The sequence below is a fragment of the Loxodonta africana genome, unplaced genomic scaffold (assembly GCF_030014295.1).
Source record: "Loxodonta africana isolate mLoxAfr1 unplaced genomic scaffold, mLoxAfr1.hap2 scaffold_81, whole genome shotgun sequence".
In the NCBI taxonomy this organism is placed as follows: Eukaryota; Metazoa; Chordata; class Mammalia; order Proboscidea; family Elephantidae; genus Loxodonta; species Loxodonta africana.
In genome coordinates this window covers 807274-879199 of record NW_026975550.1, presented here as the reverse complement: position 1 = coordinate 879199, position 71926 = coordinate 807274, and positions in this window count along the sequence as shown.

The following is a 71926-nucleotide window of genomic DNA, read 5'->3' as shown; positions in this document are numbered from 1 at the left end:
CTGACCGAACAATATCCTTTAGTATTTCTTGTAGCTTTGGTTTGGTTTTTGCAAATTCTCTAAACTTGTGTTTGTCTGTAAATATCTTAATTTCGCCTTCATATTTCAGAGAGAGTTTTGCTGGATATATGATCCTTGGCTGGCAGTTTTTCTCCTTCAGTGTTCTGTATATGTCGTCCCATTCCCTTCTTGCCTGCATGGTTTCTGCTGAGTAGTCAGAACATATTTTTATTGATTCTCCCTTGAAGGAAACCTTTCTTTTCTCCCTGGCTGCTTTTAAAATTTTCTGTTTATGTTTGGTTTTGGCGAGTTTGATGATAATATGTCTTGGTGTTTTTCTTTTTGTGTCAATCTTAAATGGGGTTCGATGAGCATCTTGGATAGATATCCTTTCGTCTTTCATGATGTCAGGGAAGTTTTCTGTCAGGAGTTCTTCAACTGTGTTTTCTGTCCCCCCTCCCTGTTCTGGGACTCCAATCACCCGCAGGTTATCCTTCTTGATAGAGTCCAACGTAATTCTTAGGGTTTCTTCATTTTTTTTAATTCTTTTATCTGATTTTTTTTCACCTATGTTGGTGTTGATTCCCTGGTCCTCCAGATGTCCCAGTCTGCATTCTAATTGCTCAAGTCTGCTCCTCTGACTTCCTAGTGCGTTGTCTAATTCTGTAATTTTATTGTTAATCTTTTGGATTTCTACATGCTGTCTCTCTAAGGATTCTTGCAACTTGTGAATTTTTCCACTATGTTCTTGAATAAATGTCTTTCTTTACTCTCTGGTTCTTTTTAAGATTTTTTATTGTATTCATGTACTGAAGTTTCACTACATTATATCTTGATTCAGATTTATTTTTACTTTACCCTCTTGGGATATCTTTGCCTTCCCTAATCTAAGGATTTATATGTTTCATTGTTTTTAGTCACTAGTTCCCCAAATGTTTTTTCCTATATTTTTGAAGGGATAGAATTCCTCCACGTTTTGTGAATATATGTACATCATATTTACAATCACGTTTTTAAAATGGTTTTGCCCACGAGGTAGCTAATATTTTCCTAAATTAAAGAAGTGGGGAAAACAGCACAATACAGAAGTAATGAATGCCACATCAGATCAGTTATTTGATGCCATGTCTTATGACTGCCAATGGAACATATTGTTTTTTATCCATGTCTCCCTGTTTATGTGCTAGTATCCTGTCCTGTGAACTCATTTCAAGGGCTGTGTGCCTGACCCGGAAGCAGCTTTAAGCATTTTCCCCAGGTCTAAATAGAAGAGGATGTTTTTTCTTCTGTAAAAATAAATCCAAATAGGTTTTTTTTTGTCCCTTTTATTTTTATTTTATCCATTGAAAGAAAAATAAATATTTATTTGTAGTCTATTTACAAAACTTTTAACCTGTCTTTATTTTTAATTTTCCCCCATAATTTTGTGATATGGGCACTAGCATTTATTACATTATACACAAAAAGAAAGGACAAGGAGAAAAAAATCTGATGATAGTTTCAGAGAAGAAACAAAAGTGGGAGAAACAAGCCTTAAATCTGGACCATGACCATACATGGGAGGTAAAACTTTTATTCACCACCTTCACTGGGTGACACCTAAAATATTTCAGGATTCATGTCAGGATTAAATTGTAGTTTATACTTCACACAACCTCTTAAGGTTGATATCACCACTGACATTTTATAGATGATAAAATTGATATGAGGAGATTTTAAGTAGTTTTCCCTAAATGTCCAGCTAAATTATGTATATATATAAAACCTTTTAAAATACATACCCTGTAAACCAAACCCATTACCATAGAGTTGATTCCAACTCACAGCTACCCTATATTATCTCTCAACTATTTGGAACTGGTGAATCTAAAGGGTGGTACACTTTTTAATGCCATAGAACAGAAAGAGAGAGAGAAAGGAAAGAAGTAAAGGAAGGGAGGGAGGGAGGAAGAGAAAGAGAGAGGGAGGAAGGAAGGAAGGAAGAAAGAAATGAAAGTTATTAAAATAGAAATTCTCTGTATATAGTAGAGGATCAACAATATATATAAAAGAATTTTTATTCCCAGATGAAATTGTTTTAGTGTTAAAAATTTATTCATTTTAACAAATTCTTGTGTTTATATTTCGTCATATGTCCTGGCTCTAACATATTCTCATTCAACAGTGAGTTATTCTAAAACAACCCAAATCTAATGAATGATAGAAGGAGAATGCGTATATTTAGTTAAGTGTCTTAACTAAATATACGCATTCTTCTCTTTAAGTGTAACTTCTCCGTAAAACAGCCTTTCAGGAAAAGAGATTGAAAAGAGGTCAGCATTGCTCTCCTTTGAGTGCTTACACCCGAAATTTACTAAGAAAATCACCCTCATAGAAAACTTCTTTCAATGACGTCACACATTTATTATGACGTTTCAGGGGAATGAGGTCATTTCTAAGTTCCAAAGGAACAAATTCATTGGAATTCAATAAATGTGGAATTAAAGAAAAATAACTTCTTAAAAAATGAACTACCATAAACAGTGCCACTTTACAATGGAGACTTTGTCTTCCACAGCAGTGCCCCCAAAGGGTGGTGGGTCTCTGGGGAAGAAGAAAGAAAGCATGGGGTCTGCAGAGGTGGAGGATATGGTGATGGAGAGGCCTCCAGGGGTCCCTGTGGCCAAAGCTTTGGGCTCACAGGTGAGGATAAGGACCCTGAAAGCTCTACTAAATCTACTCTCTATTCTCAGAGGTCTCTATCCAAGAGGAAAATGCCCAGGAGTCAACAATATCCCAAGCAAAAGCCCAAGTTCCAGGCCCAGGAAGATTCCAAAAACCATCAGAGAGCTCTTTTCCTTCATTTTCCACCAAGCAAACCTCTCACTCCTCCAGCTACGGGGCTGCCCCAGGACAGCGATGGGTCAGGTGCACATATTTCACCAAGGTGCGCACAGTCAAGGGGGTGGCGGTCGCCTGGCAGACCAAAACCTCCTTTGCCCCCGTGGGCAAGATGCCCCAGGTCTTTGAGGCCAAGCTCTCTGAGGAGAGCACGATCAGCTCTGCCCCCACACTGGCCAACACTCAGTCCCTGGTCAGCAACCTGGAGCCCTGGCAGGAGGGGACCCAGACCTGTACTCCGGACACCACCGACCAAGGGGAGGAGCATGGGGAGAGCCCCCGCGCAGCCACCCCGGAGTGGCTGGTGACCCGTGAGCACGGCTTCCGCTGCGTGGCCTGCTACCGCGTGTTCGAGTCCCGGGAGGCCCTGGTTGCGCACGCGGCGCGTGGTGTGACTCAGGGCTTCAGCTACCGGGTCTTCTTTGAAGAGCTGCTGGAGAGGCGGCTGCCACGCTCAGTCCAGCGCAGGCCCCAACGCTGCCAGCAGCTGGCCAGGCGTTACCTGATGGCCTCCAAGAAGAGGGAGGTGAGGGAGAAGAGAGCGGTCTGCAGGCACCTGGAGGAGCAGCTGGAGAAGCAGAGAGAAGAACTGAAGAGGCTGAGGCACCAGCTGGACAGGCTGCAGAGGCAGGCCAGGCTGCAGAAGGCACAGCACCAAGGCCAGAGGGGGAAGCACCTAAAGACCTGCTAGCACCCTGGGACTAGGAGGAGCAGGGCCTTTGGGCTGGAAACGTGGGCCCTTCAAGAGAGACCTCCATTCAGGTTCGTTTAACCCAGCTTCCCTGGAAGATCCTAGCCTCCTTCCCGTGTGCCCACCAGCCTTCAACCCCAAGGGCACAAAGAGCTCCAGCCCTAAGGGGGATCTGGATGGAAGAAGCCCCAGATAGCTGAACACAGACACCAGGTCCCCTAAGAGGCTCCCCTGGCCCAGGAGAGGACAGGACAGGCCTCATCTTGATGGTGAGGTCTTGGGACCCTAAGGATGAGCACAGCGTAAGTAGGGAAAGGGGAATGGGATTTCAGTGGGACTTGGGAGGCTAAGGGGGACCCTGTTGAGGTGTGATGGTGAAGGGGGTATCACTGAGTTCTTTGGAGGAGAAGGAATCAGAGAGATGGCAGGGTGTCAGGAAACCTGCCTGCAGGTGAGCAGTGGGCATAAAGCCCTAAACCAAGGACTCTGGGTCCCTTCCCAGCAGCATACAGGCAGAGAAAGAGGTAGGGCTTGGCAGGAGGAGAGGAGGGCCCGGTTAAGGAAAATGAATTCACCCCAGCCATGTCTTCTGGTTTCCTAGGGTGAATTTGGGGTTCTGATTAGGATGCATTGTTGTTGCCTCATTAGGGGAATGTAAGTGGGAGGTGGTGTAGAAAATCCCCCTGGGTGTTAACCATTTCTGGATAAGAGTTGATCCAGCACTTGCAGGGTATTTCTTGTAGAGTATGTCCTCGGGTAAGGGGTAGAGCTTTGGAACTTTTTCTTCTCCTTTAAATAAAGCTGTACATTCCAGTTCTTGACACGTCAATAAATCTTGTTAATTTTTTTTCCCCCCTGTCAAATCTGACCTGTCCCGAGGTCAAAGAACTGGAAGAAAAAGGCCATCTGAGATGAGAGAAGCAAAAGAGAGGAGAGGCTTCTGAACCTGGGGAGAACAGCGAGAACACAGGTGACCAGAGGTATGGATGGGAAGAGGCAAATTCAGGCCCAGACTCAACAGTGGACAACAAAGACCAAGTCTCAGTCACAACATCAAATCCCAGGTGTGGGGAAGTCCTGGACATGACAGGGATGTATCCATCTCTCTGGGTGATGAGACCACAGAGGGCAGAGGAAAGGAGGGCAGAACCTCTAGGATGGGCACCTCCATCCACAGTCTGTCCTGTGTGTATGCCTCAGAGTGACAGAGACAGCTCCTGTGAGGGAGAGGGTCACAGGCAGAGAAGAGCCAAGGTGTTCAGGCCAGGTAAATTCTGCAGTCTCCTAAGGATCCAAAACAAAAAATCAGAGATTCTCAGAGGTATCAGGGTGGGAGGGGTTGGCATTCCCAGGCTGGGGAGAGGCTGGCTGGGGAGGTACTGCTTTCTGAAATCTTTTCATCAACGTCTTAATTCTTAAAAGCTACCTTCCCAGTTGATGTCCTCTATGCTCTAGGCTCAGAACTGAAAAGGGCCTCGAATGCACAAAGGCGGGTTATACAGTGGGTCAAGGCAGGGAGGAGGTGGTACCAGCACATCCAGGAAAGAGAATTTTCTGGAGCATCATGAGTTACCTAGTGAATCGCACATAGTGTCCAGCCTTCTACATTTAGCTGTAGACATGTGCTTGCAAACATGTTTGAGGGGTAACTCTACTGACTTCCCAAAATTATTTTTGGTCATTTCCAGTTATAGAGACCAGAAGAGCTCACTGGTTCCAAGAACAAGAAATCCACTGGATCTGATTATTACTGTCTGTGGTGTGCTCTCCTTCCAGTGATTAAAATCTTTTGTCTGTCATTATAGAAAATTTTCACCTATTTAAAATATCTAACGAAACACATTAAAATATACATGTATCTATGATGTTTATCAATTTCCAAAGTTCTGAAATTGTTTTTTATTACATTTGCAAGATTACAGATTTGTATGACAAAAAAGTTACATCAGGGTCCCACCCTCATATGTAATTTGCTCCCGCTCCCACAAGGTATCCAATGTTAATAGACACATGTGTGTCCTTCCCTACATTTCTCTGCAGGGACACATACACACAGTCACAGGTACACAAGTACATCTGCTGGAGTGTTTGCTTTTACGGAAACTTGGTCTCACTGTACCCACATTGCTCTCGCCCCTTCTTTCACTTGACATTCTACCTTGATTCTCTGTAAGTCATTAGATATGGCACTGACACTATATTTTTGGGTCTTTAACTTACATGAAAAATTTAAATAGATGATATCAACTCAGTACACTTTATCTGGACTTATACATGTTGTTGTTAGAAGCTATCAAGTCAGTTCTGACCCACAGTGACCCTAGGCACCACAGAACAAAACTCGGCCCGGTCATTGCAATCCCAATAATAGTTGCTATATTTGAGCACACTGTTGCAGCCACTGTATCAATCTCATTGAGGGTCTTCCTCTTTTTCCCTGGACCTCTGCTTTACCAAGCATGATGTCCTTTTCCAGGGACTGGTCCTTCTTGATAACATGTCCAAAGCCATCCTTACTTCTAAGGAATATTCTGGCCTTCTCTGTACAAGACAGATTTATTCACCCATATATAACACCACTAAAATGGAAACATTATCATCCATGCTTTTTAAGTCCACTCTTCCTGCATGTTCTAGCTCTCCTCCCCCTGTTCCTACCCACAAGTGAATCCAAGGTAATTCGGGTTAACAATGTGGTAAGTAGTCTCTCTTATCCTTGCTTAAACAAGCACACACAGACTTACATGTATCCTCATCTTCTCATTTATACACACACATAAACATCAACAGGTATTCAAGCATATTCAAAAAATTGATATTGTTTAACCCAGATGTGCTCATTTTATATACACTTCTCTGCACCTTGATTGTTTCAGTAATACTTCCATAATACTTCATAGAGATTTCTCCCACTCAACTACTACAACTCTTTTTCATTCTAATGACTCCCTGTTTTATTGAGGATGTAGCTTTACCATAAGTTATCTATCATTCCACCATCAATGGACAAAGTTTCCTCATATTAATAATAACTATCCTTTCTATACTATAGGATTTGTTTCTGTGGAATAGACTCCACAGAGTGAGATTTCCAATTCAAAGAATATTAAAAGTACAGAGCCATGGCCATGTCTTTCCCCTAAAAAAAAATTCCCCTAGAGGCTGCCATAATGCACCTCTCCAGCCACGTCTCAGGGCATCCTTCTCCCCACAGCCCAGCCAGCCATAGGTGGTGCTGATTTTCAAATTGTGCCAGTTTCACTGGCAGTGTGATATTTTCTTAACTTGGACTATGTTTACTGGGCATGTGGATTTACTCTGAATGAACTGTTTGAATTCACTGCTCATTGTTCAAGTGATTAACTTTTATCCTTCTGTGTAAAATGGAAATTGTTATTAAGCCTTGTCATCTCCATTTCACATGATTTTCCAAATCTATCATTTGTGTATCACATTTTTGCAAGCTTTGTCCCCCAGAACGATCACTTGAGTCAGCACCATTTATTAAATAAATATAATTTTCTTGAAATATGACCTTTGTAAGTTATTGTGACTTCTTAACAGATTTTCTGTTTCATTGGTCGACTTGTCAGTTTCTATGCTATATAATATCAATTTGTTCTGTTACCCGAAGAGGTAGACACCTGTTACTATCCTGCTTTTTCATGTTTTACTTTGGTAAAACCGCCCTCGTTTTGCAGCGATTAAGTGCCCAACTGCTAATCCAAAGAAAGTTTGGCAGGTGGAACCCACCAGGTGGCTCCAAGGGAGAAAGACCTGGTGTTCTGCTCCCGTAATGATTACAACCTAGAAAACCCTATGGGGCAGTCAGATGGGATCGCTTTGAGTCAAAAATCGCCTCCAAGTCTCGTAACAACAGGTATATTCTTTGTTATCTATTCTTTTATCTACTGTACTATTTGTAGCATATGATTCCTGTATACAGTTCAAAAACAACTATCTTAATATTCCGGCTAGAAATGCATTCCACTTATATATTAGTTTTAGGGACTTCCATTTAATTGACAAGACGTTCCATTTGAAAATATGGCATATTTTTGCATATATTCAGGTTTCATTTTATGTACTTTAATACATTGTTTTCCCTCATAGAGGTCCTTTGCTGCTCTGGTTAAAACAATGTTTTGCTAAATATTTTACAGTTTTGGACACAGTGTGATACAGTCAAGTAGTAGGGGAAAGAGAAGGGTCTGCCCTTCCCACCCTTGCCAATTTTAGACCCTCATTCTATACTGGAGAGAAACCATTGATTTTGATGCATTTGTCTTTTATGCAGGTATGTAATTATATCATCATTATTTTAAATATCTCTTTTAATACTTGTACTAGTTATTTAAATTTTCTAGTTTATTCCTTCACCTAAAAACTATGTTGAGTGATAGCAAAATTTTTGTCTAGTTCCAAATTTATCGGAATGGGTTTAATATTTTTCCATTTATCTCACACCTGATAAGTTTGGGGATAATTTGTTATGCACCAATAGATAACTAATACTCCGAGCTACTGACCTTTATGGTAATCTACACACAACTTGTTTCTGACAGGTAAGTACTTCCACCTGGCCTCTGTTCAGCTGGGATCCCATGATTTACACTGCTACTAGGCAGCCCAGCTCCCACTAACAACATGAGCCTATAGAGAATTGTTCTTGTTAGCTGTCATCAAGTCCTTTCTGACTCATGACCACCCCATGTGGGAATAGTAGAAGTGTTCAATAGGGTTTTCAAGGCTGTGATCCTTTAAAAGCAGATCGTCAGGACTGTCTTCTGAGGTGCCTTTGGGTAGGTTCAAACCAACGAACTTTCAGCTAGTATAGAACACTTAACTGTTTGTGGCACCCAGGGACCCCCTGCAAAGGATACATATTGGTAAGCTCCATGTTGCTGGTGCTCCCCTCATCTCCGCATTCCTTATTCTTTTGATGAAATGGGTGTCCTTCAGGACCTCCAAGAAATGGTCTTATAGAGGACTAACTCAGACATGCCCACATATTGGAGGCTTTTATTTCTTCTTCCAACACCCGACACAGTAGGTCCGGCATTTCAATTTCATAGAATTTGGGCCATTGCCTTTTCTAAGCTTCCAAAAGCAATCCCACAGCATATTAAACCCATTTCCAGAACCCTTGCTACGGCAATAAATCCTTGTCAACAAACTCTCCTTGACCCAACTTTATATTAAACTCCCCTTGACTCAGTACCTTCAGCACTCGTCCCTCAGCACACCCCCGTCCTGCTCACACAAGGCAGCCAGGTCTTGCAGCTCCTGCAGTGTACACTCCCTCCCCCCCTTACCACAACTATCACTTCCCCCGGTGGCTATGCTGGTATCTGACAGCTAAGTATCTGGACAAATGCATGGGATTCTATCTGAGGATTCTGCAAGGGAAACTGTTGAAGGTGGATTGGGGGGGTGGGAAACCAGAACACAGAGTATGAACATTCCAGAGGTTGAAATTAAATGAGCCCAAATCCCAGAGCTGCACATCTGTTGTGGATAGAAACAGCTACGAGAGAAGCCCTCTCTCATATAAATGGGATAGAGGGTCCATAAAGGAGAGAGATGGGCAGGTGGGCAGGTGGACAGGTGGGCAGACACCTGAAACTCTGGCAGAGGAGAATCCTTCTCTCTGACCAGAGTATGGAAGGGCCAACGAGTGTAGAAGAATCTCCAATATATTTTTTTTTCTCTCTCTGTTGTTACCTGGCACCTAGTCAATTCTACCTCAAAGGCTGAGACTTTTCAAAAGCAGATTGCCAGGCTTGTCTTTTGAGGTGCTTCTTGACAAGTTCAAACTGCCAGCCTTTTGGCTGGTTGTCCAGTTCTTTGGCCCCATAGGAAGAACCAGTCACTTATGTGAACGACAGAATGAAGAGATTAAAGCCCCAGCATTCCTGCCAGTGGGCCAGGAAAGCACTCCTTCAGAACTCAGACAGCAGAGAGAAATAAAGAGAGGAGACTGTGCAAGAAAGAGATTCTGCAGACTTGCTATGAACTCCTGGTTCACCCCCCAGATGCATATGCATTGCCCTGACTCTAAGAAGCATTATCAAATCCTTTAAGAGGCGCCCTATGGGTTAGAACGCCATCAAGGTTCCAGACTGAGTGGGGCTCACATAGATTAGATCTGAATACAGCTGCAAAGCCTTCAAAAATTGAACTAACATTTGAACCATAGAATAGAGAAGATGGGACAGAACTTGGAGCCTGAACATAACTGGGTCAATAGACTGCTAAAAACAAAAAAGAAAAAAATTCTCATAAAATTAAGCCAGACTTGTAGTCTTGAAATCATAAGACACAGATTTTAAAATGCTATTCTAATCATTCTCCAAGAAATAACAGGGACACTTTTTTAAATAAATGGAAAGATAACAGGTGCTATTTGCAAAGGAAAATTTTACATGGTAAAAATACATGGTAGAAATAAAATTCATTTGATAGTTTCAACAGCAGAATGGTGATGACGGAGAAAAAAATAGATGAGTTTAAAATATTTACTCTGAAAAGAGAGAAAAAATACGGAAAAAAATGAAAAGAGCCTCAAGAATTAGAGAAAAAGTCTGTTTATTTATTAGAACTCCAGAAGAAGTGGAGAAAATGTGTGCTGTAGGAAAACATATTTGATGAAATACTGGGTGAACACTTTCCAAGTTTGATGAAAGACGTGAACTTACAGATTCAGAAGGTCAGCAAACCCCAACAGGTTAATCCTAAAGAACTCTGTGTGAAAATATCATATTTTTATGCAAATATTGTGTTATGTGTTTTTTGCAAATCACACGCTCCCCTCCCCCCAAACCGGCATATTTGCAAGCATGCTGTGCTAGTTTTTTACACCAACATATAAAAAAAAAAAATAAAATTAGGCACCATTTCTCATAAGAGTACCCGGAAAGAGGAAGGCTCAGTTGGCAAAAAATATCTATAATGTGTGCATTATTTGCACAAAAATACAGTACATCATAATCAACTGCAGAATAACAAAGATCAAGAAAATACCCAGGAAGAAGCTAGAGAGAAAACAATAGATTTCACATGGGAAAAATAATTTCACTGACTCTTTCTTCATTATCAGAAAACCACAGAGGCTGAAATGTTGTGAAAAAACATTTTTTCAACACTGAAAGATCAGAAACATTACCCCAGATTTCTATATCCAATCATTACCTTCAGGAGTAAAGAAAAAATAGTGCCATTCTTAGCGAAGGAAAACTGAGAGAATTCATCGCCACCAGACTTCTCCCAAACGAGACGCTAATGGAAGTGCTTCAGGAGGTAGACTTGGAATTTCAGCCGTATTTCAGGAAAGCAGAAAACATGGGAACTATGTGGGTAAATATACTGTGTTAATACTGTAGTCACTGCACAACATGGCGCTGGACATGACTCTTTGGAAAGTTTTTCCAGTCTCTTGGAAACGCTTGGGAACATACTCTTGACAGAAAATCATTATTAGAGAATAGAACTAATTTTGACAATATCTGAAAGATGTCTGTAGTCAAGTCTGGTGAATAAAATGGAAACTAAATTTTGGGACCCAAAATAAGGTGTGGTAACAAAAAATGAGTCTCAATTCTGATGTGGTCATGAGCTGCCTCTGAAGGCCGGCCTCCCCCAGAGAGGCGTTTCAGGCACATTGGGAGCAATGGCTTGTTCTTGTTGCTAGGTGCCATCGAGTGGATTTGTGAGTCATTGCTGCCCAGAGTGAAGGCAATACTGTCCCAACAGGGTTTCCTGAGTTGTAATCTTAATGGGAGAGGATTGCCAGATCTTTACTCCTTTGAGCCTTTGGGTGGGTTCAAACCATTGACCTTTCGGTTAGCAGTCAAGCACTTAAACTTTGCACCACCAGGGCTCCTTGGAATAATGGCAGCACCACAGAATTTGGTACAAACTTCCCCGTGGGCCTTCCCTGAGAAGTAACCTCTTTGCTGAAGGACCAAGTTTAGTTTTCATACATAGTCATTCTGTACAAAGTCTCCATAAGAATTAGAGTGCCTCCTTGAATGGACAACATTTTACATGTCCTCCATGAAGAAAATGCCTCAAGGGCAAAGTTTAAGAGTAAACCAAGGCATTTCCCATAACTCCTTACCTGAGAGCGTCTTCGTGAGGATTTTCTAAACACGCGGAAAAGAACATAGTAGACACTGCCTTCTTTTTACCTCTTCCCTCCTAAACAAACAGAAACCTTTGCTGAGATGTCAGGTGTCAAGCCCCAAACTACTCTTCTTATCCTGTATGTAAGTTCTGTAATGAGACCAGGACCCAGGCAGTATTTCCCATCTTTCAAAGTTTGAAAGTGAAATCCTGTTACAAGTCACTAGATCAGCCCAGGAGCTGGAAGACTGAAATTCCTGGTCCTCTGACAAGTGGGAAGGGCAGGGTGGGATTGGGCAGAGCCTCCTTGACCATCACTTGCCCCAAGAGGCTCTGGAGGCTGCTTCATGTTAGAAGTCAAAAGCCCTTCCAGCCCAGTCGCATAAGAGCAGGGAAAGGCTTTTTCCATTGAAAGAAGAAATGGGCTCAGGAGCAGCAGGTTTGAGGCCATTCAGCTTCTGTCAGCTTTGTGGCTTCGGACATCTTGGCCGCTGGTCGCCTTCACAACTGGGTCTTTATACCTCTCCAGCTCTCTCTCCCTCCCAGTTTTCTCCCAGTACCATGGGCTGTGGCTTCTGCTAGTTTTAATGATTTCAATGTTTCAGTAGCTCCTCGCCCCACTCAGAGGAGGCAGGTTTGCGGGGTGTGAGGGACAAACCCATAGTGCTGCTTAGGTTTCCTTCAACAGAAACACTCCTGAGGTGACAAGCTGTCCTGACTGATCTTGAGACCAAGACAGACAGAAACTCAGTGAGAGGGTCATTGGTTTCTGGAAGTGTCAGCACTCTCAGAGACATGTCCTGGGGTCATGCCCAATTGCAGGAAAAATGAAGTGGCTCTGAACCTCGGTGTGTTGACCGTCCAGTACACAGGACCCGGAAGCCTCAGGAGGATTCTCAGTCTTAGTCTAACCGAGCACTGGGGAAATCCTCACAGGGTGGGAGCAGTGATATTCCTGGGTATCTTTATTCTAAAAATCTCAGAGCAGTTGCTACAGTCTTGTGAGGTGGGAAAAGAGAAAGCTTGGGACCACAGGAGGGTGGCAAAAGAAGGAGGCTCCTATCACTCACTCCCTCTTGGATCTTGTTCAGGTTTTTTTGTTTTTTAATGCAACCTGGGCTCCAGGCAGGCACTTATTGCTAAAGTTGTATTTCTCTGTTTTAATTTATGATATCTAAGTCAAATCTGGAGTCTTGAGCTCATTTTGATAATTCGTCTTTAGTCTGTGCAGACAAGAGTCCACTCACACCCATGATGAAAGCAAAGGAAATAAATTCCCTAGCCTAGACCAGGGCGGGCTCTCTTGCTCCTCAAACTAAGAGTACCACACTTGGGGAGCTCTCCTAGGGCAGTGCAGGTGGCGAGTCCAGTCTGGGGCCCTGGGAAGGGGACGGGGTGGGTGCCAGGCAGTGTGGCCTCTGTGGCTTCACCTTCTCCTCCAGGAAGTGCATCTCGAAGGCCTCCACATTTGGATCCTGACGCTAACCACAAGTTCTCACCCTTCTGTGTCCACTGTCTGGACCCAAGTCCCCATATGCCTCCTCTGCCCTCCTATCTCATCATATGCGCTGTGATCATGCTCCGGTATGTACCCTGGGTCTTGCCCTCTATGGCCTTCGGGTCCCCGAGTTCTGTTGGGACCTGCCAGTCTGGGCAGTCTGAGGTGTGGGCGGGGCTGGGTGGGCTGGGACTGTCACAAAAGGCTCCTGAAGCCAGCTCTTTCCTGCTCCCCACCAGCTTGTGGTAGAGCTGCCCAGGACCCCGCACCTCTCCCGGGTGCCCCTCTCTGAGCATCCCTGCCGCCCCCTCCCCTAGTTCTTGAGGCACCTTCTCTTGATGCACAGATGCAACTGGGCACCTCACCACACAGAACCCGGAGTCGGTTCTCAGCTAGATTAAAGACCTGAACCTGAAATGCACAACCTTAAAACCACTAGAACCAATAACTCGTTGTCGTCTAATCCATTCCGACTCATAGGGACCATAAAGGACAGAGTAGAACTGCCCTATAGGGTTCCCAAGGAGCGCCCGGTGGACTTGAACTGCCAACCTTTTAGTTACCAGCTGTAGCTTTTAACCACTACTCCACAAGGTTTCCTAAAACTGCTAGATAGGTGGGAAATGAAAAAAGGAAAAAAAAGTAAATAAAAAAATTTTAAGAAAAAGAACAATTACAGAATATGTAAAAGAAAAAAATAACAAAACAAAAAAAAATCACATAATATGAGACTGTGACCTCACATTTTGGAGTCAAGGAGGCTGGGTTGTATCTTTCTTTGCAAATAAGTCTTAGATTAGGGAATTGGTACCAGGAGTAGATACACACTCTCACTTCAGGAAAATGGAAAATCTGGGATTAATTGACCTGGATGAGGCGGAAAACAGTGATAACCACATAATATTTAAAGATGAAATCCTAACAGCCTAAAACATGCAGTGGAAATTTTTCTAAGTAAAGTAGCATCAGAAGAGGCCTTTAATCACTACACAAAATGGGTCAGTAGTTCAAGATCTCCCTACAAAGATGGAATCAACTCAATGGCCAACTGGTTTTGGGTTTGGTAGATCACTTTTAGGCAGGTTCCAGCAAATATGCAAAAAACAGATCATTTCAATCTTGTACACAGTCAATAAAGAAGAGAAAACTATGAGATGCTTCCCAACTTGTTCCCTAAGGCCACTTTAATATTGATACCAAATTAGAAAAAGAAGGTACAAGGGGAGTTACAGGACAAGCACACTAAGCAATTGAGATGCAAAAACCTACCTAAAATGCTGGCAAAGAAATCCAGCAAAGTATAAAGCACGTAATACGCCATGATCAAGGGGGTTTATTTAAAGGATGCAAGCTTGAGTGAACATTAAAGGTTTAATAATTTAATTCACCACATGTGTAGGTTAAGGAAGAAAAGACATAGGTTCACCTCAAGAGACGGTGAAAAGGCAGTGATAAAATCCAACCACACTGAGACATAAGAACTCTGAGCAAACACGGAACAGAAAAGGAGTTCCCGAATGTGGAAAACTACAACTAGCATGATAGTTCCTGGTGAAATATGGAACATTCTCTTTAATATTAATTAGCAACAAAATCAGGATGCTTTCTCTCATTATTTCTATTAAATATTTAACACTGGAGTACAAAAAGAAAAAGAAAACGTATAACTCTTATTATTCATAGATTATAGGAATGTCTCCACAGAAAAATTTAAAAACCATAGAAAATATTAGAATTAATATTAGTTAATCATAAATACAAAGTAAAAAATAAAGTGAATTTCTCTGCAGCAGCATCAAGGCAACTCTGTCATAGCTCTCAGTGAAAGCAGAGGACACTGACAGGGAAACAGCAGGATTCAGGTGGGCTAGATTTTTTTTTAGACCAAGGAGGGGAGAGCACTATTTTACACTGGGCTGGATTTATAAGCACAGCTATGTGTGTTAGTTACCTAGTGCTGCCGTAAGAAAAAAAAAAAATAACAGAGTTGGGTGGTTTTAGAGAATAAAAATTTATTCTCTCGCAGTTCAGGAGGCTACCTGCCTGAATTCAGGGCATGGCTCATGTCTACTCCAGCTTCTAGCAGCTTCCAGCCACCCATTATGTTCCTGGTCTTGTAGATGCATATGCTCCGTTGTCTGTTTTCCTCTCCTACTGAGTGTGTCTGTGTCTATTCTGCTGTTTTTATAACTCAGAAGGGACTAGGTTTAGGACCCACCCTACACTGGTATGGCCTCATTAATATAATTTTAAAATCCCCTATATCCAAATCAGGTCACATTTACGGGTACGGTGGTTAGGATTTCAACATACCTTTTGGGGTTTTACAATTCAGTCCATAATAGTGCCCTCACCAGATATTCTGGACTGAGAATACTAGCATGAGCAGCTAGGAGTGGTTCTATTTTTTTCCCGCATTAGTTGGTTGTAACTTGTCTCAATGGCCACTCATATGAACTTTGGAGCAGCTTATTATGAAGGCCCTGGCCAACCTTTCGTACCCATGTCCGTTGTGTGGAAAAACACACAGCCTCCCATCACTGAAGCCTTGGGAAATTCATTTATAAGTGTGGAATGGAGTTGGGACCGGAATTGTCTCGTGGCCTTGATAACATGGAATAGCTGTTAAGATATCCACATGGAGATGTCAGGTAATAATACTAACAGCTAACACTTACTGAGTACATGCACTGGTGCCAGGATTCTTGTAAGGGCTTCTCCTTTCCTAAGATATTTGTTCTGCACGATAGCCCTATGAGGAATGTATCATTATAATGCACATTTTATACATGAAGAGGCCGATACAGAGATTTAAGCTGATATTTGAGTATAAGTCTGGACCCAGGAGGAGTTGAAATGGCTGGAGGTGTAAATCTCACGTCCTCAGCTATAGGCCAATGGCTGTGGACACACTGAGGCATTCCAGACAGAGGGTGTCAATAGAGAGAGAGGACTAAACACTGAGCCCTAGGGCACCCTGACGCCTACAAGCTGACCAGGTGAACCACAGCCAACAAAGCTCTCTGAAGGCCAGTGTGGTTCCTGGAAGGTGGTCTGTCCTTTCTCTAGGCCGAATTTCCCCACTGCCCCTCCCACCCGCACTGGCTTGTCCCCTTCCTAATGGCAGGGACAATGTGTGACTTTCACCACTGCCCAAGATCCCAAGGTTATAATAACATTAGTATGGAAAGCAGAATGATGGAGTCAGGAAGCCTGGTGGTCACATGCAACCAGAAAAGAGCATATAAAGACGGGGAGAAGACTGTGAGCCAGAGAGGTAGGAGAAATGAATATTTCCTGAGTGCTAAATAAGGCTGGACGTCTGCTAGTGGCATGTAGTTCCTCATTTAAACTTCAGAGGGACACAATGGGTGGAATAGACATTGCTATCCACTTTCATCATGCAAACATTTTATTTCCTTTGATTTTAACAGTAACTTCTTATAAAAACAAATGAGAAAATAGAGAAGAGTATAATAAAAGAATATATCTCATCAATTCAGTACTATCATTTTGCCTCAGCAGCTACACATTTTTGTTGTTGATGTAAATATAACACACAACCTTTGCCAAGTGAACGAGTTCTACAGGTGTACACACTATTGACAGAAATTACATTAATCGGCTGTGCAACCCTACCCTTAATCTGTGTGATTTTTCCATCATTGTAAACAGAAACTCAGTTTCCATATGCAATAAAAAAAAATATGCAATAAAAAACAGAAATTACATTAATCGGCTGTGCAACCCTACCCTTAATCTGTGTGATTTTTCCATCATTGTAAACAGAAACTCAGTTTCCATATGCAATAAAAAAAAATATGCAATAGCACCTCTTTATTCCCTCCCTCCTGCCCCTGAGAACCCCTATAAACTTTCGTCTCTATACATTTGCCTATTTTTGTAAAAGGCATGGTGACACTACCCAGAGGTACCTCGGAAGGAAGCCCTGGTGACTGTACCCAGAGGTACCTCGAAAGGAAGGCCTGGTGACTGTACCCAGAGGTAACTCAGAAGAAAGGCCTGGAGACTGTACCCAGACGTACCTCGGAAGAAAGGCTCGGTGACTGTACCCAGAGGTACTTCGGAAGGAAGGCCTGGTGACTGTACCCACAGGTACGTGGGAAGGAAGGCCTGGAGACTGTACCCAGAGCTACCACGGAAGGAAGGCATGGTGACTGTACATAGAGGTACTCGGAAGGAACGCCTGCTGACTCTACACACAGATACCTAGAAAGGAAGGCCCGGTGACTGTAACCAGAGGTACCTCGGAAGAAAGTCCCGGTGACAATACCCAGAGGTACCTCGGAAGAAAGGCCTGGTGACTGCACCCAGAGGTACCTCGGAAGGAAGGCCTGGTGATTGTACCCAAAGGTACCTCGGAAGGAAGGCCTAGTGACTGTACCCAGAAGTACCTCAGAAGAAAGGCCTGGTGACTGTACCCAGAGGTACCTCGCAAGGAAGACATGATGACTGTACCCAGAGATAACTCGGAACGAAGGCCTGGTGACTGTACCCATAGGTACCTCAGAAGGAAAGCCTGGTAACTGAACCCAGAGGTACCTCGGAAGGAAGGCCTGGTGACTGTACCCAGAGGTACCTAGAAAGGAAGACCCGGTGACTGTAACCAGAGGTACCTCGGAAGAAAGTCCCGGTGACTATACCCAGAAGTACTTCGGAAAGAAGGCCTGGTGACTGTACCCAGAGGTACCTCGGAAGGAAGGCCTGCTGACAGTACCAAGAAGTACCTCGGAAGAAAGGCCTGGTGACTTTACCCAGACGTTCCTCTGAAGGAACGCATGGTGACTGTACCCAGCAGTACCTCGTAAGAAATGCCTGCTGACTGTACCCAGAGATGCCTCGCAAGGAAGGTCTGGTGACTGTACTCAGAGGTACCTCAGAAGGAAGGCCTGATGACTCTACCCAGAGGTACATCAGAAGGAAGGTCAGGTGACTGAACTCAGAGGAACCTCGAAAAGAAGGCCTGGTGACTGTACCCACAGGTACCTCGGCAGAAATGCCTGCTGACTCTACCCAGAGGTACCTCGGAAGGAAGGCCTGGTGGCTGTACTCATTAGTACCTCGGAAGAAAGGCCTGGTGACTGTACCCAGAGGTACCTCGGAAGGAAGGTTGGTGGACTGAACCCAGAGCTAACTCAGAAGGAAGGCCTGGTGACTGTACCCACAGGGACCTTGGAAGGAGGCCTGGTGACTGTACCCAGGGGTACCTCAGAAGGAAGGCCGGTTACTGTACCCAGAGGGACCTCGGCAGAAAGGCCTGGTGACTGTACCCAGAGGGAACTGAGAAAGAAGGCCGTGTGACTGTACCCAGAGGTACCTCAGAAGGAAGGCCTATGACTGTACCCAGAGGTACCTCGGAAGGAAGGCCTGGTGACTATACCTAGAGGTAACTCGGAAGAAAGGCGTGGTGATGGTACCCAGGGTAACTCCCAAGGAAAGCCTGGTGACTGTACACAGAGGTACCTGGGAAGGAAGGCCTGGTGACTGTACCGAGAGATAGCTCGGAAGAAATGCCTGGTGACTCTAAACAGAGGTACCTCGGAAAGAAGCCCTGGTGAATGTAACCAGAGGTACCTCGAAAGGAATGCCTGGTGACTGTACCCAGAGGTACCTCAGAAGAAAGACCTAGTGACTGTTCGCACAGGTACCTCAGAAGGAAGGCCTGGTGATTGTACCCAGATGTACCTCAGAAGGAAGGCCTTTCACGGCACCCAGGGGTACCTCTGAAGGAAGGCCTGGTGACTGTACCCATAGGTACCTCAGAAGGAACGACTGGAGACTGTAACCAGAGGTACCTCGTAAGAACAGCATGGTGAGTATACCCAGAGGTACCTCGGAAACAAGTCCTGATGACTGTACCCAGAGGTACCTCGGAAGGAAGGCCTGGTGACTGTACCCAGACGTACCTCGGAAGAAAGGCGTGGTGACTGTACTCAGAGGCACCTCGGAATGAAGGCCTGGGGAATTTACCCAGAGATACCTCAGAAGGAAGGCCTGGTGGCTATACCCAGAGGTGCCTCGGAAGGAAGGCCTGGTGACTGTACCCAGAGGTACCTCGGAAGAAAGGCCTGGTGACTGTACCCAGAGATAAATCTGAAGGAAGGCCTGGTGACTGTACTCAGAGGTACCTCGTAAGAAAGGCCTGGTTACTGTACCCAGGGGGACCCAGGAAGAAAGGCCTGGTGACTACCCAGAGGGAACTGAGAAAGAAGGCCGGATGACTGTACGCAGAGGTACCTCAGAAGGAAGGCCTTTGACTGTACCCAGAGATACCTCTGAAGGAATGCCTGGTGAGTGTACCCAGAGGTACCTCGGAGAGAAGGCCTGGTGACTGTACCCCGAGGTACCTCAGAAGGAAGGCCTTTGACTGTACCCAGAGGTACCCCTGAAGGAAGGCCTGGTGACTATACCCATAGGTACCTCAGAAGGAACAACTGGAGACTGTAACCAGAGGTACCTCCTAAGAACGGCCTGGTGAGTGTACCCAGAGGTACCTCGGAAGGAAGACCTGCAGATTGTACCCAGACGTACCTCGGAAGAAAGGCGTGGTGACTGTACTCAGAGGTACTTCCGAAGGAAGGTCTGGGGACTTCACCCAGAGGTACCTCAGAAGGAAAGCCTTTGAGTGTACCCAGAGGTACCTCTTAAGGAAGTCCTGGTGACTGTACCCAAAGGTACCTGAGAAGGAAAGACTGGAGACTGTACCCAGAGGTACCTCGTAAGAACGACCTGGTGAGTGTACCCAGACGTACCTCGGAAAGAAGTCCTGGTGACTGTACTCAGATGTACCTCAGAAGGAAGGCCTGAAGACTTTACTCAGAGATACCGCAGAAGGAAGGTCTGGTGACGGTACCCAGAGGTACCTCAGAAAGAAGGCCGGGTAACTCTACTCAGAAGTACCTCAGAAGGAAGGCCGGTGACTGTACCCAGAGGGACCTCCTAAGAAAGGCCTGGTGACTGCACCCAGAGGGAACTGAGAAAGAAGGCCGTGTGACTGTACCCAGAGGTACCTCAGAAGGAAGGCCTTTGAATGTACCCATAGGTACCTCAGAAGGAACGACTGGAGACTGTAAGCAGAGGTACCTCGTAAGAACGGCCTGGTGAGTGTACCCAGAGATACCCCGGAAACAAGTCCTGATGACTGTACCGAGAGGTACCTAGGAAGGAAGGCCTGGAGGCTGTACCCAGAGGTACCTCAGAGAAAACCCTGGTGACTGTGCCCAGAGGGTCCACAGAAAGAAGGCCAGGTGACTGTACCCAGAGTTAGCTCGGAAGAAATGCCTGGTGACTCTAAACAGAGGTACCTCGGAAAGAAGCCCTGGTGAATGTACCCAGAGGTACCTCGAAAGGAATGCCTGGTGACTGTACTCAGAGGTACCTCAGAAGAAAGACCTAGTGACTGTTCGCACAGGTACCTCAGAAGGAAGGCCTGGTGATTGTACCCAGATGTACCTCAGAAGAAAGGCCTTTGACTGTACCCAGAGGTACCTCTGAAGGAAGGCCTGTTGACTGTATCCAGAGTTAACTCAGAAGAAAGGCCTGGTGACTGTACCCGGAGGGACCTCAGAAAGAAGGCCAGGTGACTGTACCCGGAGGGACCTCAGAAGGAAGGCCGGGGGCGGTACACAGAGGTACCTCTAAAGGAAGGCCCGGTGACAGTACCCATAGGTACCTGAGAAGGAAAGAATGGTGACTGTACCCAGAGGTACCTCGTTAGAAAGGACGGTGAGTGTACCCAGAGGTTACTCGGAAAGAAGGCATGGTAACTCTATCCAGGGGTACCTCGGAAGAAAGGCCTGGTGACTGTACCCAAAGGTACCTGGGAAGAAAGCCAGGTGACTGTACTCAGAGGTACCACAGAAGGAAGGCCTGGTGACTGTACCCAGAGGTACCTCCGAAGGCAGGCCTGGTGACTGTACCCAGAGATGCCTCGGAAGGAAGGCTTGGTGACTGTACCCAGAGGTACCACGGAAGGAAGGTTGGTGACTGCACCCAGAGTTACCTTGTAAGAAATGCCTGGTGATTGTACCCAGAGATGCCTCGGAAGGAAGGCCTGTTGACTGTACCCCGAAGTACGTCAGAAGGAAGGCCTGGTGGCTGTACCGAATCGTACCTCGGAATTAAGGATTAGTGACCCTACCCAGAGGCACCTGGGAAGGAAAGCCTGGTACGGTACACAGAGCTACCTCGGAAGAAGGCCTGGAGACTGTACCCAGAGGTACCTCACAAGGAAGGCCTTTGACTGTACCCAGAGCTACCCATGAAGAAAGGCCTGGTGACTGTACCCATAGGTACCTCAGAAGGAACGACTGGAGACTGTAACCAGAGGTACCTCGTAAGAACGGCCTGGTGAGTTTACCCAGAGGTACCTCGGAAAAAAGTCCTAATGACTGTACCCAGAGGTACTTCGGAAGGAAGGCCTGGAGACTGTACCCAGAGGTACCTCGGAAGAAAGGCCTGGTGACTGTACCAAGAGGTACATCAGAAGGAAGGCCTGGTGACTGTACCTACAGGAACGTCACAAGGAAGGCCTGTTGACTGTACCCAGAGTTAACTGAGAAGGAAGGCCTGGTGACTGTACCCAGAGGTACCTTGTAAGAAATGCCTGGTGAGTGTACCCAGAGGTACCTCTGAAGGAAGGCCTGGTGACTGTACCCAGAGGGACCTTGTAAGAAATGCCTGGTGAGTGTACCCACAGATACCTCGGAAGGAAGGCCTGTTGACTGTACCCAGAGGTACCTCAGAACGAAGACCCGTACATGTACCCAGAGGTACCTCGGAGAAAGCCCTGGTGACTGTACCCAGAGGGACCTCAGAAAGAAGGCCTGGTGACTGTACCCGGAGGTACCTCAGAAGGACGGCCTGTTGACTGTGCCCAGAGGTACATCAGAGGGAAGACCTGGTGACTGTACCCAGAGGTTCCTCGGAATGAAGGCCTGGTGAGTGTACCCAGAGATACGTCAGAAGGACGGCCTGTTGACTGTGCCCAGAGGTACCTCGGAAGGAAGACCTGGTGACTGTACCCAGAGGTTCCTCGGAATGAAGGTCTGGTGAGTGTACCCAGAGATACCTCGGAAGGAATGCCTGGTGACTACCCAGACGTACCTCGGAAGGAAGGCCTGTTGACTGTTCCAGAGTTAGCTCGGAGGAAAGGCCTGGTAAGTGTACCCAGAGGCAGCTCGTAAGAACGGCCTGGGGACTGCACCCAGAGGGACCTCAGAAATAAGCCCGGGTGAGATGTACCCAGAGGTACCTCAGAAGGAAAGCCGGTGACTGTACCCAGAGTTACCTCGTAAGAAAGACCTGGTGACTCTTCCCAGAGGGACCTCGGCAGAAATGCCTGGTGACTGGACCCAGAAGTACCTCGGAAGAAAGGCCTGGTGACTGTACCCAGAGATAAATCAGAAGGAAGGCCTGGTGACTGTACCCAGAGGTACCTCAGAAAGAAGGCCGGGTAACTCTACTCAGAGGTACCTCAGAAGGAAGGCCGGTGACTATACCCAGAGGTACCTCGGAAGGAAGACCTGGTGACTACACCTAGAGGTAACTCGGAAGAAAGGCGTGGTGATGGTACCCAGGGTAACTCCCAAGGAAAGCCTGCTGACTGTACACAGAGGTACCTGGGAAGGAAGGCCTGGAAACTGTACCCAGACGTACCTCGGAAGAAAGGCGTGGTGACTGTACTCAGAGGCACCTCGGAATGAAGGCCTGGGGATTTTACCCAGAGATACCTCAGAAGGAAGGCCTGGTGGCTATACCCAGAGGTGCCTCGGAAGGAAGGCCTGGTGACTATACCCAGAGGTACCTCAGAAAGAAGGCCGGGTAACTCTACTCAGAGGTACCTCAGAAGGAAGGCCGGTGACTGTACCCAGAGGGACCTCGGCAGAAAGGCCTGGTGACTGTACCCAGAGGGAACTGAGAAAGAAGGCCGTGTGACTGTACCCAGAGGTACCTCAGAAGGAAGGCCTTTGACTGTACCCATAGGTACCTCAGAAGAAACGACTGGAGACTGTAAGCAGAGGAAGCTCGTAAGAACGGCTTAGTGAGTGTACCCAGAGATACCTCGGAAACAAGTCCTGATGACTGTACCCAGAGGTACCTCGGAAGGAAGGCCTGGAGGCTGTACCCAGAGGTACCTTGGAAGGAACCACTGGAGACTGTAACCAGAGGTACCTCGTAAGAACGGCCTGGTGAGTTTACCCAGAGGTACCTCGGAAAAAAGTCCTAATGACTGTACCCAGAGGTACTTCGGAAGGAAGGCCTGGAGACTGTACCCAGAGGTACCTCGGAAGAAAGGCCTAGTGACTGTACCCAGAGATAAATCTGAAGGAAGGCCTGGTGACTGTACTCGGAGGTACCTCGTAAGAAAGGCCTGGTGACTATACCCAGGGGGACCTCGGAAGAAAGGCCTGGTGACTACCCAGAGGGAACTGAGAAAGAAGGCCGGATGACTGTACCCAGAGGTACCTCAGAAGGAAGGCCTTTGACTGTACCCAGAGGTACCTCTGAAGGAAGGCCTGGTGAGTGTACCCAGAGGTAACTCGGAGAGAAGGCCTGGTGACTGTACCCAGAGGTACCTCAGAAGGAAGGCCTTTGACTGTACCCAGAGGTACCCCTGAAGGAAGGCCTGGTGACTGCACCCATAGGTACCTCAGAAGGAACAACTGGAGACTGTAACGCGAGGTCCCTCCTAAGAACGGCCTGGTGAGTGTACCCAGAGGTTCCTCGAAAGGAAGACCTGCAGATTGTACCCAGACGTACCTCGGAAGAAAGGCGGGGTGACTGTACTCAGAGGTACCTCCGAAGGAAGGTCTGGGGACTTCACCCAGAGGTACCTCAGAAGAAGGCCTTTGAGTGTACCCAGAGGTACCTCTTAAGGAAGTCCTGGTGACTGTACCCAAAGGTACCTCAGAAGGAAAGACTGGAGACTGTACCCAGAGGTACCTCGTAAGAACGACCTGGTGAGTGTACCCAGACGTACCTCGGAAAGAAGTCCTGGTGACTGTACTCAGATGTACCTGAGAAGGAAGGCCTGGGGACTTTACTCAGAGATACCGCAGAAGGAAGGCCTGGTGACTGTACCCAGAGGTACCTCAGAAAGAAGGCCGGGTAACTCTACTCAGAGGTACCTCAGAAGGAAGGCCGGTGACTGTACCCAGAGGGACCTCGGCAAAAAGGCCTGGTGAGTGTACCCAGAGGGAACTGAGAAAGAAGGCCTTGTGACTGTACCCAGAGGTACCTCAGAAGGAAGGCCTTTGACTGTACCCATAGGTACCTCAGAAGGAACGACTGGAGACTGTAAGCAGAGGTACCTCGTAAGAACGGCCTGGTGAGTGTACCCAGAGATACCTCGGAAACAAGTCCTGATGACTGTACCCAGAGATACCTCGGAAGGAAGGCCTGGAGACTTTACCCAGAGGTACTTCAGAGAAAACCCTGGTGACTGTGCCCAGAGGGTCCACAGAAAGAAGGCCAGGTGACTGTACCCATAGGTACCTCAGAAGGAAGGCCGGTGACTGTACCCAGAGGTACCTCGGAAGGAAGGCCTGGAGACTATACCTAGAGGTAATTCCGAAGAAAGGCGAGGTGACTGTACCCAGGGTAACTCCCAAGGAAAGTCTGGTGACTGTACACAGAGGTACCTGGGAAGGAAGGCCTGGTGACTGTACCCAGAGATAGCTCGGAAGAAATGCCTGGTGACTCTAAACAGAGGTACCTCGGAAAGAAGCCCTGGTGAATGTACCCAGAGGTACCTCGAAAGGAATGCCTGGTGACTGTACTCAGAGGTACCTCAGAAGAAAGACCTAGTGACTGTTCGCACAGGTACCTCAGAAGGAAGGCCTGGTGATTGTACCCAGATGTACCTCAGAAGGAAGGCCTTTGACTGTACCCAGAGGTACCTGTGAAGGAAGGCCTGGTGACTGTACCCATAGTTACCTCAGAAGGAACGACTGGAGACTGTAACCAGAGGTACCTCGTAAGAACGGCATGGTGAGTATACCCAGAGGTACCTCGGAAAAAAGTCCTGATGACTGTACCCAGAGGTACCTCGGAAGGAAGGCCTGGAGATTGTACCCAGACGTACCTCGGAAGAAAGACGTGGTGACTGTACTCAGAGGTACCTCCGAAGAAGGCCTGGGGACTTTACCCAGAGGTACCTCAGAAGGAAGGCCTTTGAGTGTACCCAGAGGTACCCCTGAAGGAAGGCCTGGTGACTTGACCCATAGGTACCTCAGAAGGAACAACTGGAGACTGTAACCAGAGGTACCTCCTAAGAACGGCCTGGTGAGTGTACCCAGAGGTACCTCGGAAACAAGGCCTGATGACTGTACCCAGAGGTACCTCGAAACGAAGACCTGCAGATTGTACCCAGACGTACCTCGGAAGAAAGGCGTGGTGACTGTACTCAGAGGTACCTCCGAAGGAAGGTCTGGGGACTTCACCCAGAGGTACCTCAGAAGGAAGGCCTTTGAGTGTACCCAGAGGTACCTCTTAAGGAAGTCCTGGTGACTGTACCCAAAGGTACCTCAGAAGGAAAGACTGGAGACTGTACCCAGAGGTACCACGTAAGAACGACCTGGTGAGTGTACCCAGAAGTACCTCGGAAAGAATTCCTGGTGACTGTACTCAGATGTGCCTCAGAAGGAAGGCCTGGGGACTTTACTCAGAGATAACGCAGAAGGAAGGCCTGGTGACTGTACCCAGAGGTACCTCAGAAAGAAGGCCGGGTAACTCTACTCAGAGGTACCTCAAAAGGAAGGCCGGTGACTGTACCCAGAGGGACCTCGGCAGAAAGGCCTGGTGACTGTACCCAGAGGGAACTGAGAAAGAAGGCCTTGTGACTGTACCCAGAGGTACCTCAGAAGGAAGGCCTTTGACTGTACCCATAGGTACCTCAGAAGGAACGACTGGAGACTCTAAGCAGAGGTACCTCGTAAGAACGGCCTGGTGAGTGTACCCAGAGATACGTCGGAAACAAGTCCTGATGACTGTACACAGAGGTACCTCGGAAGGAAGGCCTGGAGAGTGTACCCAGAGGTACATCAGAGAAAACCCTGGTGAATGTGCCCAGAGGGTCCACAGAATAAAGGCCAGGTGACTGTACCCATAGGTACCTCCGAAGGAAGGCCGGTGACTGTACCCAGAAGTACCTTGTAAGAAATGCCTGGTGAGTGTACCCAGAGATACCTCGGAAGGAAGGCCTGTTGACTGTACCCAGAGGTACCTCAGAACGAAGACCCGTACATGTACCCAGAGGTACCTCGGAGAAAGCCCTGGTGACTGTACCCAGAGGGACCTCAGAAAGAAGGCCTGGTGACTGTACACGGAGGTACCTCAGAAGGATGGCCTGTTGACTGTGCCCAGAGGTACATCAGAGGGAAGACATGGTGACTGTACCCAGAGGTTCCTCGGAATGAAGGCCTGGTGAGTGTACCCAGAGATACGTCAGAAGGACGGTCTGTTGACTGTGCCCAGAGGTACCTCGGAAGGAAGACCTGGTGACTGTACCCAGAGGTTCCTCGGAATGAAGGCCTGGTGAGTGTACCCAGAGATACCTCGGAAGGAATGCCTGGTGACTACCCAGACGTACCTCGGAAGGAAGGCCTGTTGACTGTTCCAGAGTTAGCTCGGAGGAAAGGCCTGGTAACTGTACCCAGAGGCAGCTCGTAAGAACGGCCTGGGGACTGCACCCAGAGGGACCTCAGAAATAAGCCCGGGTGAGTGTACCCAGAGGTACCTCAGAAGGAAAGCCGGTGACTGTACCCAGAGTTACCTCGTAAGAAAGACCTGGTGACTCTTCCCAGAGGGACCTCGGCAGAAATGCCTGGTGACTGTACCCAGAAGTACCTCGGAAGAAAGGCCTGGTGACTGTACCCAGAGATAAATCTGAAGGAAGGCCTGGTGACTGTACTCGGAGGTACCTCGTAAGAAAGGCCTGGTGACTATACCCAGGGGGACCTCGGAAGAAAGGCCTGGTGACTACCCAGAGGGAACTGAGAAAGAAGGCCGGATGACTGTACCGAGACGTACCTCAGAAGGAAGGCCTTTGACTGTACCCAGAGGTACCTCTGAAGGAAGGCCTGGTGACTGTACCCAGAGGGACCTCGGAGAGAAGGCCTGGTGACTGTACCCAGAGGTACCTCAGAAGGAAGGCCTTTGACTGTACCCAGAGGTACCCCTGAAGGAAGGCCTGGTGACTGCACCCATAGGTACCTCAGAAGGAACAACTGGAGACTGTAACCAGAGGTACCTCCTAAGAACGGCCTGGTGAGTGTACCCAGAGGTACCTCGGAAACAAGGCCTGATGACTGTACCCAGAGGTACCTCGAAACGAAGACCTGCAGATTGTACCCAGACGTACCTCGGAAGAAAGGCGTGGTGACTGTACTCAGAGGTACCTCCGAAGGAAGGTCTGGGGACTTCACCCAGAGGTACCTCAGAAGGAAGGCCTTTGAGTGTACCCAGAGGTACCTCTTAAGGAAGTCCTGGTGACTGTACCCAAAGGTACCTGAGAAGGAAAGACTGGAGACTGTACCCAGAGGTACCTCGTAAGAACGACCTGGTGAGTGTACCCAGACGTACCTCGGAAAGAAGTCCTGGTGACTGTACTCAGATGTACCTGAGAAGGAAGGCCTGGGGACTTTACTCAGAGATACCGCAGAAGGAAGGCCTGGTGACTGTACCCAGAGGTACCTCAGAAAGAAGGCCGGGTAACTCTACTCAGAGGTACCTCAGAAGGAAGGCCGGTGACTGTACCCAGAGGGACCTCGGCAGAAAGGCCTGATGACTGTACCCAGAGGGAACTGAGAAAGAAGGCCGTGTGACTGTACCCAGAGGTACCTCAGAAGGAAGGCCGGTGAGTGTACCCAGAGGTACCTCGGAAGGAAGGCCTGGTGACTATACCTAGAGGTAACTCGGAAGAAAGGCGTGGTGATGGTACCCAGGGTAACTCCCAAGGAAAGACTGGTGACTGTACACAGAGGTACCTGGGAAGGAAGGCCTGGTGACTGTACCCAGAGTTGGCTCGGAAGAAATGCCTGGTGACTCTAAACAGAGGTACCTCGGAAAGAAGCCCTGGTGAATGTAGCCAGAGGTACCTCGAAAGGAATGCCTGGTGACTGTACTCAGAGGTACCTCAGAAGAAAGACCTAGTGACTGTTCGCACAGGTACCTCAGAAGGAAGGCCTGGTGATTGTACCCAGATGTACCTCAGAAGGAAGGCCTTTCATGGTACCCAGAGGTACCTCTGAAGGAAGGCCTGGTGACTGTACCCATAGGTACCTCAGAAGGAAAGAGTGGAGACTGTACCCAGAGGTACCTCATAAGAACGACTTTGTGAGTGTACCCAGACGTACCTCGGAAAGAAGTCCTGGTGACTGTACTCAGATGTACCTCAGAGGGAAGGCCTGAAGACTTTACTCAGAGATACCGCAGAAGGAAGGTCTGGTGACGGTACCCAGAGGTACCTCAGAAAGAAGGCCGGGTAACTCTACTCAGAGGTACCTCAGAAGGAAGGCCGGTGACTGTACCCAGAGGGACCTCGGCAGAAAGGCCTGGTGACTGTACCCAGAGGGAACTGAGAAAGAAGGCCGTGTGACTGTACCCAGAGGTACCTCAGAAGGTAGGCCTTTGACTGTACCCATAGGTACCTCAGAAGGAACGACTGGAGACTGTAAGCAGAGGTACCTCGTAAGAACGGCCTGGTGAGTGTACCCAGAGATACCTCGGAAACAAGTCCTGATGACTGTACCCAGAGGTACCTCCGAAGGAAGGCCTGGAGGCTCTACCCAGAGGTACCTCAGAGAAAACCCTGGTGACTGTGCCCAGAGGGTCCACAGAAAAAAGGCCAGGTGACTGTACCCAGAGTTACCTCGGAAGAAATGCCTGGTGACTCTAAACAGGGGTACCTCGGAAAGAAGCCCTGGTGAATGTACCCAGAGGTACCTCGAAAGGAATGCCTGGTGACTGTACTCAGAGGTACCTCAGAAGAAAGACCTAGTGACTGTTCGCACAGGTACCTCAGAAGGAAGGCCTGGTGATTGTACCCAGATGTACCTCAGAAGGAAGGCCTTTGACTGTACCCAGAGGTACCTGTGAAGGAAGGCCTGGTGACTGTACCCATAGTTACCTCAGAAGGAACGACTGGAGACTGTAACCAGAAGTACCTCGTAAGAACGGCATGGTGAGTATACCCAGAGGTACCTCGGAAAAAAGTCCTGATGACTGTACCCAGAGGTACCTCGGAAGGAAGGCCTGGAGATTGTACCCAGACGTACCTCGGAAGAAAGACGTGGTGACTGTACTCAGAGGTACCTCCGAAGAAGGCCTGGGGACTTTACCCAGAGGTACCTCAGAAGGAAGGCCTTTGAGTGTACCCAGAGGTACCCCTGAAGGAAGGCCTGGTGACTTGACCCATAGGTACCTCAGAAGGAACAACTGGAGACTGTAACCAGAGGTACCTCCTAAGAACGGCCTGGTGAGTGTACCCAGAGGTACCTCGGAAACAAGGCCTGATGACTGTACCCAGAGGTACCTCGAAACGAAGACCTGCAGATTGTACCCAGACGTACCTCGGAAGAAAGGCGTGGTGACTGTACTCAGAGGTACCTCCGAAGGAAGGTCTGGGGACTTCACCCAGAGGTACCTCAGAAGGAAGGCCTTTGAGTGTACCCAGAGGTACCTCTTAAGGAAGTCCTGGTGACTGTACCCAAAGGTACCTCAGAAGGAAAGACTGGAGACTGTACCCAGAGGTACCACGTAAGAACGACCTGGTGAGTGTACCCAGACGTACCTCGGAAAGAATTCCTGGTGACTGTACTCAGATGTGCCTCAGAAGGAAGGCCTGGGGACTTTACTCAGAGATAACGCAGAAGGAAGGCCTGGTGACTGTACCCAGAGGTACCTCAGAAAGAAGGCCGGGTAACTCTACTCAGAGGTACCTCAAAAGGAAGGCCGGTGACTGTACCCAGAGGGACCTCGGCAGAAAGGCCTGGTGACTGTACCCAGAGGGAACTGAGAAAGAAGGCCTTGTGACTGTACCCAGAGGTACCTCAGAAGGAAGGCCTTTGACTGTACCCATAGGTACCTCAGAAGGAACGACTGGAGACTCTAAGCAGAGGTACCTCGTAAGAACGGCCTGGTGAGTGTACCCAGAGATACGTCGGAAACAAGTCCTGATGACTGTACACAGAGGTACCTCGGAAGGAAGGCCTGGAGACTGTACCCAGAGGTACATCAGAGAAAACCCTGGTGAATGTGCCCAGAGGGTCCACAGAAAAAAGGCCAGGTGACTGTACCCATAGGTACCTCCGAAGGAAGGCCGGTGACTGTACCCAGAAGTACCTTGTAAGAAATGCCTGGTGAGTGTACCCAGAGATACCTCGGAAGGAAGGCCTGTTGACTGTACCCAGAGGTACCTCAGAACGAAGACCCGTACATGTACCCAGAGGTACCTCGGAGAAAGCCCTGGTGACTGTACCCAGAGGGACCTCAGAAAGAAGGCCTGGTGACTGTACACGGAGGTACCTCAGAAGGACGGCCTGTTGACTGTGCCCAGAGGTACATCAGAGGGAAGACATGGTGACTGTACCCAGAGGTTCCTCGGAATGAAGGCCTGGTGAGTGTACCCAGAGATACGTCAGAAGGACGGTCTGTTGACTGTGCCCAGAGGTACCTCGGAAGGAAGACCTGGTGACTGTACCCAGAGGTTCCTCGGAATGAAGGCCTGGTGAGTGTACCCAGAGATACCTCGGAAGGAATGCCTGGTGACTACCCAGACGTACCTCGGAAGGAAGGCCTGTTGACTGTTCCAGAGTTAGCTCGGAGGAAAGGCCTGGTAACTGTACCCAGAGGCAGCTCGTAAGAACGGCCTGGGGACTGCACCCAGAGGGACCTCAGAAATAAGCCCGGGTGAGTGTACCCAGAGGTACCTCAGAAGGAAAGCCGGTGACTGTACCCAGAGTTACCTCGTAAGAAAGACCTGGTGACTCTTCCCAGAGGGACCTCGGCAGAAATGCCTGGTGACTGTACCCAGAAGTACCTCGGAAGAAAGACCTGGTGACTGTACCCAGAGATAAATCTGAAGGAAGGCCTGGTGACTGTACTCAGAGGTACCTCGTAAGAAAGGCCTGGTGACTATACCCAGGGGGACCTCGGAAGAAAGGCCTGGTGACTACCCAGAGGGAACTGAGAAAGAAGGCCGGATGACTGTACCGAGACGTACCTCAGAAGGAAGTCCTTTGACTGTACCCAGAGGTACCTCTGAAGGAAGGCCTGGTGACTGTACCCAGAGGGACCTCGGAGAGAAGGCCTGGTGACTGTACCCAGAGGTACCTCAGAAGGAAGGCCTTTGACTGTACCCAGAGGTACCCCTGAAGGAAGGCCTGGTGACTGCACCCATAGGTACCTCAGAAGGAACAACTGGAGACTGTAACCAGAGGTACCTCCTAAGAACGGCCTGGTGAGTGTACCCAGAGGTACCTCGGAAACAAGGCCTGATGACTGTACCCAGAGGTACCTCGAAACGAAGACCTGCAGATTGTACCCAGACGTACCTCGGAAGAAAGGCGTGGTGACTGTACTCAGAGGTACCTCCGAAGGAAGGTCTGGGGACTTCACCCAGAGGTACCTCAGAAGGAAGGCCTTTGAGTGTACCCAGAGGTACCTCTTAAGGAAGTCCTGGTGACTGTACCCAAAGGTACCTGAGAAGGAAAGACTGGAGACTGTACCCAGAGGTACCTCGTAAGAACGACCTGGTGAGTGTACCCAGACGTACCTCGGAAAGAAGTCCTGGTGACTGTACTCAGATGTACCTGAGAAGGAAGGCCTGGGGACTTTACTCAGAGATACCGCAGAAGGAAGGCCTGGTGACTGTACCCAGAGGTACCTCAGAAAGAAGGCCGGGTAACTCTACTCAGAGGTACCTCAGAAGGAAGGCCGGTGACTGTACCCAGAGGGACCTCGGCAGAAAGGCCTGATGACTGTACCCAGAGGGAACTGAGAAAGAAGGCCGTGTGACTGTACCCAGAGGTACCTCAGAAGGAAGGCCGGTGAGTGTACCCAGAGGTACCTCGGAAGGAAGGCCTGGTGACTATACCTAGAGGTAACTCGGAAGAAAGGCGTGGTGATGGTACCCAGGGTAACTCCCAAGGAAAGACTGGTGACTGTACACAGAGGTACCTGGGAAGGAAGGCCTGGTGACTGTACCCAGAGTTGGCTCGGAAGAAATGCCTGGTGACTCTAAACAGAGGTACCTCGGAAAGAAGCCCTGGTGAATGTAGCCAGAGGTACCTCGAAAGGAATGCCTGGTGACTGTACTCAGAGGTACCTCAGAAGAAAGACCTAGTGACTGTTCGCACAGGTACCTCAGAAGGAAGGCCTGGTGATTGTACCCAGATGTACCTCAGAAGGAAGGCCTTTCATGGTACCCAGAGGTACCTCTGAAGGAAGGCCTGGTGACTGTACCCATAGGTACCTCAGAAGGAAAGACTGGAGACTGTACCCAGAGGTACCTCATAAGAACGACCTTGTGAGTGTACCCAGACGTACCTCGGAAAGAAGTCCTGGTGACTGTACTCAGATGTACCTCAGAGGGAAGGCCTGAAGACTTTACTCAGAGATACCGCAGAAGGAAGGTCTGGTGACGGTACCCAGAGGTACCTCAGAAAGAAGGCCGGGTAACTCTACTCAGAGGTACCTCAGAAGGAAGGCCGGTGACTGTACCCAGAGGGACCTCGGCAGAAAGGCCTGGTGACTGTACCCAGAGGGAACTGAGAAAGAAGGCCGTGTGACTGTACCCAGAGGTACCTCAGAAGGTAGGCCTTTGACTGTACCCATAGGTACCTCAGAAGGAACGACTGGAGACTGTAAGCAGAGGTACCTCGTAAGAACGGCCTGGTGAGTGTACCCAGAGATACCTCGGAAACAAGTCCTGATGACTGTACCCAGAGGTACCTCCGAAGGAAGGCCTGGAGGCTCTACCCAGAGGTACCTCAGAGAAAACCCTGGTGACTGTGCCCAGAGGGTCCACAGAAAAAAGGCCAGGTGACTGTACCCAGAGTTACCTCGGAAGAAATGCCTGGTGACTCTAAACAGGGGTACCTCGGAAAGAAGCCCTGGTGAATGTACCCAGAGGTACCTCGAAAGGAATGCCTGGTGACTGTACTCAGAGGTACCTCAGAAGAAAGACCTAGTGACTGTTCGCACAGGTACCTCAGAAGGAAGGCCTGGTGATTGTACCCAGATGTACCTCAGAAGGAAGGCCTTTGACTGTACCCAGAGGTACCTCTGAAGGAAGGCCTGGTGACTGTACCCAGAGTTAACTCAGAAGGAAGGCCTGGTGACTGTACCCGGAGGGACCTCAGAAAGAAGGCCAGGTGACTGTACCCGGAGGGACCTCAGAAGGAAGGCCGGGGGCGGTACACAGAGGTACCTCTGAAGGAAGGCCTGGTGACAGTACCCATAGGTACCTGAGAAGGAAAGAATGGTGACTGTACCCAGAGGTACCTCGTTAGAAAGGACGGTGAGTGTACCCAGAGGTTACTCGGAAAGAAGGCATGGTAACTGTATCCAGGGGTACCTCGGAAGAAAGGCCTGGTGACTGTACCCAAAGGTACCTGGGAAGAAAGCCTGGTGACTGTACCCAGAAGGACCTCGGCAGGAAGGCCTGGTGGCTGTACAGAGAAGGACCTCAAAAGGAAGGCCTGGTGACTGTACCCAGGCGTGCCTCGGACAAAAGGCCAGGTGACTGTACTCAGAGGTACCACAGAAGGAAGGCCTGGTGACTGTACCCAGAGGTACCTCGGAAGGCAGGCCTGGTTACTGTACCCAGAGATGCCTCGGAAGGAAGGCTTGGTGACTGTACCCAGAGGTACCACGGAAGGAAGGCCTGGTGACTGCACCCAGAGTTACCTTGTAAGAAATGCCTGGTGATTGTACCCAGAGATGCCTCGGAAGGAAGGCCTGTTGACTGTACCCCGAAGTACGTCAGAAGGAAGGCCTGGTGGCTGTACCGAATCGTACCTCGGAATTAAGGATTAGTGACCCTACCCAGAGGCACCTGGGAAGGAAAGCCTGGTACGGTACACAGAGCTACCTCGGAAGAAGGCCTGGAGACTGTACCCAGAGGTACCTCACAAGGAAGGCCTTTGACTGTACCCAGAGCTACCCATGAAGGAAGGCCTGGTGACTGTACCCATAGGTACCTCAGAAGGAACGACTGGAGACTGTAACCAGAGGTACCTCGTAAGAACGGCCTGGTGAGTTTACCCAGAGGTACCTCGGAAAAAAGTCCTAATGACTGTACCCAGAGGTACTTCGGAAGGAAGGCCTGGAGACTGTACCCAGAGGTACCTCGGAAGAAAGGCCTGGTGACTGTACCAAGAGGTACATCAGAAGGAAGGCCTGGTGACTGTACCTACAGGAACGTCAGAAGGAAGGCCTGTTGACTGTACCCAGAGTTAACTGAGAAGGAAGGCCTGGTGACTGTACCCAGAGGTACCTTGTAAGAAATGGCTGGTGAGTGTACCCAGAGGTACCTCTGAATGAAGGCCTGGTGACTGTACCCAGAGGGACCTCGGAGAGAAAGTCTGGTGACTGTACCCAGAGGTACCTCAGAAGGAAGGCCTTTGACTGTACCCAGAGGTACCCCTGAAGGAAGGCCTGGTGACTTGACCCATAGGTACCTCAGAAGGAACAACTGGAGACTGTAACCAGAGGTACCTCCTAAGAACGGCCTGGTGAGTGTACCCAGAGCTACCTCGGAAACAAGGCCTGATGACTGTACCCAGAGGTACCTCGGAAGGAAGACCTGCAGATTGTACCCAGACGTACCTCGGAAGAAAGGCGTGGTGATTGTACTCAGAGGTACCTCCGAAGGAAGGTCTGGGGATTTCACCCAGAAGTACCTCAGATGGAAGGCCTTTGAGTGTACCCAGAGGTACCTCTTAAGGAAGTCCTGGTGACTGTACCCAAAGGTACCTCAGAAGGAAAGACTGGAGACTGTACCCAGAGGTACCTCGTACGAACGACCTGGTGAGTGTACCCAGACGTACCTCGGAAAGAAGTCCTGGTGACTGTACTCAGACGTACCTGAGAAAGAAAGCCTGGGGACTTTACTCAGAGATACCGCAGAAGGAAGTCCTGGTGACTGTACCCAGAGGTACCTCAGAAAGAAGGCCGGGTAACTCTACTCAGAGGTACCTCAAAAGGAAGGCCGGTGACTGTACCCAGAGGGACCTCGGCAGAAAGGCCTGGTGACTGTACCCAGAGGGAACTGAGAAAGAAGGCCGTGTGACTGTACCCAGAGGTACCTCAGAAGGAAGGCCTTTGACTATACCCATAGGTACCTCAGAAGGAACGACTGGAGACTGTAAGCAGAGGTACCTCGTAAGAACGGCCTGGTGAGTGTACCCAGAGATACGTCGGAAACAAGTCCTGATGACTGTACCCAGAGGTACCTCGGAAGGAAGGCCTGGAGACTGTACCCAGAGGTACCTCAGAGAAAACCCTGGTGAATGTGCTCAGAGGGTCCACAGAAAAAAGGTCAGGTGACTGTACCCAGAGGTACCTCAGAAGGAAGGCCGGTGACTGTACCCAGAGGTACCTTGTAAGAAATGCCTGGTGAGTGTACCCAGAGATACCTCGGAAGGAAGGCCTGTTGACTGTACCCAGAGGTACCTCAGAACGAAGACCCGTACATGTACCCAGAGGTACCTCGGAGAAAGCCCTGGTGACTGTACCCAGAGGGACCTCAGAAAGAAGGCCTGGTGACTGTACCCAGAGGTACCTCAGAAGGACGGCCTGTTGACTGTGCCCAGAGGTACATCAGAGGGAAGACCTGGTGACTGTACCCAGAGGTTCCTCGGAATGAAGGCCTGGTGAGTGTACCCAGAGATACGTCAGAAGGACGGCCTGTTGACTGTGCCCATAGGTACCTCGGAAGGAAGGCCTGTTGACTGTTCCAGAGTTAGCTCGGAGGAAAGGCCTGGTAACTGTACCCAGAGGCAGCTCGTAAGAACGGCCTGGGGACTGCACCCAGAGGGACCTCAGAAATAAGCCCGGGTGAGTGTACCCAGAGGCACCTCAGAAGGAAAGCCGGTGACTGTACCCAGAGTTACCTCGTAAGAAAGACCTGGTGACTCTTCCCAGAGGGATCTCGGGAGAAATGCCTGGTGTCTGTACCCAGAGGTACCTCGGAAGAAAGGCCTGGTGACTGTACCCAGAGATAAATCAGAAGGAAGGCCTGGTGACTGTACCCAGAGGTACCTCGTAAGAAAGGCCTGGTCACTGGGCCCAGGGGGACCTCGGAAGAAAGGCCTGGTGAGTGTACCCAGAGGGAACTGAGAAAGAAGGCCGGATGACTGTACGCAGAGGTACCTCAGAAGGAAGAACTTTGACTGTACCCAGAGGTACCTCTGAAGGAAGGCCTGGTGACTGTACCCAGAGGTGCCTCGGAGAGAAGGCCTGGTGACTGTACCCAGAGGTACCTCAGAAGGAAGGCCTTTGACTGTACCCAGAGGTACCCCTGAAGGAAGGCCTGGTGACTGTACACATAGCTACCTCAGAAGGAACAATAGGAGACTGTAACCAGAGGTATCTCCTAAGAACGGCCTGGTGAGTGTACCCAGAGGTACCTCGGAAGAAAGGCCTGGTGACTGTACCCAGAGATAAATCAGAAGGAATTCCTGATGACTGTACGCAGAGGTACCTCAGAAGGAAGGCCTTTGACTGTACCCAGAGGTACCTCTGAAGGAAGGCCTGGTGACTGTACCCAGAGTTAACTCAGAAGGAAGGCCTGGTGACTGTACCCGGAGGGACCTCAGAAAGAAGGCCAGGTGACTGTACCCGGAGGTACCTCAGAAGGAAGGCCGGGGGCGGTACACAGAGGTACCTCTGAAGGAAGGCCTGGTGACTGTACCCATAGGTACCTGAGAAGGAAAGAATGGTGACTGTACCCAGAGGTACCTCGTTAGAAAGGACGGTGAGTGTACCCAGAGGTTACTCGGAAAGAAGGCATGGTAACTGTATCCAGAGGTACCTCGGAAGAAAGGCCTGGTGACTGTACCCAAAGGTACCTGGGAAGATAGCCTGGTGACTGTACCCAGAGGGACCTCGGCAGGAAGGCCTGGTGGCTGTACAGAGAAGGACCTCAAAAGGAAGGCCTGGTGACTGTACCCAGGTGTGCCTCGGACAAAAGGCCAGGTGACTGTACCCAGAGTTGCCACAGAAGGAAGGCCTGGTGACTGTACCCAGAGGTACCTCGGAAGGCAGGCCTGGTGACTGTACCCAGAGATGCCTCGGAAGGAAGGCTTGGTGACTGTACCCAGAGGTACCACGGAAGGAAGGCCTGGTGACTGCACCCAGAGTTACCTTGTAAGAAATGCCTGGTGATTGTACCCAGAGATGCCTCGGAAGGAAGGCCTGTTGACTGTACCCCGAAGTACGTCAGAAGGAAGGCCTGGTGGCTGTACCGAATCGTACCTCGGAATTAAGGATTGGTGACCCTACCCAGAGGCACCTGGGAAGGAAAGCCTGGTACGGTACACAGAGGTACCTCGGAAGAAGGCCTGGAGACTGTACCCAGAGGTACCCCACAAGGAAGCCCTTTGACTGTACCCAGAGCTACCCATGAAGGAAGGCCTGGTGACTGTACCCATAGATACCTCAAAAGGAACGACTGGAGACTGTAACCAGAGGTACCTCGTAAGAACGGCCTGGTGAGTTTACCCAGAGGTACCTCGGAAAAAAGTCCTAATGACTGTACCCAGAGGTACTTCGGAAGGAAGGCCTGGAGACTGTACCCAGAGGTAACTCGGAAGAAAGGCCTAGTGACTGTACCCAGAGATAAATCTGAAGGAAGGCCTGGTGACTGTACTCGGAGGTACCTCGTAAGAAAGGCCTGGTGACTATACCCAGAGGGACCTCGGAAGAAAGGCCTGGTGACTACCCAGAGGGAACTGAGAAAGAAGGCCGGATGACTGTACCCAGAGGTACCACAGAAGGAAGGCCTTTGACTGTACCCAGAGATACCTCTGAAGGAAGGCCTGGTGACTGTACCCAGAGGGACCTCGGAGACAAGGCCTGGTGACTGTACCCAGAGGTACCTCAGAAGGAAGGCCTTTGACTGTACCCAGAGGTACCCCTGAAGGAAGGCCTGGTGACTGCACCCATAGGTACCTCAGAAGGAACAACTGGAGACTGTAACCAGAGGTACCTCCTAAGAACGGCCTGATGACTGTACCCAGAGGTACCTCGACACGAAGACCTGCAGATTGTACCCAGACGTACCTCGGAAGAAAGGCGTGGTGACTGTACTCAGAGGTACCTCCGAAGGAAGGTCTGGGGACTTCACCCAGAGGTACCTCAGAAGGAAGGCCTTTGAGTGTACCCAGAGGTACCTCTTAAGGAAGTCCTGGTGACTGTACCCAAAGGTACCTGAGAAGGAAAGACTGGAGACTGTACCCAGAGGTACCTCGTAAGAACGACCTGGTGAGTGTACCCAGACGTACCTCGGAAAGAAGTCCTGGTGACTGTACTCAGATGTACCTCAGAAGGAAGGCCTGGGGACTTTACTCAGAGATACGGCAGAAGGAACGTCTGGTGACGGTACCCAGAGGTACCTCAGAAAGAGGGCCGGGTAACTCTACTCAGAGGTACCTCAGAAGGAAGGCCGGTGACTGTACCCAGAGGGACCTCGGCAGAAAGGCCTGGTGACTGTACCCAGAGGGAATTGAGAAAGAAGGCCGTGTGACTGTACCCAGAGGTACCTTGGAAGGAAGGCCTGGTGACTATACCTAGAGGTAACTCGGAAGAAAGGCGTGGTGATGGTACCCAGGGTAACTCCCAAGGAAAGACTGGTGACTGTACACAGAGGTACCTGGGAAGGAAGGCCTGGTTACTATACCCAGAGTTAGCTCGGAAGGAATGCCTGGTGACTCTAAACAGAGGTACCTCGGAAAGAAGCCCTGGTGAGTGTAACCAGAGGTACCTCGAAAGGAATGCCTGGTGACTGTACCCAGAGGTAACTCAGAAGAAAGACCTAGTGACTGTTCGCACAGGTACCTCAGAAGGAAGGCCTGGTGATTGTACCCAGATGTACCTCAGAAGGAAGGCCTTTCACGGTACCCAGAGGTACCTCTGAAGGAAGGCCTGGTGACTGTACCCATAGGTACCTCAGAAGGAAAGACTGGAGACTGTACCCAGAGGTACCTCATAAGAACGACCTTGTGAGTGTACCCAGACGTACCTCGGAAAGAAGTCCTGGTGACTGTACTCAGATGTACCTCAGAGGGAAGGCCTGAAGACTTTACTCAGAGATACCGCAGAAGGAAGGTCTGGTGACGGTACCCAGAGGTACCTCAGAAAGAAGGCCGGGTAACTCTACTCAGAGGTACCTCAGAAGGAAGGCCGGTGACTGTACCCAGAGGGACCTCGGCAGAAAGGCCTGGTGACTGTACCCAGAGGGAACTGAGAAAGAAGGCCGTGTGACTGTACCCAGAGGTACCTCAGAAGGTAGGCCTTTGACTGTACCCATAGGTACCTCAGAAGGAACGACTGGAGACTGTAAGCAGAGGTACCTCGTAAGAACGGCCTGGTGAGTGTACCCAGAGATACCTCGGAAACAAGTCCTGATGACTGTACCCAGAGGTACCTCGGAAGGAAGGCCTGGAGGCTCTACCCAGAGGTACCTCAGAGAAAACCCTGGTGACTGTGCCCAGAGGGTCCACAGAAAAAAGGCCAGGTGACTGTACCCAGAGTTACCTCGGAAGAAATGCCTGGTGACTCTAAACAGGGGTACCTCGGAAAGAAGCCCTGGTGAATGTACCCAGAGGTACCTCGAAAGGAATGCCTGGTGACTGTACTCAGAGGTACCTCAGAAGAAAGACCTAGTGACTGTTCGCACAGGTACCTCAGAAGGAAGGCCTGGTGATTGTACCCAGATGTACCTCAGAAGGAAGGCCTTTGACTGTACCCAGAGGTACCTCTGAAGGAAGGCCTGGTGACTGTACCCAGAGTTAACTCAGAAGGAAGGCCTGGTGACTGTACCCGGAGGGACCTCAGAAAGAAGGCCAGGTGACTGTACCCGGAGGGACCTCAGAAGGAAGGCCGGGGGCGGTACACAGAGGTACCTCTGAAGGAAGGCCTGGTGACAGTACCCATAGGTACCTGAGAAGGAAAGAATGGTGACTGTACCCAGAGGTACCTCGTTAGAAAGGACGGTGAGTGTACCCAGAGGTTACTCGGAAAGAAGGCATGGTAACTGTATCCAGGGGTACCTCGGAAGAAAGGCCTGGTGACTGTACCCAAAGGTACCTGGGAAGAAAGCCTGGTGACTGTACCCAGAAGGACCTCGGCAGGAAGGCCTGGTGGCTGTACAGAGAAGGACCTCAAAAGGAAGGCCTGGTGACTGTACCCAGGCGTGCCTCGGACAAAAGGCCAGGTGACTGTACTCAGAGGTACCACAGAAGGAAGGCCTGGTGACTGTACCCAGAGGTACCTCGGAAGGCAGGCCTGGTTACTGTACCCAGAGATGCCTCGGAAGGAAGGCTTGGTGACTGTACCCAGAGGTACCACGGAAGGAAGGCCTGGTGACTGCACCCAGAGTTACCTTGTAAGAAATGCCTGGTGATTGTACCCAGAGATGCCTCGGAAGGAAGGCCTGTTGACTGTACCCCGAAGTACGTCAGAAGGAAGGCCTGGTGGCTGTACCGAATCGTACCTCGGAATTAAGGATTAGTGACCCTACCCAGAGGCACCTGGGAAGGAAAGCCTGGTACGGTACACAGAGCTACCTCGGAAGAAGGCCTGGAGACTGTACCCAGAGGTACCTCACAAGGAAGGCCTTTGACTGTACCCAGAGCTACCCATGAAGGAAGGCCTGGTGACTGTACCCATAGGTACCTCAGAAGGAACGACTGGAGACTGTAACCAGAGGTACCTCGTAAGAACGGCCTGGTGAGTTTACCCAGAGGTACCTCGGAAAAAAGTCCTAATGACTGTACCCAGAGGTACTTCGGAAGGAAGGCCTGGAGACTGTACCCAGAGGTACCTCGGAAGAAAGGCCTGGTGACTGTACCAAGAGGTACATCAGAAGGAAGGCCTGGTGACTGTACCTACAGGAACGTCAGAAGGAAGGCCTGTTGACTGTACCCAGAGTTAACTGAGAAGGAAGGCCTGGTGACTGTACCCAGAGGTACCTTGTAAGAAATGGCTGGTGAGTGTACCCAGAGGTACCTCTGAATGAAGGCCTGGTGACTGTACCCAGAGGGACCTCGGAGAGAAAGTCTGGTGACTGTACCCAGAGGTACCTCAGAAGGAAGGCCTTTGACTGTACCCAGAGGTACCCCTGAAGGAAGGCCTGGTGACTTGACCCATAGGTACCTCAGAAGGAACAACTGGAGACTGTAACCAGAGGTACCTCCTAAGAACGGCCTGGTGAGTGTACCCAGAGCTACCTCGGAAACAAGGCCTGATGACTGTACCCAGAGGTACCTCGGAAGGAAGACCTGCAGATTGTACCCAGACGTACCTCGGAAGAAAGGCGTGGTGACTGTACTCAGAGGTACCTCCGAAGGAAGGTCTGGGGATTTCACCCAGAAGTACCTCAGATGGAAGGCCTTTGAGTGTACCCAGAGGTACCTCTTAAGGAAGTCCTGGTGACTGTACCCAAAGGTACCTCAGAAGGAAAGACTGGAGACTGTACCCAGAGGTACCTCGTACGAACGACCTGGTGAGTGTACCCAGACGTACCTCGGAAAGAAGTCCTGGTGACTGTACTCAGACGTACCTGAGAAAGAAAGCCTGGGGACTTTACTCAGAGATACCGCAGAAGGAAGTCCTGGTGACTGTACCCAGAGGTACCTCAGAAAGAAGGCCGGGTAACTCTACTCAGAGGTACCTCAAAAGGAAGGCCGGTGACTGTACCCAGAGGGACCTCGGCAGAAAGGCCTGGTGACTGTACCCAGAGGGAACTGAGAAAGAAGGCCGTGTGACTGTACCCAGAGGTACCTCAGAAGGAAGGCCTTTGACTATACCCATAGGTACCTCAGAAGGAACGACTGGAGACTGTAAGCAGAGGTACCTCGTAAGAACGGCCTGGTGAGTGTACCCAGAGATACGTCGGAAACAAGTCCTGATGACTGTACCCAGAGGTACCTCGGAAGGAAGGCCTGGAGACTGTACCCAGAGGTACCTCAGAGAAAACCCTGGTGAATGTGCTCAGAGGGTCCACAGAAAAAAGGTCAGGTGACTGTACCCAGAGGTACCTCAGAAGGAAGGCCGGTGACTGTACCCAGAGGTACCTTGTAAGAAATGCCTGGTGAGTGTACCCAGAGATACCTCGGAAGGAAGGCCTGTTGACTGTACCCAGAGGTACCTCAGAACGAAGACCCGTACATGTACCCAGAGGTACCTCGGAGAAAGCCCTGGTGACTGTACCCAGAGGGACCTCAGAAAGAAGGCCTGGTGACTGTACCCAGAGGTACCTCAGAAGGACGGCCTGTTGACTGTGCCCAGAGGTACATCAGAGGGAAGACCTGGTGACTGTACCCAGAGGTTCCTCGGAATGAAGGCCTGGTGAGTGTACCCAGAGATACGTCAGAAGGACGGCCTGTTGACTGTGCCCATAGGTACCTCGGAAGGAAGGCCTGTTGACTGTTCCAGAGTTAGCTCGGAGGAAAGGCCTGGTAACTGTACCCAGAGGCAGCTCGTAAGAACGGCCTGGGGACTGCACCCAGAGGGACCTCAGAAATAAGCCCGGGTGAGTGTACCCAGAGGTACCTCAGAAGGAAAGCCGGTGACTGTACCCAGAGTTACCTCGTAAGAAAGACCTGGTGACTCTTCCCAGAGGGATCTCGGGAGAAATGCCTGGTGTCTGTACCCAGAGGTACCTCGGAAGAAAGGCCTGGTGACTGTACCCAGAGATAAATCAGAAGGAAGGCCTGGTGACTGTACCCAGAGGTACCTCGTAAGAAAGGCCTGGTCACTGGGCCCAGGGGGACCTCGGAAGAAAGGCCTGGTGAGTGTACCCAGAGGGAACTGAGAAAGAAGGCCGGATGACTGTACGCAGAGGTACCTCAGAAGGAAGAACTTTGACTGTACCCAGAGGTACCTCTGAAGGAAGGCCTGGTGACTGTACCCAGAGGTGCCTCGGAGAGAAGGCCTGGTGACTGTACCCAGAGGTACCTCAGAAGGAAGGCCTTTGACTGTACCCAGAGGTACCCCTGAAGGAAGGCCTGGTGACTGTACACATAGCTACCTCAGAAGGAACAATAGGAGACTGTAACCAGAGGTATCTCCTAAGAACGGCCTGGTGAGTGTACCCAGAGGTACCTCGGAAGAAAGGCCTGGTGACTGTACCCAGAGATAAATCAGAAGGAATTCCTGATGACTGTACGCAGAGGTACCTCAGAAGGAAGGCCTTTGACTGTACCCAGAGGTACCTCTGAAGGAAGGCCTGGTGACTGTACCCAGAGTTAACTCAGAAGGAAGGCCTGGTGACTGTACCCGGAGGGACCTCAGAAAGAAGGCCAGGTGACTGTACCCGGAGGTACCTCAGAAGGAAGGCCGGGGGCGGTACACAGAGGTACCTCTGAAGGAAGGCCTGGTGACTGTACCCATAGGTACCTGAGAAGGAAAGAATGGTGACTGTACCCAGAGGTACCTCGTTAGAAAGGACGGTGAGTGTACCCAGAGGTTACTCGGAAAGAAGGCATGGTAACTGTATCCAGAGGTACCTCGGAAGAAAGGCCTGGTGACTGTACCCAAAGGTACCTGGGAAGATAGCCTGGTGACTGTACCCAGAGGGACCTCGGCAGGAAGGCCTGGTGGCTGTACAGAGAAGGACCTCAAAAGGAAGGCCTGGTGACTGTACCCAGGTGTGCCTCGGACAAAAGGCCAGGTGACTGTACCCAGAGTTGCCACAGAAGGAAGGCCTGGTGACTGTACCCAGAGGTACCTCGGAAGGCAGGCCTGGTGACTGTACCCAGAGATGCCTCGGAAGGAAGGCTTGGTGACTGTACCCAGAGGTACCACGGAAGGAAGGCCTGGTGACTGCACCCAGAGTTACCTTGTAAGAAATGCCTGGTGATTGTACCCAGAGATGCCTCGGAAGGAAGGCCTGTTGACTGTACCCCGAAGTACGTCAGAAGGAAGGCCTGGTGGCTGTACCGAATCGTACCTCGGAATTAAGGATTGGTGACCCTACCCAGAGGCACCTGGGAAGGAAAGCCTGGTACGGTACACAGAGGTACCTCGGAAGAAGGCCTGGAGACTGTACCCAGAGGTACCCCACAAGGAAGCCCTTTGACTGTACCCAGAGCTACCCATGAAGGAAGGCCTGGTGACTGTACCCATAGATACCTCAAAAGGAACGACTGGAGACTGTAACCAGAGGTACCTCGTAAGAACGGCCTGGTGAGTTTACCCAGAGGTACCTCGGAAAAAAGTCCTAATGACTGTACCCAGAGGTACTTCGGAAGGAAGGCCTGGAGACTGTACCCAGAGGTACCTCGGAAGAAAGGCCTAGTGACTGTACCCAGAGATAAATCTGAAGGAAGGCCTGGTGACTGTACTCGGAGGTACCTCGTAAGAAAGGCCTGGTGACTATACCCAGAGGGACCTCGGAAGAAAGGCCTGGTGACTACCCAGAGGGAACTGAGAAAGAAGGCCGGATGACTGTACCCAGAGGTACCACAGAAGGAAGGCCTTTGACTGTACCCAGAGATACCTCTGAAGGAAGGCCTGGTGACTGTACCCAGAGGGACCTCGGAGAGAAGGCCTGGTGACTGTACCCAGAGGTACCTCAGAAGGAAGGCCTTTGACTGTACCCAGAGGTACCCCTGAAGGAAGGCCTGGTGACTGCACCCATAGGTACCTCAGAAGGAACAACTGGAGACTGTAACCAGAGGTACCTCCTAAGAACGGCCTGATGACTGTACCCAGAGGTACCTCGACACGAAGACCTGCAGATTGTACCCAGACGTACCTCGGAAGAAAGGCGTGGTGACTGTACTCAGAGGTACCTCCGAAGGAAGGTCTGGGGACTTCACCCAGAGGTACCTCAGAAGGAAGGCCTTTGAGTGTACCCAGAGGTACCTCTTAAGGAAGTCCTGGTGACTGTACCCAAAGGTACCTGAGAAGGAAAGACTGGAGACTGTACCCAGAGGTACCTCGTAAGAACGACCTGGTGAGTGTACCCAGACGTACCTCGGAAAGAAGTCCTGGTGACTGTACTCAGATGTACCTCAGAAGGAAGGCCTGGGGACTTTACTCAGAGATACGGCAGAAGGAACGTCTGGTGACGGTACCCAGAGGTACCTCAGAAAGAGGGCCGGGTAACTCTACTCAGAGGTACCTCAGAAGGAAGGCCGGTGACTGTACCCAGAGGGACCTCGGCAGAAAGGCCTGGTGACTGTACCCAGAGGGAATTGAGAAAGAAGGCCGTGTGACTGTACCCAGAGGTACCTTGGAAGGAAGGCCTGGTGACTATACCTAGAGGTAACTCGGAAGAAAGGCGTGGTGATGGTACCCAGGGTAACTCCCAAGGAAAGACTGGTGACTGTACACAGAGGTACCTGGGAAGGAAGGCCTGGTTACTATACCCAGAGTTAGCTCGGAAGGAATGCCTGGTGACTCTAAACAGAGGTACCTCGGAAAGAAGCCCTGGTGAGTGTAACCAGAGGTACCTCGAAAGGAATGCCTGGTGACTGTACCCAGAGGTAACTCAGAAGAAAGACCTAGTGACTGTTCGCACAGGTACCTCAGAAGGAAGGCCTGGTGATTGTACCCAGATGTACCTCAGAAGGAAGGCCTTTCACGGTACCCAGAGGTACCTCTGAAGGAAGGCCTGGTGACTGTACCCATAGGTACCTCAGAAGGAACGACTGGAGACTGTAACCAGAGGTACCTCGTAAGAACAGCATGGTGAGTATACCCAGAGGTATCTCGGAAACAAGTCCTGATGACTGTACCCAGAGGTACCTCGGAAGGAAGGCCTGGTGACTGTACCCAGACGTACCTCGGAAGAAAGGCGTGGTGACTGTACTCAGAGGCACCTCGGAATGAAGGCCTGGGGATTTTACCCAGAGATACCTCAGAAGGAAGGCCTGGTGGCTATACCCAGAGGTGCCTCGGAAGGAAGGCCTGGTGACTGTACCCAGAGGTACCTCGGAAGGAAGGCCTGGAGACTGTACCCAGAGATAAATCTGAAGGAAGGCCTGGTGACTGTACTCAGAGGTACCTCGTAAGAAAGGCCTGGTGACTGTACCCAAGGGGACCTCGGAACAAAGGCCTGGTGACTACCCAGAGGGAACTGAGAAAGAAGGCCGGATGACTGTACGCAGAGGTACCTCAGAAGGAAGGCCTTTGACTGTACCCAGATGTACCTCTGAAGGAAGGCCTGGTGAGTGTACCCAGAGGTACCTCGGAGAGAAGGCCTGGTGACTGTACCCAGAGGTACCTCAGAAGGAAGGCCTTTGACTGTACCCAGAGGTACCCCTGAAGGAAGGCCTGGTGACTGTACCCATAGGTACCTCAGAAGGAACAACTGGAGACTGTAACCAGAGTTACCTCCTAAGAACGGCCTGGTGAGTGTACCCAGAGGTACCTCGGAAGGAAGACCTGCAGATTGTACCCAGACGTACCTCGGAAGAAAGGCGTGGTGACTGTACTCAGAGGTACCTCCGAAGGAAGGTCTGGGGACTTCACCCAGAGGTACCTGAGAAGAAAAGCCTTTGAGTGTACCCAGAGGTACCTCTTAAGGAAGTCCTGGTGACTGTACCCAAAGGTACCTCAGAAGGAAAGACTGGAGACTGTACCCAGAGGTACCTCGTAAGAACGACCTGGTGAGTGTACCCAGACGTACCTCGGAAAGAAGTCCTGGTGACTGTACTCAGATGTACCTCAGAAGGAAGGCCTGAAGACTTTACTCAGAGATACCGCAGAAGGAAGGTCTGGTGACGGTACCCAGAGGTACCTCAGAAAGAAGGCCGGGTAACTCTACTCAGAGGTACCTCAGAAGGAAGGCCGGTGACTGTACCCAGAGGGACCTCGGCAGAAAGGCCTGGTGACTGTACCCAGAGGGAACTGAGAAAGAAGGCCGTGTGACTGTACCCAGAGGTACCTCAGAAGGTAGGCCTTTGACTGTACCCATAGGTACCTCAGAAGGAACGACTGGAGACTGTAAGCAGAGGTACCTCGTAAGAACGGCCTGGTGAGTGTACCCAGAGATACCTCGGAAACAAGTCCTGATGACTGTACCCAGAGGTACCTCGGAAGGAAGGCCTGGAGACTGTACCCAGAGGTACCTCAGAGAAAACCCTGGTGACTGTGCCCAGAGGGTCCACAGAAAGAAGGCCAGGTGACTGTACCCAGAGTTAGCTCGGAAGAAATGCCTGGTGACTCTAAACAGAGGTACCTCGGAAAGAAGCCCTGGTGAATGTACCCAGAGGTACCTCTAAAGGAATGCCTGGTGACTGTACTCAGAGGTACCTCAGAAGAAAGACCTAGTGACTGTTCGCACAGGTACCTCAGAAGGAAGGCCTGGTGATTGTACACAGATGTACCTCAGAAGGAAGGCCTTTGACTGTACCCAGAGGTACCTGTGAAGGAAGGCCTGGTGACTGTACCCATAGTTACCTCAGAAGGAACGACTGGAGACTGTAACCAGAGGTACCTCGTAGGAACGGCATGGTGAGTATACGCAGAGGTACCTCGGAAACAAGTCCTGATGACTGTACACAGAGGTACCTCGGAAGGAAGGCCTGGAGACTGTACCCAGACGTACCTCGGAAGAAAGGCGTGGTGACTGTACTCAGAGGCACCTCGGAATGAAGGCCTGGGGATTTTACTCAGAGATACCTCAGAAGGAAGGCCTGGTGGCTGTACCCAGAGGTGCCTCGGAAGGAAGGCCTGGTGACTGTACCCAGAGCTAACTCGAAAGGAAGGCCTGGTGACTGTACCCAGAGTTAACTCAGAAGGAAGACCTGGTGACTGTACCCGGAGGGACCTCAGAAAGAAGGCCAGGTGACTGTACCCGGAGGGACCTCAGAAGGAAGGCCTGGTGACTGTACCCATAGGTACCTGAGAAGGAAAGAATGGTGACTGTACCCAGAGGTACCTCGTTAGAAAGGACGGTGAGTGTACCCAGAGGTTACTCGGAAAGAAGGCATGGTAACTGTATCCAGGGGTACCTCGGAAGAAAGGCCTGGTGACTGTACCCAAAGGTACCTGGGAAGAAAGCCTGGTGACTGTACCCAGAGGGACCTCGGCAGGAAGGCCTGGTGGCTGTACAGAGAAGGACCTCAAAAGGAAGGCCTGGTGACTGTACCCAGGCGTGCCTCGGACAAAAGGCCAGGTGACTGTACCCAGAGGTACCTCGGAAGGCAGGCCTGGTGACTGCACCCAGAGTTACCTTGTAAGAAATGCCTGGTGATTGTACCCAGAGATGCCTCAGAAGGAAGGCCTGTTGACTGTACCCCGAAGTACGTCAGAAGGAAGGCCTGGTGGCTGTACCGAAACGTACCTCGGAATTAAGGATTAGTGACTCTACCCAGAGGCACGTGGGAATGAAAGCCTTGTACGGTACACAGAGGTACCTCGGAAGAAGGCCTGGAGACTGTACCCAAAGGTACCTCAGAAGGAAAAACTGGAGACTGTACCCAGAGGTACCTCAGAGGGAAGGCCTTTGAGTGTACCCAGAGGTACCTCTGAAGGAAGGCCTGGTGACTGTACCCAAAGGTACCTCAGAAGGAAAAACTGGAGACTGTACCCAGAGGTACCTCGTAAGAACGACCTGGTGAGTGTACCCAGAGGTACCTCGGAAAGAAGTCCTGGTGACTGTACTCAGAGGTACCTCGGAAGGAAGGCCTGGGGACTTTACTCAGAGATACCGCAGAAGGAATGCCAGGTGACTGTACCCAGAGGTACCTCAGAAAGAAGGCCGGGTAACTCTACTCAGAGGTACCTCAGAAGGAAGGCCGGTGACTGTACCTAGAGGGACCTCGGCAGAAAGGCCTGGTGACTGTACCCAGAGGGAACTGAGAAAGAAGGCCGTGTGACTGTACCCAGAAGTACCTCAGAAGGAAGGCCGGTGACCGTAACCAGAGGCACCTCGGAAGGAAGGCCTGGTGACTATACCTAGAGGTAACTTGGAAGAAAGTCGTGGTGATTGTACCCAGGGTAACTCCCAAGGAAAGCCTGGTGACTGTACACAGAGGTACCTGGCAAGGAAGGCGTGGTGACTGTACCCAGAGGTAGCTCGGAAGAAATGCCTGGTGACTCTAAACAGAGGTACCTCGGAAAGAAGCCCTGGTGAATGTAACCAGAGGTACCTCGAAAGGAATGCCTGGTGACTGTACCCAGAGGTACCTCAGAAGAAAGACCTAGTGACTGTTCGCACAGGTACCTCAGAAGGGAGGCCTGGTGATTGTACCCAGATGTACCTCAGAAGGAAGGCCTTTGACTGTACCCAGAGGTACCTCTGAAGGAAGGTCTGGTGACTGTACACATGGGTACCTCAGAAGGAACGACTGGAGACTGTAACCAGAGGTACCTCGTAAGAACAGCATGGTGAGTATACCCAGAGGTACCTCGGAAACAAGTCCTGATGACTGTACCCAGAGGTACCTCGGAAGGAAGGCCTGGTGACTGTACCCAGATGTACCTCGGAAGAAAGGCGTGGTGACTGTACTCAGAGGCACCTCGGAATGAAGGCCTGGGGATTTTACCCAGAGATACCTCAGAAGGAAGGCCTGGTGGCTATACCCAGAGGTGCCTCGGAAGGAAGGCCTGGTGACTGTACCCAGAGGTACCTTGGAAGGAAACACTGGAGACTGTAACCAGAGGTACCTCGTAAGAACAGCATGGTGAGTATACACAGAGGTACCTCGGAAACAAGTCCTGATGACTGTACCCAGAGGTACCTCGGAAGGAAGGCCTTGTGACTGTACCCAGACGTACCTCGGAAGAAAGGCGTGGTGACTGTACTCAGAGGCACCTCGAAATGAAGGCCTGGAGATTTTACCCAGAGATACCTCAGAAGGAAGGCCTGGTGGCTATACCCAGAGGTGCCTCGGAAGGAAGGCCTGGTGACTGTACCCAGAGGTACCTTGGAAGGAAACACTGGAGACTGTAACCAGAGGTACCTCGTAAGAACAGCCTGGTGAGTTTACTCAGAGGTACCTCGGAAAAAAGTCTTAATGACTGTACCCGGAGGTACTTCGGAATGAAGGCCTGGAGACTGTACCCAGAGGTACCTCGGAAGAAAGGCCTAGTGATTCTACCCAGAGATAAATCTGAAGGAAGGCCTGGTGACTGTACTCAGAGGTACCTCGTAAGAAAGGCCTGGTGACTATACCCAGGGGGACCTCGGAAGAAAGGCCTGGTGACTACCCAGAGGGAACTGAGAAAGAAGGCCGGATGACTGTACCCAGAGGTACCTCAGAAGGAAGGCCTTTGACTGTATCCAGAGGTACCTCTGAAGGAAGGCCTGGTGAGTGTGCCCAGAGGTACCTCGGAGAGAAGGCCTGGTGACTGTACCCAGAGGTACCTCAGAAGGAAGGCCTTTGACTGTACCCAGAGGTACCCCTGAAGGAAGGCCTGGTGACTGTACCCAAAGGTACCTCAGAAGGAAAAACTGGAGACTCTACCCAGAGGTACCTCGTTAGAACGACCTGGTGAGTGTACCCAGACGTACCTCGGAAAGAAGTCCTGGTGACTGTACTCAGATGTACCTCAGAAGGAAGGCCTGAAGACTTTACTCAGAGATACCGCAAAAGGAAGGTCTGGTGACGGTACCCAGAGGTACCTCAGAAAGAAGGCCGGGTAACTCTACTCAGAGGTACCTCAGAAGGAAGGCCGGTGACTGTACCCAGAGGGACCTCGGCAGAAAGGCCTGGTGACTGTACCCAGAGGGAACTGAGAAAGAAGGCCGTGTGACTGTACCCAGAGGTACCTCAGAAGGAAGGCCTTTGACTGTACCCATACGTACCTCAGAAGGAACGACCGTAGACTGTAAGCAGAGGTACCTCGTAAGAACGGCCTGGTGAGTGTACCCAGAGATACCTCGGAAACAAGTCCTGATGACTGTACCCAGAGGTACCTCGGAAGGAGGGCCTGGAGGCTGTACCGAGAGGTACCTCAGAGAAAACCCTGGTGACTGTGCCCAGAGGGTCCACAGAAAGAAGGCCTGGTGACTGTACCCGGAGTTAGCTCGGAAGAAATGCCTGGTGACTCTAAACAGAGGTACCTCGGAAAGAAGCCCTGGTGAATGTACCCAGAAGTACCTCGAAAGGAATGCCTGGTGACTGTACTCAGAGGTACCTCAGAAGAAAGACCTAGTGACTGTTCGCACAGGTACCTCAGAAGGAAGGCCTGGTGATTGTACCCAGATGTACCTCAGAAGGAAGGCCTTTGACTGTACCCAGAGGTACCTGTGAAGGAAGGCCTGGTGACTGTACCCATAGTTACCTCAGAAGGAGCGAATGGAGACTGTAACCAGAGGTACCTCGTAAGAACGGCATGGTGAGTATACCCAGAGGTACCTCGGAAACAAGTCCTGATGACTGTACCCAGAGGTACCTCGGAAGGAAGGCCTGGAGACTGTACCCAGACGTACCTCGGAAGAAAGGCCTGGTGACTGTACTCAGAGGCACCTCGGAATGAAGGCCTGGGGATTTTACTCAGAGATACCTCAAAAGGAAGGCCTGGTGACTGTACCCAGGCGTGCCTCGGACAAAAGGCCAGGTGACTGTACCCAGAGGTACCACAGAAGGAAGGCCTGGTGACTGTACCCAGAGGTACCTCGGAAGGCAGGCCTGGTGACTGTACCCAGAGATGCCTCGGAAGGAAGGCTTGGTGACTGTACCCAGAGGTACCACGGAAGAAAGGCCTGGTGACTGCACCCAGAGTTACCTTGTAAGAAATGCCTGGTGATTGTACCCAGAGATGCCTCGGAAGGAAGGCCTGTTGACTGTACCCCGAAGTACGTCAGAAGGAAGGCCTGGTGGCTGTACCGAATCGTACCTCGGAATTAAGGATTAGTGACTCTACCCAGAGGCACCTGGGAAGGAAAGCCTGGTACGGTACACAGAGGTACCTCGGAAGAAGGCCTGGAGACTGTACCCAGAGGTACCTCAAAGGAAGGCCTTTGACTGTACCCAGAGCTACCCATGAAGGAAGGCCTGGTGACTATACCCATAGGTACCTCAGAAGGAACGACTGGAGACTGTAACCAGAGGTACCTCGTAAGAACGGCCTGGTGAGTGTACCCAGAGATACCTCGGAAACAAGTCCTGATGACTGTACCCAGAGGTACCTCGGAAGGAAGGCCTGGAGACTGTACCCAGAGGTACCTCAGAGAAAACCCTGGTGAATGTGCCCAGAGGGTCCACAGAAAAAAGGCCAGGTGACTGTACCCATAGGTACCTCCGAAGGAAGGCCGGTGACTGTACCCAGAGGTACCTTGTAAGAAATGCCTGGTGAGTGTACCCAGAGATACCTCGGAAGGAAGGCCTGTTGACTGTACCCAGAGGTACCTCAGAACGAAGACCCATACATGTACCCAGAGGTACCTCGGATAAAGCCCTGGTGACTGTACCCAGAGGGACCTCAGAAAGAAGGCCTGGTGACTGTACCCGGAGGTACCTCAGAAGGACGGCCTGTTGACTGTGCCCAGAGGTACATCAGAGGGAAGACATGGTGACTGTACACAGAGGTTCCTCGGAATGAAGGCCTGGTGAGTGTACCCAGAGATACGTCAGAAGGACGGCCTGTTGACTGTGCCCAGAGGTACCTCGGAAGGAAGACCTGGTGACTGTACCCAGAGGTTCCTCGGAATGAAGGTCTGGTGAGTGTACCCAGAGATACCTCGGAAGGAATGCCTGGTGACTACCCAGACGTACCTCGGAAGGAAGGCCTGTTGACTGTTCCAGAGTTAGCTCGGAGGAAAGGCCTGGTAACTGTACCCAGAGGCAGCTCGTAAGAACGGCCTGGGGACTGCACCCAGAGGGACCTCAGAAATAAGCCCGGGTGAGTGTACCCAGAGGTACCTCAGAAGGAAAGCCGGTGACTGTACCCAGAGTTACCTCGTAAGAAAGACCTGGTGACTCTTCCCAGAGGGATCTCGGGAGAAATGCCTGGTGTCTGTACCCAGAGGTACCTCGGAAGAAAGGCCTGGTGACTGTACCCAGAGATAAATCAGAAGGAAGGCCTGGTGACTGTACCCAGAGGTACCTCGTAAGAAAGGCCTGGTCACTGGGCCCAGGGGGACCTCGGAAGAAAGGCCTGGTGAGTGTACCCAGAGGGAACTGAGAAAGAAGGCCGGATGACTGTACGCAGAGGTACCTCAGAAGGAAGAACTTTGACTGTACCCAGAGGTACCTCTGAAGGAAGGCCTGGTGACTGTACCCAGAGGTGCCTCGGAGAGAAGGCCTGGTGACTGTACCCAGAGGTACCTCAGAAGGAAGGCCTTTGACTGTACCCAGAGGTACCCCTGAAGGAAGGCCTGGTGACTGTACACATAGCTACCTCAGAAGGAACAATAGGAGACTGTAACCAGAGGTATCTCCTAAGAACGGCCTGGTGAGTGTACCCAGAGGTACCTCGGAAGAAAGGCCTGGTGACTGTACCCAGAGATAAATCAGAAGGAATTCCTGATGACTGTACCCAGAGGTACCTCGGAAGGAAGGCCTGGAGATTGTACCCAGACGTACCTCGGAAGAAAGGCATGGTGACTGTACTCAGAGGTACCTCCGAAGAAGGCCTGGGGACTTTACCCAGAGGTACCTCAGAAGGAAGGCCTTTGAGTGTACCCAGAGGTACCTCTGAAGGAAGGCCTGGTGACTGTACCCAAAGGTACCTCAGAAGGAAAAACTGGAGACTGTACCCAGAGGTACCTCGTAAGAACGACCTGGTGAGTGTACCCAGAGGTACCTCGGAAAGAAGTCCTGGTGACTGTACTCAGAGGTACCTCGGAAGGAAGGCCTGGGGACTTTACTCAGAGATACCGCAGAAGGAAGGCCTGGTGACTGTACCCAGAGGTACCTCAGAAAGAAGGCCGGGTAACTCTACTCAGAGGTACCTCAGAAGGAAGGCCGGTGACTGTACCTAGAGGGATCTCGGCAGAAAGGCCTGGTGACTGTACCCAGAGGGAACTGAGAAAGAAGGCCGTGTGACTGTACCCAGAGGTACCTCAGAAGGAAGGCCGGTGACTGTACCCAGAGGTACCTCGGAAGGAAGGCCTGGTGACTATACCTAGAGGAAACTCGGAAGAAAGGCGTGGTGATGGTACCCAGGGTCACTCCCAAGGAAAGCCTGGTGACTGTACACAGAGGTACCTGGGAAGGAAGGCGTGGTGACTGTACCCAGAGTTACCTCGGAAGAAATGCCTGGTGACTCTAAACAGAGGTACCTCGGAAAGAAGCCCTGGTGAATGTAACCAGAGGTACCTCGAAAGGAATGCCTGGTGACTGTACCCAGAGGTACCTCAGAAGAAAGACCTAGTGACTGTTCGCACAGGTACCTCAGAAGGAAGGCCTGGTGATTGTACCCAGACGTACCTCGGAAGAAAGGCGTGGTGACTGTACTCAGAGGTACCTCCGAAGGAAGGTCTGGGGACTTCACCCAGAGGTACCTCAGAAGAAAAGAGTGGAGACTGTACCCAGAGGTACCTCGTAAGAACGACCTGGTGAGTGTACCCAGACGTACCTCGGAAAGAAGTCCTGGTGACTGTACTCAGATGTACCTCAGAAGGAAGGCCTGGGGACTTTACTCAGAGATACCGCAGAAGGAAGGCCTGGTGACTGTACCCAGAGGTACCTCAGAAAGAAGGCCGGGTAACTCTACTCAGAGGTACCTCAAAAGGAAGGCCGGTGACTGTACCCAGAGGGACCTCGGCAGAAAGGCCTGGTGACTGTACCCAGAGGGAACTGAGAAAGAAGGCCGTGTGACTGTACCCAGAGGTACCTCAGAAGGAAGGCCGGTGACTGTACCCAGAGGTACCTCGGAAGGAAGGCCTGGTGACTATACCTAGAGGTAACTCGGAAGAAAGGCGAGGTGATGGTACCCAGGGTAACTCCCAAGGAAAGCCTGGTGACTGTACACAGAGGTACCTGGGAAGGAAGGCGTGGTGACTGTACCCAGAGTTAGCTCGGAAGAAATGCCTGGTGACTCTAAACAGAGGTACCTCGGAAAGAAGCCCTGGTGAATGTAACCAGAGGTACCTCGAAAGGAATGCCTGGTGACTGTACCCAGAGGTACCTCAGAAGAAAGACCTAGTGACTGTTCGCACAGGTAACTCAGAAGGACGGCCTGTTGATTGTACCCAGATGTACCTCAGAAGGAAGGCCTTTGACGGTACCCAGAGGTACCTGTGAAGGAAGGCCTGGTGACTGTACCCATAGTTACCTCAGAAGGAACGACTGGAGACTGTAACCAGAGGTACCTCGTAAGAACGGCATGGTGAGTATACCCAGAGGTACCTGGGAAACAAGTCCTGATGACTGTACCCAGAGGTACCTCGGAAGGAAGGCCTGGTGACTGTACCCAGACGCACCTCGGAAGAAAGGCGTGGTGACTGTACTCAGAGGCACCTCGGAATGAAGGCCTGGGGATTTTACCCAGAGATACCTCAGAAGGAAGGCCTGGTGGCTATACCCAGAGGTGCCTCGGAAGGAAGGCCTGGTGACTGTACCCATAGGTACCTTGGAAGGAAACACTGGAGAATGTAACAAGAGGTACCTCGTAAGAACAGCCTAGTGAGTTTACCCAGAGGTACCTCGGAAAAAAGTCTTAATGACTGTACCCGGAGGTACTTCGGAATGAAGGCCTGGAGACTGTACCCAGAGGTACCTCGGAAGAAAGGCCTGGTGACTATACGGAGGGGGACCTCGGAAGAAAGGCCTGGTGACTACCCAGAGGGAACTGAGAAAGAAGGCCGGATGACTGTACGCAGAGGTACCTCAGAAGGAAGGCCTTTGACTGTACCCAGAGGTACCTCTGAAGGAAGGCCTGGTGAGTGTACCCAGAGGTACCTGGGAGAGAAGGCATGGTGACTGTACCCAGAGGTACCTCAGAAGGAAGGCCTTTGACTGTACCCAGAGGTACCCCTGAAGGAAGGCCTGGTGACTGTACCCATAGGTACCTCAGAAGGAAAGACTGGAGACTGTACCCAGAGGTACCTCGGAAGAAAGGCCTGGTGACTGTACCAAGAGGTACATCAGAAGGAAGGCCTGGTGACTGTACCCACAGGAACGTCGGAAGGAAGGCCTGTTGACTGTACCCAGAGTTAACTGAGAAGGAAGGCCTGGTGACTGTACCCAGAGGTACCTTGTAAGAAATGCCTGGTGAGTGTACCCAGAGATACCTCGGAAGGAAGGCCTGTTGACTGTACCCAGAGGTACCTCAGAACGAAGACCCGTACATGTACCCAGAGGTACCTCGGAGAAAGCCCTGGTGACTGTACCCAGAGGGACCTCAGAAAGAAGGCCTGGTGACTGTACACGGAGGTACCTCAGAAGGACGGCCTGTTGACTGTGCCCAGAGGTACCTCAGAGGGAAGACCTCGTGACTGTACACAGAGGTTCCTCGGAATGAAGGCCTGGTGAGTGTACCCAGAGATACGTCAGAAGGACGGCCTGTTGACTGTGCCCAGAGGTACCTCGGAAGGAAGACCTGGTGACTGTACCCAGAGGTTCCTCGGAATGAAGGCCTGGTGAGTGTACCCAGAGATACCTCGGAAGGAATGCCTGGTGACTACCCAGACGTACCTCGGAAGGAAGGCCTGTTGACTGTTCCAGAGTTAGCTCGGAGGAAAGGCCTGGTAACTGTACCCAGAGGCAGCTCGTAAGAACGGCCTGGGGACTGCACCCAGAGGGACCTCAGAAATAAGCCCGGGTGAGTGTACCCAGAGGTACCTCAGAAGGAAAGCCGGTGACTGTACCCAGAGTTACCTCGTAAGAAAGACCTGGTGACTCCCCCCAGAGGGACCTCGGCAGAAATGCCTGGTGACTGTACCCAGAGGTACCTCGGAAGAAAGGCCTGGTGACTGTACCCAGAGATAAATCAGAAGGAAGGCCTGGTGACTGTACCCAGAGGTACCTCGTAAGAAAGGCCTGGTGACTGTGCCCAGGGGGACCTCGGAAGAAAGGCCTGGTGAGTGTACCCAGAGGGAACTGAGAAAGAAGGCCGGATGACTGTACGCAGAGGTACCTCAGAAGGAAGGCCTTTGACTGTACCGAGAGGTACCTCTGAAGGAAGGCCTGGTGACTGTACCCAGAGGTACCTCGGAGAGAAGACCTGGTGACTGTACCCAGAGGTACCTCAGAAGGAAGGCCTTTGACTGTACCCAGAGGTACCCCTGAAGGAAGGCCTGGTGACTGTACCCATAGCTACCTCAGAAGGACCAATTGGAGACTGTAACCAGAGGTACCTCCTAAGAACGGCCTGGTGAGTGTACCCAGAGTTACCTCGGAAAAAAGTCCTGATGACTGTACCCAGAGGTACCTCGGAAGGAAGGCCTGGAGATTGTACCCAGACGTACCTCGGAAGAAAGGCGTGGTGACTGTACTCAGAGGTACCTCCGAAGGAATGTCTGGGGACTTCACCCAGAGGTACCTCAGAAGGAAGGCCTTTGAGTGTACCCAGAGGTAACTCTTAAGCAAGTCCTGGTGACTGTACCCAAAGGTACCTCAGAAGAAAAGACTGGAGACTGTACCCAGAGGTACCTCGTAAGAACGACCTGGTGAGTGTACCCAGACGTACCTCGGAAAGAAGTCCTGGTGACTGTACTCAGATGTACCTGAGAAGGAAGGCCTGGGGACTTTACTCAGAGATACCGCAGAAGGAAGGCCTGGTGACTGTACCCAGAGGTACCTCAGAAAGAAGGCCGGGTAACTCTACTCAGAGGTACCTCAAAAGGAAGGCCGGTGACTGTACCCAGAGGGACCTCGGCAGAAAGGCCTGGTGACTGTACCCAGAGGGAACTGAGAAAGAAGGCCGTGTGACTGTACCCAGAGGTACCTCAGAAGGAAGGCCGGTGACTGTACCCAGAGGTACCTCGGAAGGAAGGCCTGGTGACTATACCTAGAGGTAACTCGGAAGAAAGGCGAGGTGATGGTACCCAGGGTAACTCCCAAGGAAAGCCTGGTGACTGTACACAGAGGTACCTGGGAAGGAAGGCGTGGTGACTGTACCCAGAGTTAGCTCGGAAGAAATGCCTGGTGACTCTAAACAGAGGTACCTCGGAAAGAAGCCCTGGTGAATGTAACCAGAGGTACCTCGAAAGGAATGCCTGGTGACTGTACCCAGAGGTACCTCAGAAGAAAGACCTAGTGACTGTTCGCACAGGTACCTCAGAAGGACGGCCTGTTGATTGTACCCAGATGTACCTCAGAAGGAAGGCCTTTCACGGTACCCAGAGGTACCTGTGAAGGAAGGCCTGGTGACTGTACCCATAGTTACCTCAGAAGGAACGACTGGAGACTGTAACCAGAGGTACCTCGTAAGAACGGCATGGTGAGTATACCCAGAGGTACCTGGGAAACAAGTCCTGATGACTGTACCCAGAGGTACCTCGGAAGGAAGGCCTGGTGACTGTACCCAGACGCACCTCGGAAGAAAGGCGTGGTGACTGTACTCAGAGGCACCTCGGAATGAAGGCCTGGGGATTTTACCCAGAGATACCTCAGAAGGAAGGCCTGGTGGCTATACCCAGAGGTGCCTCGGAAGGAAGGCCTGATGACTGTACCCATAGGTACCTTGGAAGGAAACACTGGAGAATGTAACAAGAGGTACCTCGTAAGAACGGCCTAGTGAGTTTACCCAGAGGTACCTCGGAAAAAAGTCGTAATGACTGTACCCGGAGGTACTTCGGAAGGAAGGCCTGGAGACTGTACCCAGAGGTACCTCGGAAGAAAGGCCTAGTGATGGTACCCAGAGATAAATCTGAAGGAAGGCCTGGTGACTATACGCAGGGGGACCTCGGAAGAAAGGCCTGGTGACTACCCAGAGGGAACTGAGAAAGAAGGCCGGATGAGTGTACCCAGAGGTACCTCAGAAGGAAGGCCTTTGACTGTACCCAGAGGTACCTCTGAAGGAAGGCCTGGTGAGTGTACCCAGAGGTACCTCAGAGAGAAGGCCTGGTGACTGTACCCAGAGGTACCTCAGAAGGAAGGCCTTTGACTGTACCCAGAGGTACCCCTGAAGGAAGGCCTGGTGACTGTACCCATAGGTACCTCAGAAGGAACAACTGGAGACTGTAACCAGAGGTACCTCCTAAGAACGGCCTGGTGAGTGTACCCAGAGGTACCTCGGAAACAAGGCCTGATGACTGTACCCAGAGGTACCTCGGAAGGAAGACCTGCAGATTGTACCCAGACGTACCTCGGAAGAAAGGCGTGGTGACTGTACTCAGAGGTACCTCCGAAGGAAGGTCTGGGGACTTCACCCAGAGGTACCTCAGAAGGAAGGCCTTTGAGTGTACCCAGAGGTACCTCTTAAGGAAGTCCTGGTGACTGTACCCAAAGGTACCTGAGAAGGAAAGACTGGAGACTGTACCCAGAGGTACCTCGTAAGAACGACCTGGTGAGTGTACCCAGACGTACCTCGGAAAGAAGTCCTGGTGACTGTACTCAGATGTACCTTGGAAGGAAGGCCTGGGGACTTTACTCAGAGATACCGCAGAAGGAAGGCCTGGTGACTGTACCCAGAGGTACCTCAGAAAGAAGGCCGGGTAACTCTACTCAGAGGTACCTCAAAAGGAAGGCCGGTGACTGTACCCAGAGGGACCTCGGCAGAAAGGCCTGGTGACTGTACCCAGAGGGAACTGAGAAAGAAGGGCGTGTGACTGTACCCAGAGGTACTTCAGAAGGAAGGCCTTTAACTGTACCCATAGGTACCTCAGAAGGAACGACTGGAGACTGTAAGCAGAGGTACCTCGTAAGAACGGCCTGGTGAGTGTACCCAGAGATACCTCGGAAACAAGTCCTGATGACTGTACCCAGAGGTACCTCGGAAGGAAGGCCTGGAGACTGTACCCAGAGGTACCTCAGAGAAAACCCTGGTGACTGTGCCCAGAGGGTCCACAGAAAGAAGGCCAGGTGACTGTACCCATAGTTACCTCCGAAGGAAGGCCGGTGACTGTACCCAGAGGTACCTCGGAAGGAAGGCCTGGTGACTATACCTAGAGGTAACTCGGAAGAAAGGCGTGGTGACTGTACCCAGGGTAACTCCCAAGGAAAGCCTGGTGACTGTACACAGAGGTACCTGGGAAGGAAGGCCTGGTGACTGGACCCAGAGTTAGCTCGGAAGAAATGCCTGGTGACTCTAAACAGAGGTACCTCGGAAAGAAGCCCTGGTGAATGTAACCAGAGGTACCTCGAAAGGAATGCCTGGTGACTGTACCCAGAGGTACCTCAGAAGAAAGACCTAGTGACTGTTCGCACAGGTACCTCAGAAGGACGGCCTGTTGATTGTACCCAGATGTACCTCAGAAGGAAGGCCTTTCACGGTACCCAGAGGTACCTGTGAAGGAAGGCCTGGTGACTGTACCCATAGTTACCTCAGAAGGAACGACTGGAGACTGTAACCAGAGGTACCTCGTAAGAACGGCATGGTGAGTATACCCAGAGGTACCTGGGAAACAAGTCCTGATGACTGTACCCAGAGGTACCTCGGAAGGAAGGCCTGGTGACTGTACCCAGACGCACCTCGGAAGAAAGGCGTGGTGACTGTACTCAGAGGCACCTCGGAATGAAGGCCTGGGGATTTTACCCAGAGATACCTCAGAAGGAAGGCCTGGTGGCTATACCCAGAGGTGCCTCGGAAGGAAGGCCTGATGACTGTACCCATAGGTACCTTGGAAGGAAACACTGGAGAATGTAACAAGAGGTACCTCGTAAGAACGGCCTAGTGAGTTTACCCAGAGGTACCTCGGAAAAAAGTCGTAATGACTGTACCCGGAGGTACTTCGGAAGGAAGGCCTGGAGACTGTACCCAGAGGTACCTCGGAAGAAAGGCCTAGTGATGGTACCCAGAGATAAATCTGAAGGAAGGCCTGGTGACTATACGCAGGGGGACCTCGGAAGAAAGGCCTGGTGACTACCCAGAGGGAACTGAGAAAGAAGGCCGGATGAGTGTACCCAGAGGTACCTCAGAAGGAAGGCCTTTGACTGTACCCAGAGGTACCTCTGAAGGAAGGCCTGGTGAGTGTACCCAGAGGTACCTCAGAGAGAAGGCCTGGTGACTGTACCCAGAGGTACCTCAGAAGGAAGGCCTTTGACTGTACCCAGAGGTACCCCTGAAGGAAGGCCTGGTGACTGTACCCATAGGTACCTCAGAAAGAACAACTGGAGACTGTAACCAGAGGTACCTCCTAAGAACGGCCTGGTGAGTGTACCCAGAGGTACCTCGGAAACAAGGCCTGATGACTGTACCCAGAGGTACCTCGGAAGGAAGACCTGCAGATTGTACCCAGACGTACCTCGGAAGAAAGGCGTGGTGACTGTACTCAGAGGTACCTCCGAAGGAAGGTCTGGGGACTTCACCCAGAGGTACCTCAGAAGGAAGGCCTTTGAGTGTACCCAGAGGTACCTCTTAAGGAAGTCCTGGTGACTGTACCCAAAGGTACCTGAGAAGGAAAGACTGGAGACTGTACCCAGAGGTACCTCGTAAGAACGACCTGGTGAGTGTACCCAGACGTACCTCGGAAAGAAGTCCTGGTGACTGTACTCAGATGTACCTTGGAAGGAAGGCCTGGGGACTTTACTCAGAGATACCGCAGAAGGAAGGCCTGGTGACTGTACCCAGAGGTACCTCAGAAAGAAGGCCGGGTAACTCTACTCAGAGGTACCTCAAAAGGAAGGCCGGTGACTGTACCCAGAGGGACCTCGGCAGAAAGGCCTGGTGACTGTACCCAGAGGGAACTGAGAAAGAAGGGCGTGTGACTGTACCCAGAGGTACTTCAGAAGGAAGGCCTTTAACTGTACCCATAGGTACCTCAGAAGGAACGACTGGAGACTGTAAGCAGAGGTACCTCGTAAGAACGGCCTGGTGAGTGTACCCAGAGATACCTCGGAAACAAGTCCTGATGACTGTACCCAGAGGTACCTCGGAAGGAAGGCCTGGAGACTGTACCCAGAGGTACCTCAGAGAAAACCCTGGTGACTGTGCCCAGAGGGTCCACAGAAAGAAGGCCAGGTGACTGTACCCATAGTTACCTCCGAAGGAAGGCCGGTGACTGTACCCAGAGGTACCTCGGAAGGAAGGCCTGGTGACTATACCTAGAGGTAACTCGGAAGAAAGGCGTGGTGACTGTACCCAGGGTAACTCCCAAGGAAAGCCTGGTGACTGTACACAGAGGTACCTGGGAAGGAAGGCCTGGTGACTGGACCCAGAGTTAGCTCGGAAGAAATGCCTGGTGACTCTAAACAGAGGTACCTCGGAAAGAAGCCCTGGTGAATGTAACCAGAGGTACCTCGAAAGGAATGCCTGGTGACTGTACCCAGAGGTACCTCAGAAGAAAGACCTAGTGACTGTTCGCACAGGTACCTCAGAAGGACGGCCTGTTGATTGTACCCAGATGTACCTCAGAAGGAAGGCCTTTCACGGTACCCAGAGGTACCTGTGAAGGAAGGCCTGGTGACTGTACCCATAGTTACCTCAGAAGGAACGACTGGAGACTGTAACCAGAGGTACCTCGTAAGAACGGCATGGTGAGTATACCCAGAGGTACCTGGGAAACAAGTCCTGATGACTGTACCCAGAGGTACCTCGGAAGGAAGGCCTGGTGACTGTACCCAGACGCACCTCGGAAGAAAGGCGTGGTGACTGTACTCAGAGGCACCTCGGAATGAAGGCCTGGGGATTTTACCCAGAGATACCTCAGAAGGAAGGCCTGGTGGCTATACCCAGAGGTGCCTCGGAAGGAAGGCCTGATGACTGTACCCATAGGTACCTTGGAAGGAAACACTGGAGAATGTAACAAGAGGTACCTCGTAAGAACGGCCTAGTGAGTTTACCCAGAGGTACCTCGGAAAAAAGTCGTAATGACTGTACCCGGAGGTACTTCGGAAGGAAGGCCTGGAGACTGTACCCAGAGGTACCTCGGAAGAAAGGCCTAGTGATGGTACCCAGAGATAAATCTGAAGGAAGGCCTGGTGACTATACGCAGGGGGACCTCGGAAGAAAGGCCTGGTGACTACCCAGAGGGAACTGAGAAAGAAGGCCGGATGAGTGTACCCAGAGGTACCTCAGAAGGAAGGCCTTTGACTGTACCCAGAGGTACCTCTGAAGGAAGGCCTGGTGAGTGTACCCAGAGGTACCTCAGAGAGAAGGCCTGGTGACTGTACCCAGAGGTACCTCAGAAGGAAGGCCTTTGACTGTACCCAGAGGTACCCCTGAAGGAAGGCCTGGTGACTGTACCCATAGGTACCTCAGAAGGAACAACTGGAGACTGTAACCAGAGGTACCTCCTAAGAACGGCCTGGTGAGTGTACCCAGAGGTACCTCGGAAACAAGGCCTGATGACTGTACCCAGAGGTACCTCGGAAGGAAGACCTGCAGATTGTACCCAGACGTACCTCGGAAGAAAGGCGTGGTGACTGTACTCAGAGGTACCTCCGAAGGAAGGTCTGGGGACTTCACCCAGAGGTACCTCAGAAGGAAGGCCTTTGAGTGTACCCAGAGGTACCTCTTAAGGAAGTCCTGGTGACTGTACCCAAAGGTACCTGAGAAGGAAAGACTGGAGACTGTACCCAGAGGTACCTCGTAAGAACGACCTGGTGAGTGTACCCAGACGTACCTCGGAAAGAAGTCCTGGTGACTGTACTCAGATGTACCTTGGAAGGAAGGCCTGGGGACTTTACTCAGAGATACCGCAGAAGGAAGGCCTGGTGACTGTACCCAGAGGTACCTCAGAAAGAAGGCCGGGTAACTCTACTCAGAGGTACCTCAAAAGGAAGGCCGGTGACTGTACCCAGAGGGACCTCGGCAGAAAGGCCTGGTGACTGTACCCAGAGGGAACTGAGAAAGAAGGGCGTGTGACTGTACCCAGAGGTACTTCAGAAGGAAGGCCTTTAACTGTACCCATAGGTACCTCAGAAGGAACGACTGGAGACTGTAAGCAGAGGTACCTCGTAAGAACGGCCTGGTGAGTGTACCCAGAGATACCTCGGAAACAAGTCCTGATGACTGTACCCAGAGGTACCTCGGAAGGAAGGCCTGGAGACTGTACCCAGAGGTACCTCAGAGAAAACCCTGGTGACTGTGCCCAGAGGGTCCACAGAAAGAAGGCCAGGTGACTGTACCCATAGTTACCTCCGAAGGAAGGCCGGTGACTGTACCCAGAGGTACCTCGGAAGGAAGGCCTGGTGACTATACCTAGAGGTAACTCGGAAGAAAGGCGTGGTGACTGTACCCAGGGTAACTCCCAAGGAAAGCCTGGTGACTGTACACAGAGGTACCTGGGAAGGAAGGCCTGGTGACTGGACGCAGAGTTAGCTCGGAAGAAATGCCTGGTGACTCTAAACAGAGGTACCTCGGAAAGAAGCCCTGGTGAATGTACCCAGAGGTACCTCGAAAGGAATGCCTGGTGACTGTACTCAGAGGTACCTCAGAAGAAAGACCTAGTGACTGTTCGCACAGGTACCTCAGAAGGAAGGCCTGGTGATTGTACCCAGATTTACCTCAGAAGGAATGCCTTTGACTGTACACAGAGGTACCTGTGAAGGAAGGCCTGGTGACTGTACCCATAGTTACATCAGAAGGAACAACTGGAGACTGTAACCAGAGGTACCTCGTAAGAACGGCATGGTGAGTATACGCAGAGGTACCTCGGAAACAAGTCCTGATGACTGTACCCAGAGGTACCTCGGAAGGAAGGCCTGGAGACTGTACTCAGATGTACCTCGGAAGAAAGGCCTGGTGACTGTACCCATAGGTACCTGAGAAGGAAAGAATGGTGACTGTACCCAGAGATACCTCGTTAGAAAGGACGGTGAGTGTACCCAGAGGTTACTCGGAAAGAAGGCATGGTAACTGTATCCAGGGGTACCTGGGAAGAAAGGCCTGGTGACTGTACCCAAAGGTACCTGGGAAGATAGCCTGGTGACTGTACCCAGAGGGACGTCGGCAGGAAGGCCTGGTGGCTGTACAGAGAAGGACCTCAAAAGGAAGGCCTGGTGACTGTACCCAGGCGTGCCTCCGACAAAAGGCCAGGTGACTGTACCCAGAGGTACCACAGAAGGAAGGCCTGGTGACTGTACCCAGAGGTACCTCGGAAGGCAGGCCTGGTGACTGTACCCAGAGATGCCTCGGAAGGAAGGCTTGGTGACTGTACCCAGAGGTACCACGGAAGGAAGGCCTGGTGACTGCACCCAGAGTTACCTTGTAAGAAATGCCTGGTGATTGTACCCAGAGATGCCTCAGAAGGAAGGCCTGTTGACTGTACCCCGAAGTACGTCAGAAGGAAGGCCTGGTGGCTGTACCGAATCGTACCTCGGAATTAAGGATTAGTGACTCTACCCAGAGGCACCTGGGAAGGAAAGCCTGGTACGGTACACAGAGGTACCTCGGAAGAAGGCCTGGAGACTGTACCCAGAGGTACCTCGGAAGAAAGGCCTGGTGACTGTACCAAGAGGTACATCAGAAGGAAGGCCTGGTGACTGTACCCACAGGATCGTCGGAAGGAAGGCCTGTTGACTGTACCCAGAGTTAACTCAGAAGGAAGGCCTGGTGACTGTACCCAGAGGTACCTTGTAAGAAATGCCTGGTGAGTGTACCCAGAGATACCTCGGAAGGAAGGCCTGTTGACTGTACCCAGAGGTACCTCAGAACGAAGACCCGTACATGTACCCAGAGGTACCTCGGAGAAAGCCCTGGTGACTGTACCCAGAGGGACCTCAGAAAGAAGGCCTGGTGACTGTACACGGAGGTACCTCAGAAGGACGGCCTGTTGACTGTGCCCAGAGGTACCTCAGAGGGAAGACCTCGTGACTGTACACAGAGGTTCCTCGAAATGAAGGCCTGGTGAGTGTACCCAGAGATACGTCAGAAGGACGGCCTGTTGACTGTGCCCAGAGGTACCTCGGAAGGAAGACCTGGTGACTGTACCCAGAGGTTCCTCGGAATGAAGGCCTGGTGAGTGTACCCAGAGATACCTCGGAAGGAATGCCTGGTGACTACCCAGACGTACCTCGGAAGGAAGGCCTGTTGACTGTTCCAGAGTTAGCTCGGAGGAAAGGCCTGGTAACTGTACCCAGAGGCAGCTCGTAAGAACGGCCTGGTGACTGCACCCAGAGGGACCTCAGAAATAAGCCCGGGTGAGTGTACCCAGAGGTACCTCAGAAGGAAAGCCGGTGACTGTACCCAGAGTTACCTCGTAAGAAAGACCTGGTGACTCTTCCCAGAGGGACCTCGGCAGAAATGCCTGGTGACTGTACCCAGAGGTACCTCGGAAGAAAGGCCTGGTGACTGTACCCAGAGATAAATCAGAAGGAAGGCCTGGTGACTGTACCCAGAGGTACCTCGTAAGAAAGGCCTGGTGACTGTGCCCAGGGGGACCTCGGAAGAAAGGCCTGGTGAGTGTACCCAGAGGGAACTGAGAAAGAAGGCCGGATGACTGTACGCAGAGGTACCTCAGAAGGAAGGCCTTTGACTGTACCGAGAGGTACCTCTGAAGGAAGGCCTGGTGACTGTACCCAGAGGTACCTCGGAGAGAAGACCTGGTGACTGTACCCAGAGGTACCTCAGAAGGAAGGCCTTTGACTGTACCCAGAGGTACCCCTGAAGGAAGGCCTGGTGACTGTACCCATAGCTACCTCAGAAGGACCAATTGGAGACTGTAACCAGAGGTACCTCCTAAGAACGGCCTGGTGAGTGTACCCAGAGTTACCTCGGAAAAAAGTCCTGATGACTGTACCCAGAGGTACCTCGGAAGGAAGGCCTGGAGATTGTACCCAGACGTACCTCGGAAGAAAGGCGTGGTGAGTGTACTCAGAGGTACCTCCGAAGGAATGTCTGGGGACTTCACCCAGAGGTACCTCAGAAGGAAGGTCTTTGAGTGTACCCAGAGGTACCTCTTAAGGAAGTCCTGGTGAATGTACCCAAAGGTACCTCAGAAGGAAAGACTGGAGACTGTACCCAGAGGTACCTCGTAAGAACGACCTGGTGAGTGTACCCAGACGTACCTCGGAAAGAAGTCCTGGTGACTGTACTCAGATGTACCTGAGAAGGAAGGCCTGGGGACTTTACTCAGAGATACCGCAGAAGGAAGGCCTGGTGACTGTACCCAGAGGTACCTCAGAAAGAAGGCCGGGTAACTCTACTCAGAGGTACCTCAGAAGGAAGGCCGGTGACTGTACCCAGAGGTACCTCGGAAGGAAGGCCTGGTGACTATACCTAGAGGTAACTCGGAAGAAAGGCGAGGTGATGGTACCCAGGGTAACTCCCAAGGAAAGCCTGGTGACTGTACACAGAGGTACCTGGGAAGGAAGGCGTGGTGACTGTACCCAGAGTTAGCTCGGAAGAAATGCCTGGTGACTCTAAACAGAGGTACCTCGGAAAGAAGCCCTGGTGAATGTAACCAGAGGTACCTCGAAAGGAATGCCTGGTGACTGTACCCAGACGTACCTCAGAAGAAAGACCTAGTGACTGTTCGCACAGGTACCTCAGAAGGACGGCCTGTTGATTGTACCCAGATGTACCTCAGAAGGAAGGCCTTTGACTGTACCCAGAGGTACCTGTGAAGGAAGGCCTGGTGACTGTACCCATAGTTACCTCAGAAGGAACGACTGGAGACTGTAACCAGAGGTACCTCGTAAGAACGGCATGGTGAGTATACCCAGAGGTACCTGGGAAACAAGTCCTGATGACTGTACCCAGAGGTACCTCGGAAAAAAGTCCTAATGACTGTACCCAGAGGTACTTCGGAAGGAAGGCCTGGAGACTGTACCCAGAGGTACCTCGGAAGAACGGCCTGGTGACTGTACCAAGAGGTACATCAGAAGGAAGGCCTGGTGACTGTACCTACAGAAACGTCGGAAGGAAGGCCTGTTGACTGTACCCAGAGTTAACTCAGAAGGAAGGCCTGGTGACTGTACCCAGAGGTACCTTGTAAGAAATGCCTGGTGAGTGTACCCAGAGGTACCTCTGAAGGAAGGCCTGGTGACTGTACCCAGAGGTACCTCAGAAGGAAGGCCTTTGACTGTACCCAGAGGTACCCCTGAAGGAAGGCCTGGTGACTTGACCCATAGGTACCTCAGAAGGAACACCTGGAGACTGTAACCAGAGGTACCTCCTAAGAACGGCCTGGTGAGTGTACCCAGAGCTACCTCGGAAACAAGGCCTGATGACTGTACCCAGAGGTACCTCGGAAGGAAGACCTGCAGATTGTACCCAGACGTACCTTGGAAGAAAGGCGTGGTGACTGTACTCAGAGGTACCTCCGAAGGAAGGTCTGGGGACTTCACCCAGAGGTACCTCAGAAGGAAGGCCTTTGATTGTACCCAGAGGTACCTCTTAAGGAAGGCCTGGTGACTGTACCCAAAGGTACCTCAGAAGTAAAGACTGGAGACTGTACCCAGAGGTACCTCGTAAGAACGACCTGGTGAGTGTACCCAGAGGTACCTCGGAAAGAAGTCCTGGTGACTGTACTCAGAGGTACCTCGGAAGGAAGGCCTGGGGACTTTACTCAGAGATACCGCAGAAGGAATGCCAGGTGACTGTACCCAGAGGTACCTCAGAAAGAAGGCCGGGTAACTCTACTCAGAGGTACCTCAGAAGGAAGGCCGGTGACTGTACCTAGAGGGACCTCGGCAGAAAGGCCTGGTGACTGTACCCAGAGGGAACTGAGAAAGAAGGCCGTGTGACTGTACCCAGAAGTACCTCAGAAGGAAGGCCTTTGACTGTACCCATAGGTACCTCAGAAGGAACGACTGGAGACTGTAAGCAGAGGTACCTCGTAAGAACGGCCTGGTGAGTGTACCCAGAGATACCTCGGAAACAAGTCCTGATGACTGTACCCAGAGGTACCTTGGAAGGAAGGCCTGGAGACTGTACCCAGAGGTACCTCAGAGAAAACCCTGGTGACTGTGCCCAGAGGGTCCACAGAAAGAAGGCCAGGTGACTGTACCCATAGGTACCTCCGAAGGAAGGCCGGTGACTGTACCCAGAGGTACCTTGTAAGAAATGCCTGGTGAGTGTACCCAGAGATACCTCGGAAGGAAGGCCTGTTGACTGTACCCAGAGGTACCTCAGAACGAAGACCCGTACATGTACCCAGAGGTACCTCGGAGAAAGCCCTGGTGACTGTACCCAGAGGGACCTCAGAAGGAAGGCCTGGTGACTGTACCCGGAGGTACCTCAGAAGGACGGCCTGTTGACTGTGCCCAGAGGTACATCAGAGGGAAGACATGGTGACTGTACACAGAGGTTCCTCGGAAAGAAGGCCTGGTGAGTGTACCCAGAGATACGTCAGAAGGACGGCCTGTTGACTCTGCCCAGAGGTACCTTGGAAGGAAGACCTGGTGACTGTACTCAGAGGTTCCTCGGAATGAAGGCCTGGTGAGTGTACCCAGAGATACCTCGGAAGGAATGCCTGGTGACTACCCAGACGTACCTCGGAAGGAAGGCCTGTTGACTGTTCCAGAGTTAGCTCGGAGGAAAGGCCTGGTAACTGTACCCAGAGGCAGCTCGTAAGAACGGCCTGGTGACTGCACCCAGAGGGACCTCAGAAATAAGCCCGGGTGAGTGTACCCAGAGGTACCTCAGAAGGAAAGCCGGTGACTGTACACAGAGTTACCTCGTAAGAAAGACCTGGTGACTCTTCCCAGAGGGACCTCGGCAGAAATGCCTGGTGTCTGTACACAGAGGTACCTCGGAAGAAAGGCCTGGTGACTGTACCCAGAGATAAATCAGAAGGAAGGCCTGGTGACTGTACCCAGAGGTACCTCGAAAGAAAGGCCTGGTGACTGTGCCCAGAGGGACCTCGGAAGAAAGGCCTGGTGACTGTACCCAGAGGGAACTGAGAAAGAAGGCCGTGTGACTGTACCCAGAGGTACCTCAGAAGGAAGGCCGGTGACTGTACCCAGAGGTACCTCGGAAGGAAGGCCTGGTGACTATACCTAGAGGTAACTCGGAAGAAAGGCGTGGTGATGGTACCCAGGGTAACTCCCAAGGAAAGCCTGGTGACTGTACACAGAGGTACCTGGGAAGGAAGGCGTGGTGACTGTACCCAGAGTTAGCTCGGAAGAAATGCCTGGTGACTCTAAACAGAGGTACCTCGGAAAGAAGCCCTGGTGAATGTAACCAGAGGTACCTCGAAAGAAATGCCTGGTGACTGTACCCAGAGGTACCTCAGAAGAAAGACCTAGTGACTGTTCGCACAGGTACCTCAGAAGGAAGGCCTGGTGATTGTACCCAGATGTACCTCAGAAGGAAGGCCTTTGACTGTACCCAGAGGTACCTGTGAAGGAAGGCCTGGTGACTGTACCCATAGGTACCTCAGAAGGAACGACTGGAGACTGTAACCAGAGGTACCTCGTAAGAACAGCATGGTGAGTATACCCAGAGGTACCTCGGAAACAAGTCCTGATGACTGTACCCAAAGGTACCTTGGAAGGAAGGCCTGGTGACTGTACCCAGACGTACCTTGGAAGAAAGGCGTGGTGACTGTACTCAGAGGCACCTCGGAATGAAGGCCTGGGGATTTTACCCAGAGATACCTCAGAAGGAAGGCCTGGTGGCTATACCCAGAGGTGCCTCGTAAGGAAGGCCTGGTGACTGTACCCAGAGGTACCTTGGAAGGAACCACTGGAGACTGTAACCAGAGGTACCTCGTAAGAACGGCCTGGTGAGTTTACCCAGAGGTACCTCGGAAAAAAGTCGTAATGACTGTACCCGGAGGTACTTCGGAAGGAAGGCCTGGAGACTGTACCCAGAGGTACCTCGGAAGAAAGGCCTGGTGACTGTACCCAGAGATAAATCTGAAGGAAGGCCTGGTGACTGTACTCAGAGGTACCTCGTAAGAAAGTCCTGGTAACTGTACCCAGGGGGACCTCGGAAGAAAGGCCTGGTGACTACCCAGAGGGAACTGAGAAAGAAGGCCGGATGACTGTACGCAGAGGTACCTCAGAAGGAAGGTTTGACTGTAACCAGAGGTACCTCTGAAGGAAGGCCTGGTGAGTGTACCCAGAGGTACCTGGGAGAGAGGGCCTGGTGACTGTACCCAGAGGTACCTCTGAAGGAAGGCCTGGTGACTGTACCCAGAGGTACCTCGGAGAGAAGACCTGGTGACTGTACCCAGAGGTACCTCAGAAGGAAGGCCTTTGACTGTACCCCGAGGTACCCCTGAAGGAAGGCCTGGTGACTGTACCCATAGGTACCTCAGAAGGAACAACTGGAGACTGTAACCAGAGGTACCTCCTAAGAACGGCCTGGTGAGTGTACCCAGAGGTACCTCGGAAACAAGGCCTGATGACTGTACCCAGAGGTACCTCGGAAGGAAGACCTGCAGATTGTACCCAGACGTACCTCGGAAGAAAGGCGTGGTGACTGTACTCAGAGGTACCTCCGAAGGAAGGTCTGGGGACTTCACCCAGAGGTACCTCAGAAGGAAAGCCTTTGAGTGTACCCAGAGGTACCTCTTAAGGAAGTCCTGGTGACTGTACCCAAAGGTACCTGAGAAGGAAAGACTGGAGACTGTACCCAGAGGTACCTCGTAA